This window comes from Dipodomys merriami, unplaced genomic scaffold (genome assembly GCF_024711535.1).
Source record: "Dipodomys merriami isolate MVZ:Mamm:240054 unplaced genomic scaffold, mDipMer1.0.p SCAF_175, whole genome shotgun sequence".
Lineage (NCBI taxonomy): Eukaryota > Metazoa > Chordata > Mammalia > Rodentia > Heteromyidae > Dipodomys > Dipodomys merriami.
Window position 1 is genome coordinate 1,605,787 of NW_027203104.1, and position 72,089 is coordinate 1,677,875.

General features: G+C 39.3%; 2 protein-coding genes across 2 annotated transcripts in view; both read left to right on the forward strand.

The window, feature by feature from the left end:
* The window catches only part of LOC138829673 (zinc finger protein 658B-like), a 2,672-nt gene extending 2,240 nt beyond the window's left edge, over nt 1-432 (forward strand). Inside the window, exon 1 of the mRNA XM_070026147.1 lies at nt 1-432. This exon is cut by the window's left edge and continues 2,240 nt beyond it. The gene's annotated coding sequence lies outside the window, so the exon portion shown is untranslated.
* Nucleotides 433-15,149: 14,717 nt separating this feature from the next.
* LOC138829689 (zinc finger protein 569-like) lies at nt 15,150-46,860 on the forward strand. Its single transcript, XM_070026163.1, has 9 exons — nt 15,150-15,210; nt 26,575-26,752; nt 26,905-27,027; nt 29,279-29,337; nt 31,818-31,915; nt 41,131-41,257; nt 41,964-42,053; nt 42,277-42,345; nt 44,917-46,860. Exons 1-9 carry the CDS (start codon nt 15,150-15,152, stop codon nt 46,719-46,721), a joined length of 2,610 nt encoding a protein of 869 aa, XP_069882264.1. The 3' UTR covers nt 46,722-46,860.
* The last annotated feature ends 25,229 nt before the right edge of the window (nt 46,861-72,089 follow it).

The window sequence follows — 72,089 nt, forward strand, 5'->3', positions numbered from 1 at the left end:
AACGTTCTAAGTAAACTCTCAGTCATTCTTCCCTGAATGTCCATCTTCTAAAATATCTCAAGTTCCATTTCTAACATTCTCTATTGGGAGATCATCTTCTTGTAGATCTCCCAAATTCTAGGATGATATTTACCTTTTTCCTTTTATTTTGCTGTTAGTTTCATTTGAACTCATAGCCCTTTAGTTCCCTTTGGCTTTTATTCTCAAGCTTAGCACTCTACCCTTTGTGCCACATCTCTAATTTTGAGGTTGTTGTATTTAGTATCATGAGTCCTATCATTGGGAAGCAGTCTACTTTCTTCAAAGGTGTTTACAAAACTTACGAAAGTAAAACTGAAATGTTATAAATTAGGAAAATAAGTAGTTTATAGAATCTATAAAGAAATTGATTTAAGGAATTTGTAACACTTAAAAATGAGAAATATTTGAGGATTAAAGATGAGTAATAAAGTTGATTTAGTAAATACTTATTTTATGTGGTGAAATTCAATTAAAGTGACATAGAGTCCATTCAGATTTTATGTGGAAAGCAATTTTCAAATTTTTCTGTAAACCTAGAATACCTTCTATAACAGTGTCTTCCCCCCCCCCCCGGAAATGAACAGTTCTATAATTTTTATAGAGCTGGTAGAATTTGTCATATATTCATATTGTCTTTCACAACAGAATAGACAAAATACATACTTTAAGGAATATAGGTATGGCATAGTTGTTAGAGCATTAGCAAGTGAGCAAAAGTATCATGTACTGGCTTTGAGTCCCAGTCCTGGAGCTAAAAAATACAAAACATAATATACACTTAACATTCCACAATCCCATGTGTAAAAACAGCATTCTGAAGCCCCACATGAACATGTCTCCATAGCAACAGCTTATGAGGACTTTAGAGACATACTTGAGAATGTCCCAATGGTTCATGAATGTGAACCTCTTGGCTTTGAGCGACAAATTACAAGGAAAGGCATGCATCAGCAGGTCACCGGTGTGATTACATTGTGTGTGTGTGTGCATATCTATGTATGTAAATATACATATATATCAGTACAAATTCAACCAGTCACTTGAATCCATCCATAACCCTCCATATCACCATTCATTTTGGTAGATCTTTTCCACAATCATTGGCGCTACTAAGCAGAAGCCTACCTCTGAGATTGGGATTTCACAAAAGTCTACTTCAGACAATGGGTTTCACAGAAGCCTACCTCTGAGAATGGGACTTCACAGGAGCCTACCTCAGAGAATGGGACTTCACAGGAGTCTAACCTCAGAGAATGGGGCTTCAAAGAGGCCTATCTCCTAAAAAGGCTGGCAAGCCCCTGGGAAAGATATGTTCCTGTTTTTCTTTTTTTCGCTGTATAGGAGTGCCTATTAATCTTTTACTGCTCCTGTTGCTTGTTCTACTTACTCATGCTCAACTTTCCCTTATTCAGGGCTCTTTCTTGGAAGTGTTGATGACTCCAACATCTGATGAGTGTCCTGAGAACATGACTAACTCACCAGAGTTAAGTGCTACCCTGAAAGCCCCTCTTATGGAGGCTATTAGACAAGTCATAAGCAAATATAAAAGTATTGGGAGGTTTCATGACGTCACTTCAGCAAAAGGAATTGTTTGTAAGAAATTTACAAGAAGCTGTAGGAATGGCTAGAGCACAAAGACTGTATGGCTATTGGAGACTTCCCTTTAATCCTGGAGCATAGACAATAGACTCATATAGATATCCTGTAGATAAGAAAGAAGTAGAGGAATATTTAGACCAAAAGCTTAATAAGATTCCTAAAAGGTTGGTAGATGGAAGGTGGCAATGGGTCAGAGGAAAATATTGGGATCCTCCATTTTCAAGAGGACCCCAGAGACTTACCCAGATCCATAACCTTTTGCAGGTGTGTATGATAAGGATGGCAACGGTTGGGAAAACTACTTAGGAGAAAGAACTTCCTATTACTCTCTTGCATTTACTGAGAGACTTGCTAGATCTAGGCCTCCTTGGTGCTTACTATCAAAAAAGGAACAAGAATGATCTTATGAGACAGTCAAGGCCTCTATGGAGAGGAGAAAACGATTATGTGAAAGGGTTACAGAGAAGACACTATGAGCTTGAATTAGATACATGGCCAGATTTAACTAAGTATACTGAATATCATGATTTTTGGCCACAAATTGGGGACCCTCTAAAAAATGGCAAAGAAGAATATTTGCTTAGAAAAGATTTGAAACGCATAAAGTACAAAACTAAACAAAAGTAACAATAAAGTACTAGAGTTCATGCCTTTCTGTCCAGCACCTTGCCCATATGCTCTGGTTAATGGTTAATAGGTGATAAACATCTTGAAACAATTGTATTTCTTAAAAATAGAGGTAAAGCCAAAAACAAGTGCCTATCGTCATAGCTCATCATGCAAAAAACAAGATCAGGCGAGCAGCTGATGACCACCCAAGAACGAAGCCTTGCAGCAAGATTGTGTAACCTTTTGCCCTTTCTCATGGAGACTTTTTCTATAAAAGCTTGTTATCCTCTGCAGTAAATCGCATTCAGCAGTCACTCCTCTTGTGTGAATTGTCTGTTGGCCATCTCCCCACCTATTCCAGTTACCTCCACTAGGTGTCCTCCGTCGTCCCGACAGAGCCAGTCCATGGCACCTCCTTAATAAAAGAAAAACACATTCATCTCCCATGAATAGTTTCTCTGACACATTAGCACCTGAGAATATTCCTAGTTCCCAACTCAGCTTTTTTCTCCCTTTCACCCTGAGGAGTGTCTGAAACTCACCTGATGAAAACTGTTGGGTCAGTGTAAAGTATTTGGCTGATTTTAAGAGGTCTCAGAACACTTGTGAAGCAGCTGGGCACCTGTGGTTCACACATGTACTCCTATCTACTCAGAAGGCTGAGATCTGAGGATCATATTTCAAAACCAGCCCAGCTGCAGAAGTCATTGAAATTACTATTTCCAATTCACCCAATGGCTTGAAGGGAACATGTGGCTCAAGTGATACAGTACTAGTCATGAGCAATCAAGTGTAGGGACAGCACCTAGGCCCTGAGTTCAAGCCCCAGGACCAGCAAAAAAGCAAACAAACATCGAAGCCCTTATTCAGTACCAGCAATAATTCAAGGCATGTAAATACCAATATGTAAAGCTGCTGGGCTTAGGCCGCTCATGCTTGCAATTCTGAAAGCTGAAGATCAATCTTTGAAGCTTACCTGGGCAAAATGAACAGGGGACTCTTCTCCCCAATTAACCACCATAAAGGTCATAAGTAAAAGATATGTGGCTCAAGTGGTAGAGGACTAGCCTTAAGCAAAGAAGATCAAGAACAGCACCTAGGAAATGAGATCAAGTACTAACATTTGCATGTTTGACTGATGTACAGGAATCAATACCATTGTAGTAATTGAACTTCATTTTGTAATAATGCACACTTTTTAGGAATCCTCTTAAAACAGAAAGATAAGTTTCTTTGATAGGGTTGTGAAGCTAGTTCATTTAGTAGTTCCTCTAAACATTTCCCTTCCTTAATAATTAGGAACTCATTTGATTTGAGCACAGTAGTGTATTCATCTGAAATAAATAGAGTAAGCTAGGTATGTTTTAGCCGGTTTATAATTCAAAACATAGTGAAGGAAGACAGGATTTTCACCTCTTTGAGAGCAACATAGGCTACATAGCAAGACTCTGCTTCATTTGTATATACAAAATATATGTTAATATATACCATATTATATATATATGAGTGTGCAAGTGTGTATATATATGCATGTGTGTATATGTTTATATATTTATATACAAACATAGGTGCATACATATAAAGAAATTTGTTATTTGTAAGGAATATTAATGGTCATGGTTTCTCTGCTGATGATGTCAAACCACAGACAGTGTGTTGTTTTCTCATATATGTGTGTGTGTGAATGCCTGAGTTTCCCCAACTAAAACGGAGTATATGTATATGTATATATAGAGAGAGAGAGTATGGTCCAAACAGATTGGGACATGCTTTATGGCATTTGAATATTCATCTTATTTTGTATGGCAAAAGAGATAAAAGCAAAAAACCATGTAGGCACTGTTGGCTTGTGCCTGCAAGGGATTGATGGAATTTGCCTGTAAGCCCCCATAGTCAGGAGGCTGAGATATGAGGATCAAGGAATAGAGCAAGCACAGACCCAGAAGCCTACAAGACATTTGCTTCAATTAACCAGCAAAAAAGCTGAATGGGAGGCATGGCTCACATATCCTTGACCTAGGAGAGAGGAAAGTGAACAAGCACAAAACCTGAGTTCTAGCTCATGTACTGGCAAAAATAAGCAAATAGGCATGAGCCAATTTAAAATATAAATCAGCTATCTGGAGAACAGGGAGTATATTGTTCTTAGGATCATAGCAGATATGTATGAAATAACAGTGTAAGGCCTTTAGGTATTTGAATAATTTTATGACAGATTCTATTTATTTTGCCAGTCCTGAGGTTTGAACTCAGGGCCTTGGCATTGTACATGAAGTTCTTTTGCTTAAGACTATGGGCTGGGAAGGTGGCTCAGTGGTAGAGCGCTTGCCTTGCATGCCTGAGGCCCTGGGTTCGATTCCTCAGCACCACATAAGCAAAATGAAAAAAGCCGGAAGTGGCGCTATGGCTCAAGTGGTAGAACGCTAGCTTTGAGCTGAAGAGCTGAGGGACAGCGCCCAGGCCCAGAGTTCAGGCCCCACGACCGGACCCCAAAAAAAAAAAAAAAAAGACTAGCACTCTACCACTTGAGCCACAGTGCCATTTCCAGCTTTTTCTGTTTATGTGGTACGGAGGAATCAAACCATGGTTTTCATGCATGCTTGGCAAGCACTCTACCACGGAGCCTCATTCTCAACACATCACAGATTTTGATAAGTAGAACTAAAACACTGCATAATAGACTGAAGCATGGGAAAACATATTTGCCAGCAATACATCTGAAAACAGACTATTGACCAAGACACAGAGAGCACTCAAATTTCTAAACTCCCAAAGAACCAATAATCCAATTAATAAATATATAATGAATAAATGAACTGGCAGGACAAATGAGTGTACTTAACTCCCAAGATATACAACTGAGAACATCTGTAGATGAAGCAATGCTTAGCATACTTGGCCAGAACGGAAATGCAATTTGAAATGTCATAAAAGTTTCATCTCATTTCCATCAGAGTGGAAATCAGCAAGTGCATATAAAGGAATAACTGATGGTGAGGATGTATGTATGAGTTTATTTATTTATATTTGGGTCCGGTCGTGGGGCGTGAACTCTGGGCCTGAGCACTGTCCCTCATCTCATCAGCTCAAGGCTAATGCTCTACCACTTGAGCCACAGGGCCACTTCTGGCTTTTTTCTTTTTGCTTATATGGTGCTGAGGAATCGAACCCAGGGCCTCATGCATGCAAGGCAAGCGCTCTTCCACTGAGCCACCTTCCCAGCCCCGTTTGTGTGAGTTTAAATTAGTGGATGAACTAGGGAAAGTGGTATAGATGTCTCTCAAAAAGCTAAAAGTAGAAGTATCATAGGGTTAGCAATATTACTCATGGGACTACATCTGAAGGAATTTGTCAGGAGAGAACAGGGTCATGTTTACACTCATCTCAATTGTACCCTTATCCCCAAGAGCCAAACTGGAAGCAGTCTGGAAGCACTACAGTTGATGCCTAGACAAAGAAAATGTGGCTTACATATACCAAGATCTAGGCAGTTTCTATATGATATCCTTCCCTTCTGCTAACAATGCTATCCTGTCAGAACTATCAATCTCCACATTACAGAGGCATGGATTTATTTCTGCCATTGTATCTAAGGGAAATGAGAGGTCCAAAGGGTTTTTTAACTATGTCTGAGCCTCAGTGTTAGTGAGTTACAATAACATTCAACTTGCCTCAGTAAACTGTAATCTACACAGTCAGCTAAAGACAGGGTAGTCTGTGAAGATGTTAAAGAATGTGGAAATGATTGAGAACTCTAGAATATTTCATGAAATCCCAAGCAATCAGTGGTGTGTTTGTTCCATGATTGAATGAATGGGTTCTTCTTTCTTGAATTCAGGAATATGTGCCTGACCTCTGTCCCACAGTTTAAAGAGTTACACCTTTATGGATTAGGATATCTCAGCTTGCATCAGTCATTGTAATGCTAAGAACTACAACTCAACTTCCATCTTGGTATTAGGGCATTAAGACACTTCTACTTTTCGTAGGCAGAAGGAATAACAGACACAAATAAGTAGAGGGGGTTCAAAAGGTGGTGGGAATTAGATTTGCAAAATTTTTTACCAGGAAGTGGGTACTTGAAAAGCCTGAGGTGGGGTTAAGGGGAAAGACAAGAGAAAAAGAGGAAAATACAGTCTGGAATCCAATGTATACCTTACAAAATTAAGAAAAGAGGAAGGATAGGTAGAGGAAGGATAGGTAGGGGAAGGATGAGTGAGAATGATGAACTGAGTGACATTGATCAAGACATATTATATTTATAATTGCTTGGATAAAGAGAAAGTCCTTTGTACATGAAAGCATGGATGCCTGTGACCCCATCTAAGGTCCTGTGTGCCATGAGGATGCAATATGAGGGCATGCATTTGCTTGGACAATGAAAAGGGAAACACCTTTCCACCTCAGGGCAAAAGTCCCACGCCCAGGCACATGTCAGGACATGCCATTCTTGTCCTGTCCTATTCATCCCATAGAACAAGGACTCCAGACTCCTTTTGTGTGTCTCAGGTAGCTGACCTGTGCCTTGCTTACTCAGTAATCTTTCATCACTACAACTACCTCACCTTTGTTGTCAGGGATTAATTCTTCCTGCTAACTGACTTAAAGTTAATTCTCATCATCTGTATTCCCCTTAAACTCTTTAAGACTGACTTTCTTCCCCCTGACAGAAGATTTACTTTCCTGCCTGTATGCTGTATATAAGCATTTGATATTTCAATCCACTTTGTGTATGTCCACATGGTGTAGTCCACTTTCTGCCTACCAGATTTGTATTCCTAGGTCTCGTTGGGTGAACAGCAACCTACAACTCCTTCAAGATAAACAAAAAGAAAATGATGCATGCATAATCAAGGGACCTTTATTCAGCTACAAACGGCGTAATAGGGCATTCACTGGTAAAAGGATGGAACTGTATAGCGACTTGTTATTTGAACTAAATTAGATTAATAGAGGCAAATGTTATGTGTTTTGTCTTATAAAATGGAATGGAATGGGGTCCTAAGAGATATACATATGCATACCTGTGTGTACATATGTGTATAATCACATCCTTAAACAAAATTTGTGATATTGAAATGGACCCTAAGATAAGCCACAGCTGGTATGATTCAATTTTGACCTTTGCTTTTGTTTTAGGTCATTTAGACTTGATGGGCCTAGTTCCCAGAATGAAACAAAATGCATCTGGCCCCCTCCCCTTAACAACCAAACTCCCCCTTTTGTTAAAGACTGACCCATAAAATAGAGAGATTATAATCTGACTCCAACTGGTGACACCACTGTGCTTATGGTAAATCTTTGCTTTTGCACATGCGTACGGTAAACTCGGCCTATTGGCCACCTGTGTGTGGTCTGTTATGACTGTACAATCCTTTGTGACCCATTGGTCACCTGCACGTCACCAGGCTGGACCTCATGGAGTTTGCCTTTAACAACCAAAGAATGGAGGCTGCTAGAGGTCGCAGTATCAGCTCCCCAGCCTGTGCTGTGGCCCTGACCGGTCAGTGTAGTAACCTTCTCAATAAAGTTGCTTCTTTGTGAACAACTTTGTTGCGGTGGGCTCTGTCACTCTGGACAGCTAGGTGGGCTTGCCTGCCTGAGTAGTTGTCTTCCTACTACAATATGTGGTCTATTTGGGGATTCCAAGGAGAAGTACTAGAGAGAACACGATTGAGAAACACTGAATAATACTGATATAGAAGATATGTACTATGACGACTGAATACAGGAACTGACTGAAAGTAGTTGAATAATACAAATGGACAAGTAAAGAGAGGACCCTGGAATAAGGTCATCGGATTAAAGTAAATATATGTATTTTGAAATCCCTAGGTGAAACCAAGTTGCACAACTGACAAAAATACAAAAACTAATAATAGCACCGTTTAAAAAGAAATACACTCAATGCATAACTATGGAACTATGACCCCTCTGTACATCACCTTTATGGTAAAAATTAAAAAGAAAAAACAAGTAACAGGAGCATAAAACAGATTCTGTGGAGGATATGAGTACCAGTAGGAGCAGGAAAGATAAGATAAGGAAGGCATATAATTGGAAAAAAAAAAACCTTAGGTATGTTTGTGCAAATATAAAAATGGAATGTCTTCTTATTGTTTTGAGAAAAGGAATGAGGAAGGGAATGTTATGACAATCCATCAAGACACCCTTAAAGGTGACAAAGGAACTTTATTTACACTACTTACACCAGAAAGGGGACCTGTGACTGCCTTGTGCTGGCTGGCTACTCAGAACCAAGAGCAGCCTCAAACTCCAAGCCTCCAATGGGCAGCCCCGACTGTTACTAGTTGAATTGCAAACCTATTAGTCAGTTTGCAAATTTCCCAAGCTCCAAAGGGGAAGGCTTTTCCTTTTGCTTCCTTCCTCCTTCTCTGCAGGCCTTTCCACTCCACATGGGCCTCTTTGCAGGCCTCATGCCTTGCCACTTTCTTTTCCAGAGACCTCTCCTGAGCCTTCAGGATTCTCCACAGGCCCTCTGACTGTCTTTCTCTGCATCATCTCAATCTCCACTCTCGCTACTTGGAACCTGCAGCCTGTACATAGGCTGCACCTCCTCCCCTCTCCAGGAGTTTCAGCTGCAACTCACGCTCCTCCCTCAAGCCAAACCCTGCCCCTTCCTGCAGCCCAGACCCTTGGGTAATGACATCACCACGGAAGTGGGCCTTCCCACCGCACTGGTTATTAAAGGAAGAGAATGAGGGTGCATTAACATACATAATGGAAATAGCACAATGAATCTCGTTTGTTCAACTAATATACACTAATTACATGTAAGGGAAATCAGTTTCCCTTATCTGCATTAACTAGTCTATGTCTAGGACAAGCAGAAGAGGTTAAGAGCTATGTATATATGACCATAAAAGCTGATGCTATGTGAAATGAAGCCCAAGATAGGGCCACAACAGATTTTATTTTTCTTGCTGTTCTTTTTGATGTGCTGATAATATACTATATGATATTTTTTGTTTCTTTGTATGTTCTTCTGCCATGGTATAACCCCTGTTGTCACTGTACTTGATTCCAGTGTCTTGCAAATTTTATATATATTTTTCTAATTGAGGGGAAACACCAAAATGCTGAAATAAGGATAGAGGATGAACTATTGTAACAATGAGGTGTCCAAGACACTCTGTTGAAAACGTACTTTACAAAGTTGGAGGGCGGGGCAGGAAGACAGGAAGGTGGGGAGGAAAGGGATGGTAGGGGAAAAACAAAGGAGGGGGAAACAAATGCTTAATAGGAAATGGACTCATTACCTTGCTCATGTAACTGGAATCCCTCTGGAAACTATCTTTTTTTGTTGTTGTTCTGGTCATGGGGCCTGAACTGCTGCCCTGGTGGCTGTCCCTCAGCTCTTCAGCTCAAGGCTAGCGCTCTACACCTTGAGCCACAGTGCCACTTCTGGCTTTTTTCTTTTTGCTTATGTGCTGCTGAGGAATTGGACTCAGGGCCTTATGCATGCAAGGTAAGGGCTCTACCACTCAGCCACATTCCCAGCCCCTGGAAACTATCTATTAAAATGTGTGTGTGTGTGTGTGTGTGTGTGTGTGTGTGTGTGTGTGTGTGTGTGTGTGTGTGTAAGGAAAATAACATATCCAAGGTATTTTATAAAATGTTCAGACTGCTAGGTGCTGGTGACTCAGGCCTGTGATCCTAACAACTCAGGAGGCAGAGATCTGAGGATCATAGTTCCAAATTATCCCTGTTAGAAAAGACTAGAAGACTCATATCTAAAATTGATTATGAAAGGATGCAAGACAAGCAAAAAAACTAAATCTTGAGCTGTGGCTTAAGGAATAGAGCACTAGCATTGAGCAAAAAATAAAATAAAGCTCAGGGACAGCTCTCAAGCCCTGAATTAAAGCTGTAGGCCAAGCACACACTAAACATCATTCAACATATGACAAAAATAGCTGTGTACTACGAAACAGCTGAGTATGGTGGCTTGGGTTGGAGCCTGTACTCTACATGTGTGAGGCCCAGGGTTTCAAATTTGCTACTACAAATATTGTAAGAAAAGAATGTAGGCTTATCAATATGTACACATAATAGTGATTCATGCTTAACAATTGTCAAGTATTCATCCGTCCCATGAAAGATGGACTGGGTCTGAGGAAATGTACATGCACCTCTCGCCTGTTCCCCAGCCTCCGTTAGCCTTGGAGGCAATCAGAAGCAGTGGGGAATCAAGTCAAGCAGGAAGTCGTTTATTACCATGCAACAAGCACTTTGTAAAGCAAAAGACCTCGTGGGAGGGAAGAAAAAGGAACCAACCAATCACTGTAAAGGGCACACCCTATCATGCACCTAAGATTCCATGAGCTGTTTATGCCCTGAACTTAAACAAATTGGGCTCTGCACACTCAACTTCCTCTCAGGGTCATCTTTGCTGGTAATGTGCCTCACAGATTCCCCCTTTTTGTTTTAATGGCAGACCCACCTCCCAGTTTGTTATCCTTTTCCCCTCCTCTGTAAAGGTTATGTTAACAGGATTACTTTGGTAAGAATAGCATTGGCCACACAAGGGGTTTCAAGGCAAGTCTGGGGGGCGGGGTGGTAGGATTTGTCATATATTCATATACTCTATCACAACAGAATTGACAAAATACATACTTGAAGTTCTTTCTGAGAAAGATATATATATATACACATATATACATGTATGCAAACATATACATATATATGTCTATATATGCTTAATGTATATAAGATACTGAGCTTTCACATATATAATTCATTTTCAGCTAGAATAAGATTACATTCCAATTATTGGGAATATTAAATCAGTGATGTATATATATATATATATATATATATATATATATATATATATATATAGACAGAGAGAGAGATATGTGTGTGTATCTATGTATGTATGTATGTATATAGATAGATATAGATATAGATATGTACAAATTCATCCACTCACTGGCATCCACCCATAATCCTCCAAAGCACCTTGCAATTTATCAGACCTTTTCCACAATCATTGGTGCAGGGGGGGGGAAGGAATAGGATTGGGATGGGGGGAGGGGGGAGGCTGGGAAGGGATGTGAAGGGTAAACAAAGGAGGAGGCTGCAATGCTTGGTAAGAAATATATGCATTATCCTGCCCATGTAATTGTAACTCCTCTGTACAGTATGTTCACAAATAAAATAAAATTAAATTAAAAAAAAGAAGTGATAGCAGTAAGCTTATTCAAATTGTTTGGAATTGAAAACCCAAGAGGTGAAGATTCTTACAAAGAAGGAGACTAAAAGTGAAGGAATTTCATTGATTGTAAATAAAAGCACAATTCATCTCACCAAGAATAGTTTCTCTGCTACATTAGCACCTGAGCAATATTCTTAGTTCCCCCTCACAGCTTTTTTCTCCCTTTCACCCTGAAAAGTGTCTGAAACCCACCTGATGAAAACTGTTGATCAGTGTAAAGTATTCAGAAACACTGATTCAGAACACTTATGAAGCAGCTGGGCACATGTGGTTTACATTTCTACTCCTGTCTACTGAGGAGGCTGAGATCTTAGGATCATAGTTCAAAACCAGCCCAGCTACAGGAGTCATTGAAATTACTATTTCCAATTCACCACCCAAAGGCATGAAGTGAACATGTGGCTCAAGTGATACTAGTCTTGAGCAAAAAAGTTCAGGGACAGCACCTCGGCCCTGAGTTCAAGACCCAGGACCAGCAAAAAAAGCAAACAAACCTTATTCAGCACCAGAAATAACTGAAGGCATGTAAATAACAATATGTAAAGATCCTGGGCTCAGGCCACTCATACCTGCAATTCTGAAATATGAAGACCAAACTTTGAGGCTTGCCTGGGCAAAATGAACAGCAGAGTCTTATCTCCAATTAACCACCATAAAGGTCATAAGTAATAGATATGTGGCTCAAGTGCTAGAGGACTAGCCTTAAGCAAAGAAACTCAGGAATAGCACCTAGGCAATGGGATCAAATGCTAACTTTTGCATGTTTGACTGATGTACAGAAATCAATACCATTGTGGTAATTGAACTTCATTTTGTAATTATGCACACTTTTAAGGAATCCTCTTAGAAAGAGAAGAATAAGTTAATATGATAAGGCTGTGAAGTTAGTTCATTATTAGTTCCTCTAAAGATTATCCATCCTTAATAATGAGAAACTCATTTGATTTGAGCACAGCAGTGTATTCATCTGAAATAAAGTTAGTAAGCTAGGTGTGTTTCGGTAGGCTTATAATTCAAAACCAAATAAAGGAAGAAAGGATTTTCTTCCTTGAGAGCAACAAATACATGCAATATATAATATATTAATATATACCATATAATATATACATGAGTGTGCAACTGTGTATATATATGCATGTGTGTATATATGTTTATATATTCATATACAAAAATACGTGCATACATATAAACATAAAGTACTTTAGTTTTTTTTAAATTTAATTTAATTTAATTTGTGAACATACAATACAGAGGGGTTACAATTACATGGGCAGGATAATGTGTACATTTCTTACCAAGCATTACAGCCTCCTCCTTTGTTTACCCTTCACATCCCTTCCCAGCCTCCCCCCTCCCCCCAATCCCAATCCGTCTCTTTCCCCCCTTCCCCCCCCCCTGCACCGACGTTGTAAAGCTCGTTTTGGACATGACAACTTGTACTTCTCATTGTTGCAACAGGTCCACCTGTATCCTTAAACAACTGGTTTTTCCCCATCTCCTCCACAAGTTATACTGACATCAAATATAGTGAAAGCAGGGGTTATACTGTGGGGGAGGGACATACAAAGCAACAAAGAGATAATCTTATAAATGCGTTAGAAAAACATGCATGAAAGAAAAAAACATTAAAATACATATCTAAGGGTTCATTCTTTTTGCTTATGTGGTGCTGAGGAATTGAACCCAGGGCCTCAGCCTTGCAAGGCAAGCATTCTAACACTGAGCCACCTTCCCAGCATTTCTTCATGTGTCTATTGGCCATCCTTCTTTCCTCTTCAGAGAAGTTTCTCTTTAAATCTTCAGCCAACTTATTTATTGGGCAGTTGTTTCTTTGAAGATTTGTTGTTGGGGGATTTAATTTTTTGAGTTCCAGGTATATATTACATAAGAGACCCTTGTGCATTGTTTGGCTAGTGAAGGTCTTCTCACAATCTTTAGGCTTTCTATTGATCTTGCTAGCTATGTCCTTTGCCATGCACAAATGCTGCAATTCTATGCAATCCCATTTGTCTAATCTTTCTTTGATTTGTTCTGTTTCTGGGTCTCAATAAAATTTGGGCCTGTGCCAAGGAGACCTAGGGTTTCTCCTATTCCATCCTGTAATGTTTTCACAGTGTCTGCTTTGACGCCGAGGTCTTTGATCCATTTGGAGTTGATTCTGCTGCAGGGTGATATATATGAATCTAGCATTAGTTTTCTACAAGTAGTTAACCAATTTTGCCAGCACTATTTACTGAAGAGGCTGTCTTTCTTCAGTTCTAATTTTTTCACTCCCTTATTGAAGATTAGATGGCCATAAGTCTGTAGTTCATTTCTGGGTTTTCAATTCTATTCCATTGGTCCTGAGGTCTGTTCTTGTGCTAGTAACAAGCTGTTGTGATTACTATGGCTTTATTGTAGTGTTTGAAATTTTGTCAATACCAAATTCCTCCATCACTGTTCTTTCTGTTGAGGATCATTTTTGCAATTCAGAGTCTTTTATTGTTCCATATGAATTTCAGGATTCCCTCTCCTATTTCCTTGAAGAATGAGGCTGGAATTTTGATAGGTATCACGTTGAATTTGTAGATAGCCTTAGGAAGTATTGCCATTTTCCCAATCTTGGTCTTTCCAATCCGAGAACATGGGAGTGTTTGCCACTTTCTAAGCTGTGTTTTGTTTTCCTTTTTCAAGTGTTGTATGATATTTTGGATGAATTTTTGAAGTCGATTGGCCAAAATTTTTTGAGATATATTCCATCAATGTTCATCAAAGAAAAGGGTCTATAGTTCTCTTTCTTTGATGAGTCCCTGCCTGGTTTTGGGATGAGGGTTATGACGACTTCATAGAATGAGTTCGGTAGTGAACTTTCTCTTTCAATTTCATTGAAGAGTTGGAGGAGTATTGTTGTAAGATCTCCTTTAAAGACCTTGTAGAATTCTGCTGTAAAACCATCTGGTCCTGGCCTTTTGTTAGATGAGAGGACACTTATTTCTATTTCTTTTTCAATGCTTGATATGGGCCTGTTAAGATGGTATAACTCATCTTAGTTTAGTTTCAGCATGTAGGTATTTGCGAGGAGTATTCCCTCACAATGTTCTGAATCTTGGTTTATTCTTTGGTGATGTTCCTATTATCATCTCTGAGTTTATTTATTTAGATGTGTTCTCTTCTTTTTCTGAGAAGATTTGCTAAGGGTCTATCAATTTTGTTAATTTTTTCAAAGAACCAACTCTTTGTTTTGTTGATTCGTTCTATACTTCTTTTTGGATTCTAATTCATTTAATTCGGATCTAATTTTAATTATTTCTTTATATCTCCTTCATCGGGGTTTATCTTTCTGCTCTTTTTCAAGTAGGATCAGATGTCTCATTAAATTGCTGGTTTCAGATCTCTCCAATTTGTTGATGTAGGAACTCAGATCTACAAACTTGCATCTAAGAACTGCCTTTACTGTTTCCTAGAGGAGCTGGTAATTTGTTTGTTCCTTTTTGTTGAATATTATGAACATTTGAATTTCTTTCTAATCTCTTCCATGACCCGCTGGTGATTCAGCAGTGTGTTGTTCAGCCTCCATGTGTTACAGGACTTTCTTTGGTGGCTTTTGGTGTTGAGTTCTAATTTTATTCCCTTGTGGTCTGAGAGAATGCAAGGTATAAATTCAATGTTTCTGAATTTGGACAAGTTTGCTTTCTGGCCTAACATGTGGTCTATTTTGGAAAATGATCCATGTGCTGCTGAGAAAAGCGTGTATTCTGATGCTGGTGAGTGAAATATTCGGTAGATGTCTGTTAAATCTAGTTGATCTAGGCAGTTGTTTAGATCTGTGATTTCTGTTGAGTTGTTGCTGAGTTGATCTGTCTAGTGGGGAAAGTGTTGTGTTAAAGTTCACAACAAATAATGCCTTTGTATCTATGTGGGATTTGAGGGAAAGTAGTGTTTTTTGGATAAATTTGGGTGCATCGTTGTTTGACAAATATATACTTGGAATTGTAATATCCTCCGGAAGGAGAGATCCCTTAATTAGTATATAGCGACTTTCTTTATCTCATGTCACGAATTTTAATTTGAAGTCTATTTTATCTCATATTAGGATTACAACTCCACCTGTTTATGGGGGCCATGTGTTTGATAGATTTTATTCCAGCCTTTCACATCGAAAATGTGTTTGTTTTTATGGGCAAGATATGACTCCTGAAGGAAGCATATAGAAGGATCTTGCTTTTTAATCCAACTAGACAGTCTAGGTCCATTAATTGGAGAGTTAAGTCCGTTTATGTAGAGAGAGAGGACTGAAAGGTATTTGGGAGTTCCTGCCATTTAATCCACCTTCTTGCAGGCTGCAGCAACTGGGTTCTTCCTATGGTTCTTGGATTCTCAGTTTGGGTGCGGTTTCTTGGCCTTTATTGTGTTCTTGCTGGTTTTCTATGTGTAGGAAATCTTTAAGAATCTTTTGTAGGGCTCATTTGGTGAAGATATATTGTTTCAATTTTTCTTTCGTATGGAAGGTTTTAATTTGACCTTCGGTGATGAAGGAGAGCTTAGATGGGTACTGTATTCTTGGCTGATAGTTGTTTGTCTTTAGGACATGGCATACATCATTCCAGGTTCTTCTTGCTTAATTGTCTCTGCTGAGAAATCTGAGGTGATTCTAATTTGTATCCCTTTATAGGTGATTGATCTTTTCTCCTTGATAGCTTTAAGGATCTTTTCCTTGGTCTGAATTGATTCTGTGAGAAATATAATGTGATGGTGGGATGTTCTATTCTGATCTGGCCTATTTTAACTTCTAAAAGCTTCTTATAACTGAATAGGCCCATCTTTTTGCGTGTTTGAGAAGTCCTCTCCTAGGATCCTGTGAAACAATTTTCCTAGACCATTAACTTCTGTTTCTAAGTGCTCTTCTACACACATTTTCCTCAGATTAGGCCTTCTGATGGTGTATTCCAAGTGTTGAATAGATCTATCATATTTCTTGGATTTGTCTTGGATGGTTGTATGTTCTTTCTCTATAATATCTAGGCTGTTTTCAATCCCCGAGATTCGATCTTCTGCATGGTGTAACCTACTGTCAAGACTTTCTACTTTCTTTTTTATTTATTTTCCTTCTAATTGGTCAGCTTTGATGGCTTCAAATTCTTTGTTGGAGCTTTGTTTTAAATGTTGTATGAACTTCTTTACTTCCTTAATTTGGTGTTCAGTGTTTATTCTGAAATCACTTAGTTGATTGGTTATGGTTTCCTTGGACTCCCAATCCTACTGTTGGGTTACATTCAGCATTCCCTTTGTGGTGTCCCTGACTTCTTTCAGCTCTCTGTTAATGGATTCCATGAATGCCTTTAGTGATCTTTGTGTATTCTCATCCTGCTCTCTCAATTCCTCTATTTCTCTTTGATTAGCTTCCTCATGTTCATGCAATTCCTGTAGCTCTCTTTGAGTGTTCTCAGTCTGCTCACTCCATTACTGACTTTCTCTTTGACTGATCAGCTTTCTCACCAAATTTCTTTCTTTCTCTTTGAGTGTTCTGAAGCTGCTCACGCAAATGCTGTATCAAATTTTTTCCTATATGAAACTTTGGTTTGCCTCCTCTCTCTTCCTATCATGATCATAGAGAGTCCTTTGCAAGTTTTCAATCTTTTCATTTCCATGTTTACCAGTGGTGTTTGTAGAGCTATTTGGGAACTCTCCTCTGGATTATTCATTATCTGATCTGTCCCCTGATTATCATGAGTGGGAGTTGAGGTACCTTGACTTGCCATTATTCTTTGTTTTTCCAGCTTGCTCTGCCCATTAGGGATGAAAGTAACACGTTTTATGCTAGAACATTATCTTAAGGCAAGCATCAACCAAAGACTGTAGTTGCACAGTCAATAGTCTGCAGATACAATCTAGTTCATCAGATATATCTATTCAACATTAAACAATTATGTATTAGTGGGCTACAAACCCGAAAAAAGAATTTGGCAAATCAGAAATTATTACGTTTAAGGAGAGATGTGGATAAAATAGGAATTGAGGGATGTGGAAAGGCAGAGGGAGAGTTAACTAACTCCTAATCTCAAAGCAGGAAATAGGTTGAATAGAATGAAAGTAGACAGAGATAAAAAGAAAGGGAAAGAAAAAAAAGACAAGAAAAAATAGAAAAGCAAACATTAGAAATTAAAAATTGCAACACTTAAAAGTTATGCAAATTTGAAAACGAAATATTCAGAGAAGAATGTGGATAGAATGAGAGAAGGGGAATGATATAAAGGAGACGTGAAAAACTTAAAAATTAAAATGCTTAAAATGTTATATAGGTATAAAGAGGTAGTATTGCTATTCAGGAATTTAAGTCTAAGAAGGTTTGAATTGAGTAATAAATTTCTGGATTAAGTGTGTACACAATGGGGAATAAGATCTAATAATGGACTCTGGGTGTATTTGAGGACGAGCAGAACAGCAATTAAGTCACGCAAAGAAGAACAAAAGAAAAGAAAAGGTGAAATGAATGAGAAAGACAAAAAAAGATCAAAAGTTCACTAGAGCTAAACAAAAAAACTGAAAAAAACGAAAAAGATAAAAGCTCACACACATGTACCCCTAAAATAAAAATTATAAGGGGAAGAAAAAAAGTTAATAGAAAACAATTTTTCTAAAGTTGAAAATGAAAAATTAAAAAATGATTTAGAAAAAAATTTTCTTCAAGGTACAAAAAAAGACTTAGGACTGTTCGCTGGAACATTGAAACTGCATTCTATAGGAGAGCTTGATTAGCCCCCAGCTTCTCCTCCACCACCCTTCTGGAACGCTGAAGGAATTTGTCAGGAGAGAACAGGGTCATATTTACACCCATCTTAATTGTACTCCTTTACCCAAGAGCCTATCTGGAAGCAGTCTGGAAGAACTACCGTTGATGAATAGACATAGAAAATGTGGCTTACATATACCAAGATCTAGGCAGTTTCTATATGATATCCTTCCCTTCTGCTAACAATGCTATCATGTCAGAACTATCAATCTCCACATTACAGAGGCAGGGATTTATTTCTGCCATTGTATAGAAGGGATATGAGAGGTCCAAAGGGTTATTTAACTATGCCTGAGTCTCAGTGTTAGTGAATTGCAAAAACAGTCAACTTGCCTCAGTAAACTGTAATCTACACGGTCAGCGAAAGACAGGGTAGTCTGTGAAGATGTTAAAGAATGTGGAAATGATTGAAACTCTGGAATATTTCATGAAATCCCAAGTAACAGGGGTCTGTTTTTTCCATGATTAAATGAGTGGGTTCTTATTTCTTGAATTCAGGAATATGTGCCTGACCTCTGTACCACAGTTTTAAAAATTACATAATTAAGGATTAAGATATCTCAGCTTAGGGCTGGGAAGGTGGCTCAGTGTTAGAGTGCTTGCCTTGCATGCCTGAGGCACTGGGTTCGATTCCTCAGCACTACATAAGCAAAAAGAAAAAAGCTGGAAGTGGCGCTGTGGCTCAAGTGGTAGAGCGCTAGCCTTGAGCTGAAGAGCTGAGGGACAGCGCCCAGGCCCAGAGTTCAGGCCCCATGACCGGACCCAAAAAAAAAAAAAAAATAAGATATCTCAGCTTGTATCAATCACTATAATGCAAAGAACTACAACTCAACTTCCATCTTTGTATTAGGGTATTATGATACTTCTCCTCTTAGTAGGCAGAAGGACTAACTGACAAAAATTAAGTAGAGTAGGTACAAAAGGTGGTGGGAATCAGATTTGCAAAATTTGTACCAGGAAGTGGGTACTTGAAAAGCATGCGGTTGGGTTAAAGAGAAAGACAATAAAAGAAGAGGAAAATGCAGTCTGAAATCCAATGTATACCTTACAAAATTAAGAAAAGCCAAAGGATAAGTAGGGGAGGGATGAATGAGTATGTCGACCTGAGTGACATTGATCAAGAGATATTGTATTAACAACTCTTGAAAGCATGAACGTTTGTGACCCCATCTGAGGTCCTGGGTGCCATGAGGATGCAATATGCCCGCATGCATTCCCTTGGGCACAGAAAAAGGGAACGCCCCTTCCAAGTCAGGGCAAAAGTCCCACGCCAAGCAACAAGTCTGAAGTGAAGGTGTGCCGGAAGTGCCATTCTTGCCCCTCCTATTCATCCCATAGAACAAGGCCTCTAGACTCCCTTTGTGTGTCTAACGTTGCTCATCTGTGCCTTGCTTACTCTCAGTAATCTTTGATAACTAGAGTTACCTCACCTTTGTTGTCAAGGATTAATTCTTTCTGCTAACTGACTTAAAGTAAATTCTCATCATCTGTATTCTGCTTAAACTGTTTAAGATTGACTTTCTTGCCCTTGTGTGAAGATTTACTTTCCTGCCTGTATACTGTATACAAGCATGTGCTATTTCAATAAGCTTTGTGTATGCCCACATGGTGTAGCCCTCTTTCTGCCTACCAGATTTGTATTCCTAGTTATCGCTGGATAAACAGCAACATAAACGCCTTCAGAATAAATAAAAAGAAAATGTAATATGCATATTCATTGGGCCCTTATTCAGCTACAAACGAGATAATACGGCATTTACTGCTAAAAGAATGTAACTATATAGCGACTTGTTATTAAAAATAAATTAGGTTAATACAGGTAAATATTATGTTTTTTGTCTTCTATAAAGGAATGGAATGGGGTCCTAAGGGATATGCATATGCATATTGTACAATCACATTCTTAAACCAAAATTGTAATATTGAAGTGAACCCTGAGATGAGGCCCCAGCTGGTATGATTCCATTTTGAGCTTTGCCTTTGTTTTAGGGATTTTAGCCTTGATGGACCTAGTTCCCAGAATTAAAAAAATGCATCTGGTACCCCTCCCTTTAACAACCTAACCGACCATTGATTGTTGACTTAAAGTCTCACCCTTGAGACAGATACATTGTAATCTGGCTCCAACTACTGACACCAGGTGCTTCAGGTAACCCTGTGTTTTGCACATGCTTATGGTAAACTCCGGCTGTTGGCCACCTGTTTGTGGTCTGGTAGGACTGTACAATCCTTCGTGTGTTACAATCCCATTGGTCACCTGCAAGTGACCAGGTTCGACCTCATGGATTTTGCCTTTAAAAACAAAGAATCTGGCTGCTCCAGGTCCCAGTTTCAGCTCGCAAGACTGTGCTGCGGCCCTGACTGGTCAGTGTAGGAATATTCTCAATCATGTTGCTTCTTTATTAACAACTTTGTTGGGGTGGGCTCTGTCCCTAGGTGAAACAAATTTGCGCAACTAACAAAAACATAAAAAACAAAAAATTACACAGTTCAAAAAGTAATGTTCTCAATGCATGACTATTGAACTGTGATGCGTTTGTACATCACCATTATAGTAAAAATTAAAAACAATAAACAAGTAACACTAACATAATAGTTTCTGATGAGGATAGGAGTAGCAGTAGGAGCAGGGAAGATAGGATAAAGAGGCCCGAATGATGAAACAATCCTTATATATGTTTGTGCAAATGTAACAATGGAATGTGTTCATATTGTTTTCAGAAAGGGGATGATGAAGGGAATGTCATGACAATCTATCCAAGCACAGTTAAAGGTGACAAAGGAACGTTATTTACACTACTTACACCAGAAAGGAGGCCTGCGACTATCTTGTGCATGGCTGGGTACCCAGAACCAAGAGCAGCCTCAACCTCCAAGCCTCCAATGGGCAGGTCCTACCTTTACTAGTTGGACTGCAAACCTCCTATTAGTCAGTCTGAAAATCTCCAAAGCTCCAATGCTCCAAAGCTGCCAAGCTCCAAAGGGGAAGCCTTTTCCTTTTGCTTCCTTCTTCCTACTCTGCAGGCCTCTCCACTCAACTCAGGCCTCTTTGCAGGTCTTATCCCTTGCCACTGGCCTCTCCAGAGGCCTGGAGCCTCAGATCTGCTGCCTGATCAGGCCCTGATCTGCTGCAATAGGCTCCTCTTACTGTAGTTTTCTATGCCATCTCAATCTCCACCCCTCCTCATGGGAATATGCAGGCTATATATAGGCACTGTCCCCTTCCGGCCTCCAACACTTTCATCTGCCACTCACCCTCCTCCCCCAAACCACCCACTCACAACCATGATGGACACCCTGCCCCTTTCAGTGGCCCAGAACCTTGGGCAATGGCATCACCAGGGGGTGTGGCCTTCCCACCCCACTGGTTGTTAAAGGAATAGAATGAGTGTCCATTCACATACATAATGGAAATACACAATGAACCTCCTCTGTTCAACAAATATACACTAATTAAATGTAAGGGAAAAAATAGTTTCCCTTATCTGCAATAACTAGTCCATGTCTAGGACATGGACATATAAGCTGATGCTAAGCGAAATGAAGCCCAAGAAGGGAAAGAAGAAATTTTATTTTTCTTGCTGTTGTTTTTGATGGGCTTCTAATGTATTATATGATATTTTTTGTTTCTTTGTATATTCTTCTGCCATAGCATAAACCTTGTTGTCACTCTCTTGGATTCCGGTGTCTTGCATCTTGTATATAGCTTTTTCTAATTGAGGAGGGGAAGGGAAGTAACAAAATGCTGAAATAGGAATACAGGATGACACATTGTAACAATCTCATGTACAAGGAACTATGTTGAAAAGGAACTTTACAATTTTGGTGGGCAGGAAGCCTTGGGGAGATGAGGAGTAAAGGGATGGTAGGAGAAAAACAAATGAGGGGGTAACAAATGCTCATTAAGAAATGGACTCATTACCTTGCTCATGTAACTGCAATCCTTCAGGACACTATCATATGTACCTGTGTCTGTTTGTGTGTGTGTGTGTGTGTGTGTGTGTGTGTGTGTGTGTGTGTGTGTGTGTGTGTGTGTGTGTAAAATAACATATCCAAGATATTTTTTACAAATGTTCAGTCAGCCAGTTGCTGGTGACTCATGCCGGTCATCCTAACTACTCCGGAGGCTAGGATCTGAGGATAATAGTTCCAAATTATCCCTATTAGAAAAGCCTAAAAGTCTCATATCTCCAGTTGATTATGAAAGGATACAAAACAATCAAAAAAGGTGAATGTTCAGCTATGACTTAATGAGTAGAGCACTAGTCTTGACCAAAAAAAAAAAGCTCAAGGACAGCGTCCAAGCACTGTAAGCCAAGCACACACAAAAATATCATTCCACAAATTTTACAAGGCCTTCAAAGCAGAGCTCACACCAATACTCCTCCAACTCTTCAATGAAATTGAAAGAGAAAGCTCACTACCCAACACATTCTATGAAGCCATCATAACCCTCATCCCAAAACCAGGCAGGGACTCTTCAAAGAAAGAGAACAATAGACTGATTTCTTTGATGAATATTGTTGCAAAACTTCTCAACAAAATTTTGGCCAATCGACATCAAGAAAAAAATCATCCAAAAAAATCATACACCATGATCAAACAGGATTCATTTCAGGGATGCAAAACTGGTTCAATATACGCAAATCAATTAATATTATTCAGTACATCAAAAGGAGCAAGAATAAGAACCACATGGTTATCTCAATAGATGCAGAAAAAGCATTTGACAACATCCAACACCCCTTTATGATGAAGGTTTTGGAAAAATTAGGAATCCATGGGACATTCCTCAATACAATAAAGGCTGTATATGACAAACTTACAGCCAGCATCATACTCAATGGTGAAAAACTAAAGCCATTTCCTCTTAACTCAGGAAAAAGACAAGAATACCCATTCTCTCCACTTCTCTTCAATCTAGTATTAGAATGCCTAGCTACAGCAATAAGACAAGATGCAGACATAAAGGGGATCCAAATAGGGAAAGAAGAAATAAAATTCTCCCTCTTTGCAGATGACATGATCTTGTATTTAAAGAATCCCATAGACTTCACTCCCAAATTACTCAAGCTGATTCAAAACTTTGGCAAAGTAGCAGGTTATAAAATTAACCCCCAAAAATCAATGGCTTTTCTGTATGCCAACAATGAGAAAAGTGTGGCTGAAATTAGGAAAGCAACTCCATTTGTAATAGCCCCACCAAAAATAAAATACCTAGGAATTAACTTAACTAAAGAAGTGAAGGACCTCTATGATGAAAACTTTAAAATCTTAAAAAAGGAAGTCAACACAGAACTTAAAAAATGGCAAAAACTCCCATGCTCCTGGATTGGAAAGATTAACATTGTGAAAATGGCAATACTTCCCAAGGCTATCTACAAATTCAATGCAATACCTATCAAAATTCCAACCTCATTCTTCAAGGAAATAGAAGAGGCAATCCAAAAATTCATATGGAACAATAAAAGACCCCAAATAGCAAAAACGCTCCTCAATGGAAAAAACACTGCTGGAGGAATATCAATACCAAATTTCAAACTCTACTATAAAGCCATAGTAATCAAAACAGCTTGGTATTGGCATAAGAACAGACCTCAGGACCAATGGAATAGAATTGAAAACCCAGAAATGAACGTACAGACCTATAGCCATCTAATCTTCGATAAGGGAGCTAAAACAATAGAATGGAAGAAAGACAACCTCTTCAGTAAATGGTGCTGGCAAAATTGGTGAACTACATGTAGAAAACTTAAGCTAGATCCTTATATATCACCCTGCACCAGAATCAACTCCAAATGGATCAAAGACCTTGAACTCAAAGCAGAAACTCTGAAAACATTACAGGATAGAATAGGAGAAACCCTAGGTCTCCTTGGCTCAGGCCGAAATTTTCTGAATAGAGACCCGGAAACACAACAAATCAAAGAAAGGTTGGACAAATGGGATTGCATAAAGTTGCAGAGCTTCTGCAGGGCAAATGACATAGCTAGCAAGATCAATAGAAAGCCCACGGATTGGGAGAAGATCTTTACTAGCCATACAACGGACAAGGGTCTTATATCTAAAATATACTTGGAACTCAAAAAATTAAACCCCCCAACAACAAATCCTCAAAGAAACAACTGCCCAATAAATAAGTGGGCGAAAGACTTAAAGAGAAACTTCTCTGAAGAAGAAAGAAGGATGGCCAATAGACACATGAAGAAATGTTCAACATCCCTAGCCATAAAAGAAATGCAAATCAAAACAACATTGAGATATCACCTCACTCCAGTTAGAATGGCAAAAATCAAGAACTCTAACAACAACAGATGCTGGAGGGGATGTGGACAGAAAGGAACCTTACTTCATTGTTGGTGGGAATGTAAACTTGTTCAACCACTATGGAAAGCAGTATGGAGGTTCTTCAAAAGACTTCACATAGAGGGGTGTTATTATCTTTATGTGCAGGTAACATTCACTTTCTATTTGTGCCATCCTGGGGCTTTAACTCAGGGACTGTGTGCTGTCCCTGTGCCTTTTCACTCAATGCTAGAGCTCTACCACTAGAGCTGCAGCTCTACTTCTGGCTTTCTGATGGTTAACTGGCAATAAGTCTCCCATATAATTCCATGCCCAGGCTGGCTTCCAAGACCAAGGCTCTGAAGTCAGACTGCTGAGTAGCTAGGATGACAGGTAGCAGCCACTGACTCCCAAAGCTGACATTATTTTTAATTAGAAAATCACAAGGATACACTGAAAGTTATTAGTGTCACTAGTGGAGTACAATGCACTAACAGGATATAATTTTTGTATAAAAATAATTGGACATATATGTGAGCAATGAACAATTTTAATTTAATGTAGGAAGTCAAGACTATTTATACTGCTTTAAAGAAATGAAAAATACATATATGGGTTGGGACTGTGGCTAGAGTTAGGGTGCTTGCTTAGCATGCATGAAGCCCTGGGTTCAATTCCTCAGTACCACATCCACAGAAAAAGCAGAAAGCACTGCTATGACTTAAAATAGTAAAGTGCTAGTCTTGAACTAAAGCAGCTCACAGACAGTGCCTAGGCCCTGAGTTGAAGTCCTAGGAATGGTAAAGGAAAATAAAGGAAAAAAAGAAAGAGAATAAAAGAGAAATTGATGAGAAATGTAATCTTGAACAATGAAAAGTACATGACAAAGCTAGTCTTGGAATCACTCCAGTTTTTACTTGATCCTTATCTCCTTGCCTCTGAACCTATTGACTTTTACAGAATATATTTATTGGGTTTTTCTTTATATTTTTATATGTGCGCTTCGTTGAAGTCTATATACCCATCTATGTTCTATGATCTGCACTTTCATGAGGAATAACTGAGGTCCACTGAAGAGTCCTGGAGAACCCACACACTGGAGGACTGAATAGTAGGCACAAAAGTTTCCCTCCCTAAACCTTGCCGGAACCAATGAACAGGTACAGCAAATATCACAGTAAACCTTTAAGAGACACGAATAGGATCTCACATATGAGGGAAGGAGACAACAGATGTATTCCACAGTCTAATGGATAAGGTCTGGGAAGACCAGTCTGAGGTTTCCTAGGTATGCAGCCTTGAGGTACCGAGAGGAAGGAACATTTAGGATCACAGAAGAGATAGGAATTCAAAACAAAGATTGAAACACAAAAACAGACTGGATGGGGGAAATGATAAAACTTCACATCAACACAGACCTACCCTAAACTTCACTCCTCTACCCAAACCCACACTCTTCCTGATCCCCCAAACCACCATCTCTTTGAAGAGCACGGGAGGTGATGATCCATGGTCTCAGAAAGCCCTGTGAGGGAACGTGTCACAAATTAGCTGAAGAAATTATTACAGAACTGGCAAATGGAGCAAAGAAAAAACTCACAGATGGTGCCCAAGGTCTGAGTTCAAGCCACAGGACCAACAGCAAAAAAAGGAAAAGAAAATAAAAATGTCTAAGCGGAAAGACAAAATTCAGAAACAAACAACCAAAAACTCCTTAAGCTTTCATAGGTGGAATTTGGGAGTTTCAGGGAAATTGATTTTGAGAAATCTAAATTGAGAAAAGGATTATGCTGCCTATCTACCTATTTTATTTCAACGTCTACATTACAGCAGTGGAAAATGTTAGGGGCTGCGAATACCGTTTTAAAGTGAGAGGAGAGATATTAAAAAACTGCAGGCAAAACGGAGATGTAACTTATATTCAGGAGAACATAAGAGCTGAACAAAACTGAAAATAACAAACCAGTCTCATCACCTCAATTGCATGATTAGAACTAAGAATTAAAAAGCCAACTTATGCAATGCTCCTAACACATTTCCATCTTCGGGTTAGTCGTTGAATATTTCAGGAGCCACACAATAATTTTCAGGAAGAAACTCGCCTTTGCTCCCACTGCCAGGAGAGCAAGATCTGCAGACCTCCATGCAATTCTGGGACCTGAGGTGTGGTACTGGTCAGAATCCCAGGGCCAAGCCCAACCTGGTCAAGAGGGCGCCGTGCGCCGTGCATTGTAGGAATTGTAGTTTTAGTTGAGGCACAGACCTTGGAAAGTGATGGTTTGGGGAAGGGGGCGGGAAGTTCTTTATGCGCATGCGTCTCCCCGCCCACTGTTGATTTTTCCGTCTGGTAATTCTGGGTTGTTTCCTTTTCCCCCTCTGCTAGAAGTTCTGGGAAGTTCGGTGTTGCTTTCCCGTGGTCCAAGCCCCTAGGCAGGCGCCCAGCCGCTCTTCGGGGACCTTGGGAGCTGCAACTTGAAGGAATCTCAGGCTGCGGATCCGATTTCAGGTATGAACGGCAAGCTGGGTGCAGGACCGGAGTCAGCCCCACGTGTGCCTCCTGTCTGGGCTTGATGATTTGTTTGGTGTTCGGGTGCTTGTGCTACTATTGACCAGCGAGCCTCCAGAAGCCAGACACTGGCTCCCGGAACCCCAAGAGCAAGCTGGGTGGCTCCCCAGACTAGGAGAGCCGGGAGCTGTGCGTGTGAACGCCACGACTGAGAGATGCTGCCGGCACCCACGCCACCTGATTCACTTTGCCTAGCTGTAAGCTGAGCACGTAAACGGTTGTCGTGACCTTGTGAAGTGTGTGTGCCAGGGTTGAGTCTCCTTCCATGGCAGTTGCCTTTTGGGCTTCTGTGTTGTTTCTGCTAGAGGTGTCTCTGCTCTGCCCCTGCTTGGCAGCCTTCTTAGCACTCTGGGCTGGAGTTCACACGTGTTTGGAATCCAGCTTGTGGAATCTCCTTCCCAGAGCACAAGATTCATGTGATACTCTTTCCGCCAACTCTTCTCAAATCACTTGGTTCTGTTGGAAGGTTTAGACCCTCTTTCAGGAGGGGACGCATCTGGCCTGAGGATTAAGCCGAAGCCTAGTAATCAGAGGGGGCATGAGACTGTGGTTTGGGCTGGAGGGATAAATGTCACATCTGAAAGTGTCTCTCTATGTACTAGATCCCTAATCCTATTCCCACTGATTGATTCAACCTCTTCCCACTCTCATTTCTAGTATGGGATCCCTCAGACTTAATCCAGATGTCTCATCAGTGGATTTCCTGACCCTACTTGTAACATATTAAGTTTTTCCTGGCCGTTCAGGAAGTGTTGATCTAGATACTTTGGACTCTGATGAAAAAAATATAGAAAAAAGTTGGAGGTAATGTATATTGCTCAAGGATATATGATGCATAGATGTAACCTGTCCTGAAGTTTTAGCTAGTGTTACCCATTTTGTCACAATCTGCTCAAAGAAGTATTATTTTACATGTAAAATTCTTTTTGGCATTTGAACTCAGTGAATCATAAACAGTCCTGTAAAATATCATATAGAAACAGATTGATCCTATTTTCATCCTCTTCACGTCCTATGGCTTCTGCAACTTTAAAATATTAGGGATACTATCCATTATATTCGTTTCTAAGAAACAGCAATTTCTCCATATACTAATGAGGCTATTTTACATTACTTAAAATGAGAGAGACTGCCTAAACATGCATTCCCAAACACTTGATAAATCATTTAATAATATAGAAAATTAAGTTAATAGATAATCTAATAATATAATTTAAATGCAATTCTACATAATTGTGCAAAGAAACAAATGATCTGTGGATAACAGCATTTCCTGTGTAAGAATCCAACCAACAAGTACCAGCCAAATCAAATAGCTATTTAAGTTTTATGGATCTACATTTTGGGGAGCCCTCAACTTGCTATTTTGTGTTAATATTGTTTAAATCATAGATAAGACTTTAATCTTCTAATTCCTCCCTTGAGGATGGTTGATTGGCATTGTGTCTCTCCTAAGACCCAGTATTTTATGTTCATCTTATTAGTCTCTGTACCTTCAGCATTATGGCCAAGGTTCTTCATATGACTGTTCAGGAAAGTGAACATTACTGACATAAGATCTTTAGTGATGTCCATTTGGCCAAAGTAGCTTAAATGGGAAATTGAAAGTCCTTGCATAAGGGTGCTCTGAGTATTTGGATACAAGGAAATGTGTCATTTCACAACCATTATTGAAACATTATAGCACTAGAAACATGAATTGCATATGTGTATCCTGTATAACCTTTGTGAAAAATGCTGAGCTATACTATACATGATTTCCCTGGTGTGAGAATCTGGAAATGAATGAGGTGGAGTACAAATGCCCAGTGGAGTGCTATTATTCTTTTGCATTAAAAGAAAAAGTAGTTCATGAATCCCTAAGTGTATTTCAGTAAACACTAGTTTTAATGAAATGTGGTATATTTTTATTTTTCAATTATTTTTGTGGGATATTAGTTTTTAGGAATTTTGAATGTATATTAACCTAGAAATGAATTGCTTTTATACTATCTATCTACCAATTAATCAACTATGGCTTCATCTTTAGTGGAGTGTTTGATTAATGCACTACTTCAGACATTAACCATATTTGTTCTCCCATAAGAAGGCTTTATGCTTTTCTGGCCCATGGGTAATGTTTTAAGCAGGAAAATCTGGGGCAAAATCACACAGGTTCTTTCCTGACTACCTCATTTGCCTTTTCTCCCAGCCATGCTTCCAGAATCTTCTGTCCATTGTCAACAGCAAGAAAGAATGAAAGGATCTGTGGTAAGTTGCTTTTGATTTCTCTGTTTTACATTCCATTTTTTGAACCTAATAGTGGACAAGATTGAAAAACAGAAAAACAGATTCAACTTGAGGAACATGCTCCTAAATCAGATAAAGATGGCTTGTAGGTTTTGCACATTATTAATCTGACATTCTGGCTAAAATGAGTAGATTACTTCAGTTTGTTTCTAGTTGTTCTGATGTTGTTAGAAGTAGTCAAACTTGTTAAGGGATTAACTGACACTGAGGAGGTGACTGCTCATGGAAGCAACTGGTCAGAGATCACATCCCTATGAATAACATTAAACTGTCCTAATGAAATTTTTACTATACTTTCTGAAAACTGTAGTCACATATACCTTCACCTATTGAAGTGTACTGAGTAACATATGTGTACTTAAATTACTAGTTCTTCGACTGCTTCATAGGCTTTTTCTACTTGAAACTTAGGTTATATTTCATTATATAGTGTATATCCTTTCTAGAAATCCCTCCATGTTTCTCAAAGAACTCCTGACTAGATTTTTTTCTGTATTTTGTCTATTCATTCTGTTTCTTGCTCTCTAGCTTTCTTTCTCTCTTCTCTTTCATTTCATCTGTTTTTCTCTCTCTCTTTCTCATTGTTTCTCTCAGACCCTCCACCGTCCATCTGTCTCTTGCTTTTTTCTTTGCTTCAAATGCTGTATCTGGGAGCTAGTATTTCTGTTTTCTTTGTTTTTTTGTCCATTGTAGGGCTTGAATTCTTGGACCTGGGTACTGTCTCTCACCTCTTCAGCTCAAGGCGAGTACTCTACCACTTGAGTCACAGTGCCTCGTCCAGTTTTGGGGTTGTTTATTAGAGCTATGCATCTAAGGGACTTCTCTGTCCGAGCTGGCTTTGAAGCGTGATCCTCAGATCTCAGCCTCCTCAGTAGCTAGGATTCCAGGCGTGAGTCACCAGTGCCCAACTAGAACTACTTTTTCTTACTGATCACTTTTCCTTTATTGACATGACTCTTAGAATTAACATGTTTTTACCCATTATAAAGGAAACTTGTTGCTAAATGTAAGCCGAGGTACTTCTATGAAGAGTCCAGAGCTAAAGAAAATTAGAAAAACACAAAAGCACAGAGAGATAGGGAGGAAGTAGGGGTCCTAAAGCTCACTGCCAGTTGTGCCCCGAATTCCTTCAACTAAACATCTTTATTTGGGTTCACATAAGGAAGGTTACCATGAGTACATCAAAAAAAAAATTAAAAATCTCTATTAATATTACATGTAGAGCCAAACAGAGTTTGTGAGAGACCTTTCCTATGTTATTCTTTTTTGGTGTGTGTGAAAATACTGTACAGAAGGTTTACAATTACATGGGCAAAATAATGAGTACATTTCTTATCAAGTATTATAGCCTCCTCCTTTGTTTCCCCTTCCCATCCCTTTCCATCCTCTCCCCACCCATGTTTACCACATTTTCTTGATCCATAATCTACTGAGGGGCATCGGGTTTGGTTCCATATCTTTGCTATGGTAAATAAGGTTGCAAGAAACATAGTCGTGAGGGTAGTTTTAGTGTGGTCTTGTTTGTGAACATTTGGGTAAATGCCCAAAAGTGGGATTGCTGGGTCATAGGGGAGCTCTATGTGGAGTTCTTTGAGTAACCTCCATACTGCTTTCCAAAGTGGTTGAACAAATTTACAATCCCACCACCAATGCAGTAATGTTCCCTTCTGTCCCCATCCCCTCCAGCATCTGTTGTTATTAGAGTTCTTGATTTTAGGCATTCTAACTGGGGTGAGGTGGTATCTCAATGTTGTTTTGATTTGGATTTCTTTTCTAGCTAGAGAAGTTGAGCATTTCTTCATGTGTCTATTGGCCATCCTTCTTTCCTCTTCAGAGAAGTTTCTCTTTAAGTCTTTAGCCCACTTTCTTATTGGGCAGTTGTTTCTATGAAGATTTGTTGTTGGGGGATTTAATTTTTTTAGGTCCAGGTATATTTTAGATATGAGACTCTTGTCCATTGTATGGCTAGTGAAGATCTTCTTCCTATCCCTGTGCTGAAATTTCATGCAATCCCATTTATCCAACCTTTCTATGATTTGTTTTGTTTCTGGATTTCTATTTTTAAATTTTGGCCTGTTTCAAGAAGACCTAGGGTTTCTCCTATTCCAGAGTGTCTGCCTTGTCACTGAGGTCTTTGATTCATTTGGAGTTGTTTCTGGTGTAGGGTGATATATAAGGAGCTAGCTTTAGTTTTCTACAAGTAGTTTACCAATTTTGCCAGCACCATTTACTGAAGAGGCTATCTTTCTTCCATTCTTTTTTTTTTTTTTTTTTTTTTTGCTCCCTTATCCAAGATTAGATAGCTATAGCTCTGTAGGTTCATTTCTGGATTTCCAATCTATTCCATTGGCCCTGAAGTCTATTCTTGTGCCAGTAACAAGCTGTTGTGATTACTATAGCTTTGTAGAAGAGTTTGAAATTTGGTATTGTTATTCCTCCAGCTGTGTTCTTTCCGTTGAATATCGTTTTTGCTATTCGGGGTCTTTTATTGTTGCACCTGAATTTTCGGATTGCCTCTTCTATTTCCTTGAAGAATGAGGTTGGAATATTGATTGGTATCGCATTGAATTTGTAGATCAACTTGGGAAGTATTGCCATCTTCACCATGTTGATCTTTCCAATCCAGGAGCATTAAAGGTCCTTCACCTCTTTGGTTAAGTTAATTCCTAGGTATTTTATTTTTGGAAGGCTATTACTAATGGAGTTGCTTTCCTAAACTCAGCCATACTTTTCTCATTGTTGACATACAAAACAACCATTGGTTTTTGAGAATTAATTTTATACCCTGCTACTTCACCTAACTTTTGAATCAACTTGAGTAATTTGGGAGTGCAGTCTGTGTGATTCGTTAAATATAAGATCATGTCATCTGCAAAGAGGGAGAGTTTTACTTCTTCTTTCCCTATTTGGATCCCCTTTATGGTTGGATCTTGTCTTATTGCTGTAGCTAGGTATTCTAATACAAGATTGAAGAGAAGTGCAGATAGTGGACATCCTTGTCTAGTTCCTGAGTTGAGGAAATGGCTTTAGTTTTTCACCATTAAGTATAATGCTGGCTGTAGGTTTGTCATATACACCCTTCATTGTATTGAGGAATGTTCCCTGGATTCCTAATTTTTACACAACCTTCATAAAGGTTCATAAAGGGGTGTTGGATCTTGTCAAATGCTTTTGCTGCATCTATTGAGATAACCATGTGGTTCTTATTCTTGCTCCTGTTGATGTGATGAATTATATTAGTTGATTTGCATATATTGAACCAGCTTTGCAACCCTGAAAGGAATCCTGTTTCATCGTGTTGTATGAATTTTTGGATGAATTGTTGAAGTCGATTGGCCAAAATTTTGTTCAGAAGTTTTGAATCAATGTTCATCAAAGAACTGGGTCTATAAGTTCTCTTTCTTTGATGCGTCCCTGCCTGGTTTTGAGATGAGGGTTATGATGGCTTCATAGGATGAGTTCGGTAGTGAACTTTCTCTTTCAATTTCATTGAAGAGTTGGAGGAGTATTGGTGTGAGCTCTGCTTAGAAGGCCTTGTAGAATTCTGCTGTAAATCCATCTGGTCCTGGGCTCTTCTTAGATGTTTCTATTTTAATGCTTGTTATGGGCCTGTTTAGATGGTTTAACTCATCTTGGTTTAGTTTCTGCAAGTCAATCTTTGCTAGGAAAAAGTCCATTTCTGCCAAGTTCTCAAAATTATCTTAAATGTTTATGAAGTATTCCTTTGTAATGTTCTGAATCTTGGTTGTTTCTGTGGTGATGTTTCCATTCTCATCTCTGAGTTTATTTATTTGGGTGTGTTCTCTTCTTTTTCTAAGAAGATTTGCTAAGGGTCTGTCAATTTTGTTAAATTTTTTCGAAGAACCAACTCTTTGTTTTGTTGATTCTTTCTATAGTTTGTTTGGATTGTAATTCATGTAATTCTGATTTAATTTTAATTAGTTCTTTCTGTCTACTGGATTGGGGTTCATCTTGCTGCTCTTTTTCAAGGAGGCTCAGATGTCTCATTATATTGTTGATTTCAGATCTCTGCAATTTGTTGATGTAGGAACTCAGATCTCTAAACTTGCCCCTGAGTACTGCCTTTGCTGTGTCCCAGAGGAGCTGGTAATTTGTGTTCATTTTGGTTGAATATCATGAACATTTGAATGTCCTTTCTAATCTCTTCCATGACCCACTCATGATTCAGCAGTGTTTTGTTCAGGCTCCATGTGTTACAGGACTTTCTTTGGTTGCTTTGGGTGTGGAGTTCTGATTTTATTCCCTTCTGGTCTGAGAAAATGCAAGGTATTAGTTCAGTGTTTCTGAATTTGGACAAGTTTGCTTTGTGGCCTAAAATGTGGTCTATTTTGGAAAATGATCCATGTGCTGCTGAGAAAAATGTGTATTCTGATGCTTCTGCATGAAATATTTGGTCTGTTAAATGTCTGTTAAATCTAGTTGATCTATGCATTTGTTAGAATCTGCGGTTTCTCTGTTGAGTTTTTGCCAAGTTGATCTATCCAGTGGGGAAAGTGGTGTGTTAAAGTCCCCAACTATTAATGTCTTTGCATCTATGTGGGATTTGAGGGAAAGTAGTATTTCTTGGATATATTTGGGTGCTCCGTTGGTTGGTGAATAGGTATTTAGAATTGTAATATCCTCCTGAAGGAGAGATCCCTTAATTAGTATGTAGCGACCTTCTTTATCTCTTTTCACAAATTTTACTTTGATGTCTATTTTACCTGGTATTAGGATTGCAACTCCTGCCTGTTTATGGGGGCCGTTTGATTCTTGTATCTGAATAGGCCTATGTTTGGGAAGCTCTCTGCTAGGATCCTGTTAAACAAATTTTCTAGACCATGAACTATTGTCTCTACGTGCTCCTCTACACCTAATATCCTCAGATTGGGCCTTCTGATGGTGTCTTCCAAGTGTTGAATCGATCTATCTTATTTCTTGGATTTGTCTTGGATGGTTGTATGTTCTTTCTCTGTAATATCTAGGTTGTCTTCAATCCCTAAGATTTGATCTTCTGAATGGTCTAACGTACTGTCAAGATTTTTCTACTTTGTTCGTTTACTTCTTTTCCTTCTAATTGGTCAGCTTTGATGGCTTTAAATTCTTTGTTGGAACTTTGTTTTAGATCTTGTATGAACCACTTGACTTCCTTAATTTGGTATTCAGTGTTTATTTGCAAATCACTTAGGTGATTGGCTATGGTTTCCATAGGCTACTATTCCTTCTGTTGGGTTCCATTCAGCATTCCCTTTGTGGTGTCCCTGACTTCTTTCAGGTCTCTGTTAATGGATTCCATGAATGCCTTTAGTGATCTTTGTGTATACTCATCCTTGTCTTTCAATTCCTGTATTATTCTTTGCTTAGTTTCCTCATGTTCATACAATTCCTGTAGTTTTCCTTGAGTGTTCTCAGCCTGCTCAGCCATTCCTCACTTTCTCCTTGACTGATCTCAGCCTGCTCATAGATTCCTTTATTTCTCCTTGAGTTTTCTCAAGGAGCTCACGCAATTCCTGTATCAATTTTTGAGTAGCTTCCTCACGCTCATGATATTCCTGTATTAACCTTTGGTTTGCCTCCTATCTCTCCATATCATGCTCACAGAGTCCATTGCAGGTTTTCAATCTTTTCATTTACAATGTTTACAAGCAGTGTTTGTAGAGCTATTTGGGAACTCCCCTCTGGATTATTCATTATCTGTTCTGTCAGCTGATTATCCTTAGTGGGAGTTGAGATACCTGGACTTGCCATTTTTCTTGTGTTTTTCTGGCTTGCTCTGCCCATTAGGGATGAAGGTAACACCAGTTTTATGCTAGAACATTATCTTAAGGCAAGCATCATCCAAAGTCTGTAGTTGCAAGTCAAAAGTCTGCAGATACAATCTAGTTCAACAGATATACTATTCACCGCAAAGAATTGGACAAACCAGAAATTATTAGGTTTTGAGAGATGTGGGTAAAAATAGGAATAGAGGGATGTGGAAAAGCAGAGGGAGAATTAACCATGTCCTAATCTCAAAGTGGGAAATAGATTGGATAGAATGAAAGTAGAGAGAGCTTAAAAAAGGAGAAAGAGAAAGAAACAAAGAGACAAGAATAAATAGAAAAATAAAAATTACAAATTAAACAGTGCAACACTGAATTATGCAAATTGAAAAACATAATTTCCAAGAAGAACATGGATAGAATGAGAGAAGTGGAGGGCTAAAGAGACATGAAAAAATTAAAACTAAAAATGCTTAAAATATTTTATAGGTATAAAGAGTACTGCTATTAAGGAATTCAAGTCTAAGAGGTTTTGAATTCAGTAATAAATTTCTGGATTAAGTTGTACACAATGGAGTATTAGGTCTAATAATCCACTAAAGGAATATCAGGATGAGCAGAACAGCAATTGTCACTCAAAGAAAAATGAAAGAGAAGAAAAGGTGAAAACAATGTGAATGAAAGAAAAGAAGGATCAAAAGGTCTCTAGAGCTAAACAAAAAGAAATTTAAAAATGAAAAATAAAGCAAACGTACATATACCCCTAAAATAAAAATTATAAGAAGAGGAAAACACAGTTTATACAAAAAAAAATTTAAGTTAAAAATTAAAAAAAGTTTTAGACGAACTTGACACCTTTGGTGGGGGGAAGAGGATTGAGTGGGGGGGGGGTGTGGGGGGGAAGGCTGGGAAGGGATGGGAAGGGGAAACAAAGGAGGAGGGTACAATGCTTGATAAGAAATTTACTCATTATCTTGCCCATGTAATTGTAACTCCTCTGGACAGTATTTTCACAATAAAAAATTTTTTTAAACATTTTAGAAATAAAAGTTTATGAAAGGTACAAAAAAAGACTATTTGATTTTTTTTCGGGGGCAGAGGGGTATGGGAAGATCCCTTGTGTCCTTAAGCAGTCTCTTGTTACAGTCTCTGGTCTGTTTGCAGTGTTTGATTTTCCTGTGGCTTGGTTGGTTTCTTAGGTCAATTTGTTTGAGTATGCAGAAAACTGTTCTGCATTTTCCAGCAGTTTGTGATCCTTCTCCCAGGGTAATTTAATGGGAAGGAGAACTGCTTTGAGTATCACAAAAGATGGATTTGGCTGTTTCCTCTAGTGTGGAGATGCTGTGATGAGGCTAAGTTCTGGATAGAGTTGAGGCCTTTCAGCAAACAGTAGCTTTTCCCTAAGGGGCTAGCTTCTGAGAGACTCACAGAGCCCAGCCTGAAGCCATTCTCAGGGTTTATGTTTACTGAATTTCAATTGATTGTCAAGGCTGCTATAGGGAGGGGCAGCCTCTGTCTCTGTTTACCCAGTGAAGAAAGCCACTCCTGGGGCTGGGGCCCTGGCTGGGTGACTTCCCCTTGGGTGGAGCTGAGCCTAGTAGGTCAGGTTAGGTTCCTGTGACCAGCTAAATGACTCTTTGGTTTTCTTCCAAGGCCTGAGTTGGTGCTAGCTGCTCAGCCATGCCTTTGTCAGTCTCAAAGATGGAGACCTCTGGTAGTGGGGGGAGGGGTAGCCTTCCCTTCTCTGCTCCCTGAGAAGGAGTGAGGCTTTCAGGCTTCTACTCACACTGGAGTATTGGTTCCTGAGTCTTCTCTGGTCTGGGAACTTCAGGATGAAGATGTCTGCTCCTTGTCAGTTCTTGCTGGTGTTGAGTTGAATTGACTCACACACCACATATGGGGCCTTTGTTGCAGGTATGGCGGCTAAGGCCTCCGCTACCACCCCAGTCATGGCTGCTTGCAAGTGCTCAGATCTCTCTCTTCACTGAGCTGTCCAGAGCTTTTTTTTTTTTTTTTTTTGCTCAAGCCTAGTGCTCTACTCTTTAAGTCATAACTCAACATTCACCTTTTTTGTTTGTCTTGTATCCTTTCATAATCAACTGGAGATATGAGTCTTCTAGGCTTTTCTAATAGAAATAATTTGGAAGTATTATACTTGGATCCTAGCCTCCGGAGTAGTTAGGATGACCGGAATGAGTCACCAGCACCTGGCTGACTGAACATTTGTAAAAAAATATCTTGGATGTATTATTTTCCACACACACAAACACACAGACATACATATATATATATATATATATATATATATATATATATATATACAGATGTATATACATATATACATCTGTATATAGATATATATAGATATATATAGATATAATAGTGTCAAGAGGGATTGCAGTTACATGAGCAAGGTAATGAGTCCATTTCTTATAGAGCACTTTTTCCCCATCCTTTGTTTTTCCCCTACTATCATGTTACTTCCCACCTCCCCAAGTCTTCCCACCCCATCAAAGTTGTAGTTCCTTTTCAACATAGTTCCTTGTACAAGTCATTGTTACAATGGGCCATCCTTTATTCTTATTTCAGCATTTTGTAATTTCTGTTCCCCTCCTCAATTAGAAACATGTATATACAAGATGCAAGACACCAGAATCAAAGACAGTGACAACAAGGTTTATGCCATGGCAGAAGAACATACAAAGAAACAAACAAACAAAAAAGAATCATATAGTACATTATAAGCCCATCAAAAAGAACAGCAAGAAATATCCTTGGGAAGCTTCCTGGAGAACTGATTCAGATATTTGAGATACACTTGGAAAGTAGTCAGTGAAAAGGTATATAAAAACTAAAATTAAGATGCACAGATTAGATTAATTTGCATTTTTGTTCAGGCTCTGGTGGCCCACACCTGTCATCCTAGCTACTCAGGAGGCTGAGAGCTGAGGATCCTGGTTCAAAGCCAGCCTGGACAGGAAAGTCCATGAGACACTTATCTCCAATAAGCCACTCAGGACACCGGAAGTGGCACAGTGGATCAAGTGGTGGAACATTAGCCTTTAGTTGAAGACATGAGGGAGAGTGCCCAAGCCTAGAGTTCAAGCCACACAACCGATATAAAACAAACAAAAAAAAAGAATACTTTGCATTTTTGGTCCATGTGTGTTTGTTATTAATGCTATTTGTAGTTGTATGTTTCCAGCTAAAATGTGGCTTAACGTTTGTTCATAAATTTTACTTTGTTATTTTAACTGGAAAAATAGACACACATGGCACCTATATCTCTGATCCAATTCAGACAGTCTAAAATTTGATTTTTCCATATTCCTTTTTTCAAACAATTTATTTTATTATTAGGTTTAAGTAGTTGTACAAAGAAGTTGCCATTCTACAAAACAATATGTGAATAGAAGATGTCTGACAACATGGTCACCCATTGCTCCTAAACCACCCCTTCTCTGACTTTTCTTTTTTTGTTGTTTAAATTGAGAGAAAGTGATTATATAAATTTCACATATGTCACAGTATTGTGGAACAGAGATGCTTAGTTGAAGTCAAAAACACATTTTCACCTTCAAGGCAAATTGTCATTGTCATGGTCTATAAAGTTTGTGAATTTTATGAGCTTTGTCAATACAAATCATTCCCTATTCCTTTTGAAGACAGGTCTTGATATGTAGTCCAGCATGCTCTTGAAATTGTTATGGAAGCTAGCCTGGCTGGTCATCGTTTTTGAATTTCCCAAGGTCAGGGTGTATAGGTATGTTCCATCCTGTGTGGCTACATTACCCATTTTCAATTCAGAGTTCACTGATAGTTCATATGGCTGCGTTGTTGTGCAGCCATCTCTTCCATCCATGTACAGCATGTTTCATTTTCCATGTATGAAGCTGTATAATCATTAATAGGCAGCTCCTTTTCCTCTCTACCCCAGTCTCTGGAACCATCTTACTTTTTGGCTCTATGACTTTGTTGATCCTTGAAAGCTCAGTAAGGGAAATCATACCAAGGCTGTGCTTTTATGACTGGTGTATTTTACTTGGCTTAATGTATTCAAAGATCAACCCTGCTATAAAATGTAGCAAACTTGTCTTCCTTTTCAATGTCTTTATTTATTCTTTTACCTCTGTCTGTCTTTTGGTTCTTGTCAGTATTTGCTCTGAAGTGATTCTCTAATACTACTTCTCATCTCTGCTTTCTCTTCTAGAAATAGAAGTGCTGGACCATATTCCTATGTAATTCTCTATTTAGTTCTTTTTAGCTCTGTCCATACCATCTTTGATTGTTTTACATTCCTGCCATACATGCAGCAAGGTTCAAATTGAATTCACATCCTTCCCAGCCTTTGTTAGACTTTGGAAGGATATTTGTTGTTTTTATTTAAAACTGTCCATAGTAACATATATAAAGTAGTTATTTCTGTAGAATTTTGATTTGAATTCTTCTCCTGACTATTGATACTGAGCTTTGTATATTTCAAGGAATTATTTGTAGATTTTTTTTAAAGTGTCTTCAATCGTTTTCCCCATTTCTAGTTTTTCTGTTCACATGGCACTGAATAATTGAACCCGTGCATTCTAGACTAGCACTCTGGAGTAAGCCACATTTCCAGCCCTAAATCTAGTACCCTCTTTTTTGGTACAATTAATTCTTTGAACTGAGGCCTTCCGATTTGCCTGGTAATTGCAATATTTATTGATGCATATGAGTATTCTACATACATTTCTCTTAATAAAGTGATGAGTTTATATATTGGATCTTCATGCATTGTGAATCATATGGTGCTATAAGTTTTATTTCAACAAACTATTACAGATATTACATAAAATATATGACCAATATATTCCTTTAAACTTACCTACACATTTACCATTTTAGTTTCTTTGTCCTACGTGTATATGTATGTGGACTCCTTTTGCTCTTCTCTTGAAGCACTTCTCTTGTAACACTCTTAAAATGCAGATGTGTAATTAATCAACTCTCTTTCCCTGACCATATCTTCAATCTACATTTTTAGTAGAGTTCCTCTGCCCAGTGGATTGTGAATTGAATGTTATTTTCTTTCAATTTCTCACATATATATTTCCCTTTTGTGTGTTAGTGAGCATTCACCTCTGCTATTGCCAAGCATGGCTGGCTTGGCCATTCATCATTTGTAATAGGGTTCAGTGTGGGATTCCAAAACCTCTCCTCTTAGCCTCTGCAGGCAAATTAGCACTCTTATTTCCTTCCAACTTGTAAATTTGTCTTCTGTAACTTTAGATCACATCCCTCTTCTAATTTTTCTCTGTCTTGTTTGTCGTGGTCCTATTTTTTGTTTTTTGTCATCTTGAATGTTCCTTAAGCCTCTATCCATCCTCCATCCTTCCATGAAGGCATATTTAAATGAAAATGTAGTCAGGGAATATGGTATGCCCCTCACAACTATATTGTGGATTGTAGAAGGTAGGCCAAGTTCACAAAACTTCCTTCTAGCAGTTCTTTTTTACATAGGAAAGAAATATCAGGGTATCTATGACCATACTTCAGTATTTAGCACTTAAACTACAAAAGAGTTAACATAGGATATTTATATATGGGAAGTAAATCAGACCTTATAAGGGCCAATCCATAATTAGCGACATTCTTAAGTACTGTTACTGCCTTTAACATTTATGTGGACACTTACTTTTCATGAATCAGTAAGGTGCTATGTATTCCATGCGATGTCCTAAATGTCTTGTGATTGCTTATGAAATACCGTGTGTGTGTGTGTGTGTGTGTGTGTGTGTGTGTGTGTGTGTGTGCGTGTGTGTGTGTGTGTGTTGGTTGGTTGTGAGGTTTGATTTCTGGACCTGAGCACTGTCCCTGAATTCTTCCCCTCAAGGCTAGTGCTCTACCACATGAGCCATAGCACCAGTTCTGCTTTTCTCCTGGTGATTAATTGGGGATGAGTCCCACAGACCTTCCTGACTTGGGCTAATTATTTGATTCAAATGTGCCATTACAGAAGCTGGTGTCATTTGATGATGTGGCTGTGGACTTCAGCTGGGAGGAGTGGCAAGACCTGGATCATGCTCAGAGGACCCTGCATAGAGATGTAATGCTGGAGACCTACAGCAACCTCTTGTCTTTAGGTGAGCGAAAGTCATTTGAACATGCGAGATCAAAGGCTGTTTTCTTTTCTAAGTAGATATATAAATATTTATGTTGTTTCGGGTGATGATTCCACTCCGTGGGAATATAAAATTCCTGTCCATTTTTTCCACTTCATTATGTAACTGGAGACAATTTTATTCCCATTCTTCAAGAAACCCAATCAGCACTTGGGCCCAAAATCTAAACTGCATTCCACTAATAGAAAGAAGACTGTCATCCTAAACTTGGGGTGATTTCTGTAGGTGCAAATATAGTCTAGAATAGAAAGTACATCACTATTTGAAGTATGATCTGAAAATCACTAGTTGAAAGTGGTTATTTGTAATCAACCCTCGTCCTGGGTGCAGTGGCTAACACCCTAACACCTGTAATCTTAGCTTCTCTGGAGGCTGAAATGTGAGGATTTTGGTTTGAAGCCAGCAACTGCAGAAAAGTGACCATGAGGCTTTTATCTCCAAATCACCTCACAATCTACAAATGTAGCTGGGACTGAAACTAGCAGAAGGCTAGCTTTGAGCAAAAGAGCTGAGTTCAAGGCACACAATTGGCAAAATAAGTTGAAAGCTGGGAAATATCAACCAGGAGAAACAAGGTTTAGGAGCAACTTTGTGAACATGATGTCTAAGACCTTACAGTAATGATGACCCATCCTACCAATAGTTCTTCTCTACTTGTTTATAACAGGACACTGTGTTCCTAAACCTAAATTGATTGCCAAGCTGGAGCAAGGGTCAGAACCATGGATAAGAGAAGCCTCAGAGAAGAATCTCACAGGTGAGATAAAGCATCTTGCATGGTGGTTTTGTAGCCAGAGTCCACTTGGTAAGTTTAATGAGCTGTACTGAGCAATAATGTTCCTAGTTCCCCTGAGTCATGTGTGGCAGAAAACTAGGTGATCCTTTGTCTCAAGGACATGACAATCAAGAATTTACATGGAGACAAACTGATTTGGCTGTCCCAGTATAGTTAAAGTGAGCAATTTTCTATTTATTTGTAGAAATCATTCTTAAACAGAAAAAGGAAATGAGAAATGTAGAAAATGATGTCTCATTTTCATTGAAACAAGGTATGAGGAAATAAGGAGTATGCCAGGACTGCTACCTGTGATGAGGGAAATTGCTTCTTGGTGATGGTGGAAGTGAGTGAGATTCAGAAGCAAAGCTTTTGGTTCATAGGAGATGACTACCTGGGTGGTAACCTGCAGTATCTTTGTCTTGAATGGTTGTGAAGGAGCAGATGTGTTAGAAAAGGAAATTTGATGAGAATTTGACTAAGGATGAGGGAAACCAATTTTAAAAATGCCACCAATCCCTAAAGTAATTCTTAGTGAGAAGTTAGAACTGAAGAGATGGAGGTATAAATCCTTACTCTCAGGAACCTTCCATTCTTAGCGGAAAGGCCAAGGGATGTATCAAACACCCTAATGGTCCCTAAATCTAGACAGTATTTCTGTTCCTCACCTAATGGTTGAGAAGCAAAGCAGCAAAATGTGTAAATTATTTCCACAAATTAAAAGAAAAATAATAGCTATTCCCTTATGACCAAACCTCGAGGGTATTAAAAGCAAATGTTTAGTACTCAGCTTATAACTAATAGTGTGTAGATGAATCATTTGAGTAATTAATTCCTTGAGAAAAACAGAAAAGAACTGAAACAGAAAAGCATTATTTACCATTGTAAAATGTCAGTGCTACTTTCTTTTTTTTTTTTTTTTAATTGTATTTTATTTTATTTGAGAACATACTGTACAGAGGGGCTACAATTACATGAGCAGGATAATGCATACATTTCTTACCAAGCATTGCAGCCTCCTCCTTTGTTTACCCTTCACTTCCCTTCCCCGCCTCCCCCCTCCCCCACCCAATTTTACCCCCCTCCCCCCACCCAATTATACCCCCCTCCCCCCCCCCACACCGACATTGTAAAGCTGGTTTTGACATGACATTTTGTACTTCTCATTGTTGCAACAGGTCCACCTGAATCCTTAAACGAGTTGTTTGTCCCCATCTCCTCCACATGTTATACTGACATCAAATATAGTGAAAGCGGGGGTTACACTGTGGGGGAGGGACATACAAAGCAACAAAGAAATAATCTTATAAATGGGTTAGAAACACATGCATGAAAGAAACGAAAACATTAAAATACATATTTAAGGGTTCATTTTCCTAACATCACATTATCTGACCTTTTCCGCTTGACTCATACCTATACTAGATATTGCAAATAAGGGAAACCATGGGACCTATGCTTCTTTGGGCCTGGCTTACTTCACTTAATATAATTTTTTCCAAACTTTTCCATTTCCTAACAAATGGGGCAATGTCATTCTTTCTGATGGAGGCATAGAATTCCATTGTGTATATATACCACATTTTCTTGATCCATTCATCTACTGAGGGGCATCTGGGTTGGTTCCATATCTTAGCTATGGTAAATAATGCTGCAATAAACATAGTTGTGCTGGTAGCTTTAGTGTGGTCTTGTTTGTAAACATTTGGGTAAATGCCCAAAAGTGGGATTGCTGGATCATAGGGGAGATCTATGTGAAGTCTTTTGAGGAACCTCCATACTGCTTTCCAAAGTGGTTGAACAAGTTTACATTCCCACCAACAATGAAGTAAGGTTCCTTTCTGTCCACATCCCCTCCAGCATCTGTTGTTGTTAGAGTTCTTGATTTTTGCTGTTCTAACTTGAGTGAGGTGATATCTCAATGTTGTTTTGATTTGCATTTCTTTTATGGCTAGGGATGTTGAACATTTCTTCATGTGTCTATTGGCCATCCTTCTTTCTTCTTCAGAGAAGCTTCTCTTTGAGTCTTTCGCCCACTTATTTATTGGGCAGTTGTTTCTTTGAGGATTTGTTGTTGGGTGGTTTAATTTTTTGAGTTCCAAGTATATTTTAGATATGAGACCCTTGTCCGTTGTATGGGTAGTAAAGATCTTCTCCCAATCGGTGGGCTTTCTATTGATCTTGCCAGCTATTTCATTTACCCTGCAGAAGCTCTGCAATCTTATGCAGTCCCATTTGTCCAACCTTTCTTTGATTTGTTGTGCTTCCGGGTCTCTATTCAGAAAATTTCGACCTGAGCCAAGGAGACTTAGGGTTTCTCCTATTCCATCCTGTAATGTTTTCAGAGTGTCTGCTTTCAGTTCAAGGTCTTTGATCCATTTGGAGTTGATTCTGGTGCAGGGTGATATATAAGGATCTAGCTTTAGTTTTCTACATGTAGTTAACCAATTTTGCCAGCACCATTTACTGAAGAGGCTGTCTTTCTGCCATTCTATTGTTTTAGCTTCCTTATCGAAGATTAGATGGCTATAGGTCTGTAGGTTCATTTCTGGGTTTTCAATTCTATTCCATTGGTCCTGCGGTCTGTTTTTATGCCAATACCAAGCTGTTTTGATTACTATGGCTTTATAGTAGAGTTTGAAATTTGGTATTGATATTCCTCCAGAAGTGTTTTACTTTCTTAACTAATACATTACAGAGAAAAGCTTATATTCTGCATCAAAGAGTTCCAGCTTTGATCTTTTAAAATCTCGTAACAGGATGCACAGAAATGCCTTTACTGTTACATTAAGGAATCTTGAGGTCTCATTTCTGTTTTTGTCTGTCTTTCTATATCTCATTGTAGATGTCCAAGAAAAGGAGTACAGGACTAAGACCTGTCAGGAGAATCCCTACGATTGTCTGGCTGATGTCGGAGTCATGAATACTAACACAGGGGAGAAAAATGTGAAATTAATAACAACTTTTAATTTGAGATCAAAACCTAAGTCAGAGCTGATTAGGAATAATGGAAACTCCTTAGGGATAAGGACAGAGGAGTTCAGGCAGTGTCAGAACATGCTTCTCCATGGCGAGTCTAATGGGATATGTGCTGCTTATAGTCCTGGAGTATCTCCTGTAGTTAAAGAATCTAACCAATGTGGACATTCTTTCACCCGGAAGACACACCTTACTGTCCATCAGAGAACACACACAGGAGAGAAACCTTATGAATGTAATGTGTGTGGAAAGTGTTTCAGCCGGAAGGCACAGCTTACTGTCCATCAGCTAACACACACAGGAGAGAAACCTTATGAATGTAACCTGTGTGGAAAGTCTTTCATCCGGAAGACACACCTTACTGTCCATCTGACAACGCACACAGGAGAGAAACCTTATGAATGTAATGTGTGTGGAAAGTCTTTCAGCCGGAAGGCACACCTTACTGTCCATCTCACAACACACACAGGAGAGAAACCTTATGAATGTAACCTGTGTGGAAAGTCTTTCAGCCAGAAGTCACAACTTACTGTCCATCTGACAACACACACAGGAGAGAAACCTTATGAATGTAACCTGTGTGGAAAGTCTTTCACTCGGAAGGTACAGCTTACTGTCCATCAGCTAACACACACAGGAGAGAAACCTTATGAATGTAACCTGTGTGGAAAGTCATTCAGCCGGAAGGCACACCTCACTGTCCATCTGACAACACACACAGGAGAGAAACCTTATGAATGTAACCTGTGTGGAAAGTCATTCAGCCTGAAGTCATACCTCACTGTCCATCAGAAAACACACACAGGAGAGAAGCCTTATGAATGTATCCAGTGTGGGAAGTCTTTCACCCAGAAGACAAACCTTACTGCTCACGAGCGAACACACACAGGTGAGAAACCTTATGAATGTAACCTCTGTGGAAAGTCTTTCATGTGGAAGTCAAAACTTACATATCATCACAGAATACACATAGGAGAGAAACCTTATGAATGTAATGTGTGTGGAAAGTCTTTCACCCAGAAGACAACCCTTAATGTCCATCAGACAACACACACAGGAGAGAAACCTTATGAATGTAACCTGTGTGGAAAGTCATTCAGCCGGAAGTCATACCTCACTGTCCATCAGAAAACACACACAGGAGAGAAGCCTTATGAATGTATCCAGTGTGGGAAGTCTTTCACCCAGAAGACAAACCTTACTGCTCACGAGCGAACACACACAGGTGAGAAACCTTATGAATGTAACCTCTGTGGAAAGTCTTTCATGTGGAAGTCAAAACTTACATATCATCACAGAATACACATAGGAGAGAAACCTTATGAATGTAATGTGTGTGGAAAGTCTTTCACCCAGAAGACAACCCTTAATGTCCATCAGACAACACACACAGGAGAGAAACCTTATCAGTGTAATCTCTGTAGAAAGTCTTTCACCCAGAAAGGAAACCTTAGGATCCATCAGACAACACATACAGGAGAGAGACCTTATGAATGTAATGTGTGTAGAAAGTCTTTCGCCATGAAGTCACAACTTACTGCCCATCAGGCAACACATACAGGACAGAGACTTTATGAATGTAGGAGGTGTGGAAAGTCTTTCAGCAAGAAAATCGGCCTTACTTTCCATGAGAGAAAACACACAGGAGAAAAACCTTATGATTGTAGCTAGTGTGGAAAGTCTTTCATCCAGAAGTCGATCCTTAAATCACATCAGATATTACACATAGGAGAGAAACCTTATGAATGTATGGAGTGTGGAAAGTCTTTCAGGTGGAAGGCAGCACTTAACATCCATGAGATAATGCACACAGGAGAGAAACCTTATTAATGTAACAGCTGTGGAAAGTCTTTCACCAGGAAGGTATACCTTTCTGACCATCAGAGAACACACACAGGAGAGAAACCTTTTGAATGTGACCTGTGTGGAAAGTCATTCAGCCACAGGGGAAACCTTACTGTCCATCAGAAAACACACAAAGTAAAACTTTAGGAATGTAACAGCTGTGGATAGAGTTTCACACAGAATTCAGCCCTTATTTTTCATCAGAGAGCACAACACAGGAGAGAAGCCTTATGACTGCAACAAATGTGTAAAGAACCATCCACTGGAGGCCACAGCCTAGCATATAAGAAAATTCACCCAAATGAGAAATCTCTAGAATGTAACAAGTAAGGAAAGCCTTTCATTTGGAAGAGAAGTCAGTTTGCAATAGAGAACCCACACAGGATACAAACCTTATCAAGGTAGAAATGTGGAATTCTTCAACCAGAAGGCACAGCTCAGGGTTCATCATTGAACACACACACACATGAGAAATCATAGCAATGTAAAACATGTAGAAAGTTTTTCAAAAAAGTTCTAAGTACTCTCAGTCATTCTTCCCTGAATGTCCATCTTCTAAAATTTCTCAAGTTCCATTTCTAACATTCTCTATTGGGAGATCTACAAGAAGATGATTATGTCTAATTTCCTGTTTCATGAAATTCTAGGATGATATGTACCTTTTTCCTTTTATTTTGCTGTTAGTTTCATTTGAACTCATGGCCCTTTACTTCCCTTTGGCTTTTATTCTCAAGCTTAGCGCTCTACCCTTTGTGCCACATCTCTAATTTTGAGGTTGTTGTATTTAGTATCATGAGTCCTATCATTGAGAAGCAGTCTACTTTCTTCAAAGGTGTTTACAAAACTTATGTAAGTAAAACTGAAATGTTATAAATTAGGAAAATAAGTAGTTTCATAGAATCTATAAAGAAATTGAGTGATTTAATGGAATTTTGTAACATTTAAAAATGAGAAATATTTGAGAATTATAGATGAGTAATAAAGTTGATTTAGTAAATACTTATTTTATGTGGTGAAATTCAATCAAAGTGACACAGAATCCATTCAGATTTCTTGTGGGAAACAATTTTCAAATTTTTCTGTAAACCTAGAATACCTTCTATAACATCAGTCTCTTCCACCCCTGGAAATGAACAGTTCTGTAATTTTTATAGAGTTGGTAGAATTTGTCATATATTCATATAGTCTTTCACAACAGAATAGACAAAATACATACTTTAAGGGATAGAGGTATGGCTTAGTTTTTAGAGCATTACTAAGTGAGCAAAAGTATCATGTACTGGCTTTGAGTCCCATTCTTGGAGCTTAAAAAAAAGAATATACACTTAACATTCCACAATTCCATGTGTAAAAACAGAATTCAGAAGCCCCACATGAACATGTCTCCATAGCAACAGCTTATGAGGACTTTAGAGACATACTTGAGAATGTCCCAATGGTTCATGAATGTGAACCTCTTGGCTTTGAGTGACAGATTACAAGGGAAGGCATGCATCAGCAGGTCACCGGGGTGATTACATTGTGTGTGTGTGTGTATGCATATCTATGTACGTAAATATACATATATGTCACTACAAATTCATCCAGTCACCTGAATCCATTGATAACCCTCCATAGCACTATTCATTTTGTCAGATGTTTTCTACAATCATTGGCTCTACTAACCAGCTCATCTCAGGTGCACTCATGGTGCAACAGAACACAGACCCATACCAGGACCTAAATACGGACACATTAAGGAGGAAAGTCCTTTACTGTATGATCAAGTCCTCAAAGAAGGGATAGCAGTAAGGTTATTTAAATTATTTGGAATTGAAAATCCAAGAAATGAAGACTCTTGCAAAGAAGAGGACTAAAAGTGAAGGAATTTCATTGATTAAAAATAAAAGCAGGGTTGGGAAGGTGGCTCAGTGGTAGAGCGCTTGCCTTACATGCATGAGGCCCTGGGTTTGATTCCCCAGCACCATATAAGCAAAAAGGAAAAAGCCAGAAGTGGCACTGTGGATCAAGTGGTAGAGCACTAGCCTTGAGCTGAAGAGCTGAAGGACAGTGCCCAGGCCCAGATTTCAGTCCCCACGACTGGTCCCAAAAAACTAAAAAAAAATAGCCTCCTTGCCAGGTCTACTCCGGTGGAGTCTGCTTAGCATGGAACACCTGCTTTTAGATCTGAGAATGGGACTCCACAGAAGTCTACCTCAGAATGGGGCTTCACAGAAGCCTACCTCAGAGAATGGGACTTCAAAGAGGCCTACCTCCTAAAAAGGCTGGCAAGCCCCTGGGAAAGATGTGTTCCTGTTTTTCTTTTTTTTCCCTGTATAGGAGTGCCTATTAATCTTTTACTGCTCCTGTTGCTTGTTCTACTTACTCATGCTCAACTTTCCCTTATTCAGGGCTCTTTCTTGGAAGTGTTGACGACTCCAACATCTGATGAGTATCCTGAGAACATGACTAACTCACCAGAGTTAAGTGCTACCCTGAAAGCCCCTCTTATGGAGACTATTAGACAAGTCATAAGTAAATATAAAAGTATTGGGAGGTTTCATGACGTCACTGCCTCTATCTAAGCTGTCGGGTCCACAGTGTCCACGCTCAGGCGGCTTCTTCGCGGGTTGTAGAGATCCGGTGGGTCTGACGCCGGTGAATTAGGCTGCTTCTGCTCGGGTGATCTGCAGGCAGCCCCCTGTGACTCTGGGACCCGGGCTGCCCCCGCCGGGTTGGCTTCTGCGCGGGTGGTCTGCAGATAGGTCCCTTTGTCATGCTGCAGGTGCCAGGCAGCTTTGGCGGGATGGAGCCTCTCTGCTCAGGTGGAGAGTGAGGGGTGGGGGTGGGATCCTCGTGGAGACTCCTGGCTTGTAGGTTTCTCTGTTTCTGGCGATCAGTTGTTCTGCAAGCCGGTACCTCAGGCGGCTTCTGCGCGGGTGATCTGCAGGCGGCCCCCTGTGTCTCTGGGGTCCTGGCAGCCCCCGCCGAGATGCCTGGCCGATGGCTTGGCGCACTGCGCACAGAATGTAAGGGAAATCAGTTTCCCTTATCTGCATTAACTAGTCTATGTCTAGGACAAGCAGAAGAGGTTAAGAGCTATGTATATATGATCATAAAAGCTGATGCTAAGCGAAAAGAAACCCAAGATAGGGACACAACAGATTTTATTTTTCTTGCTGTTCTTTTTGATGGGCTTATAATATACTATATGATATTTTTTGTTTCTTTGTATGTTCTTCTACCATGGTATCACCCCTGCTTTCACTGTATTTGACTCCAGTGTCTTTCAACTTTTATATACATTTTTCTAATTGAGGGGAAACACCAAAATGCTGAAATAAGGATAGAGGATGACCCATTGTAACAATGATGTGTCCAAGACACTCTGTTGAAAACGTACTTTACAACGTTGGGGGCCGGGGCAGGAAGACGGGAAGATGGGCAGGAAAGGGATGGTAGGGGAAAAAAAGGGGGGGGGGAAACAAATGCTTAATAGGAAATGGACTCATTACCTTGCTCATGTAACTGGAATCCCTCTGGAAACTATCTTTTTGTTGTTGTTGTTCCGGTCACAGGGCCTGAACTCCCGCCCTGGGGGCTGTCCCTCAGCTCTTCAGCTCAAGGCTAGCGCTCTACCACTTGAGCAACAGTGCCACTTTTGGCTTTTTTCTTTTTGCTTATGTGCTGCTGAGGAATTGGACTCAGGGTCTTATGCATGTAAGGCAATGGCTCTACCACTGAGCCACTTTCCCAGCCCCTGGGAACTATCTTTTAAAATGTGTGTGTGTGTGTGTGTGTGTAAGGAAAATAACATATCCAAGGTATTCTATAAAATGTTCAGACTGCCAAGTGATGGTCACCCAGGCCTGTCATCCTAACAACTCAGGAGGCAGAGATCTGAGGATCATAGTTCCAAATTATCCCTGTTAGAAAAGACTTGAAGACTCATATCTCCAATTGATTATGAAAGGATGCAAGAGAAGCAAAAACGCTAAATGTTGAGCTGTGGCTTAAGGAGTAGAGCACTAGCATTGAGCAAAAAATAAAATAAAATAAAGCTCAGGGACAGCTCTCAAGCCCTGAACTAAAGCTGTAGGCCACGCACACACTAAACATCATTCAACATATGACAAAAATAGCTGTCTATTATGAAACAGCTGAGTATGGTAGCTTGGGGTGGAGCGTGCACTCTACATGTGTGAGGCCCAGGGTTTGAAATTTGCTACTACAAATATAAATATTGTAAGAAAAGAATGTAGCCTTATCAATATGTACACATAATAGTGATTCATGCTTAACAATAGTCGTGTCTTCGTCTGTCCCATGAAAGATGGGCTGGGTCTGAGGAAATGTACATGCGCACTCGCCTGTTCCCCAGCCTCCCTTAGCCTTGGAGACAATCAGAAGCAGTGGGGAATCAAGTGAAGCAGGAAGTCGTTTATTACCATGCAACAAGCACTTTTTAAAGTAAAAGATCTCGTGGGAGGGAAGAAAAAGGAACCAACCAATCACCGTAAAGGTCACACCCTATCCTGCACCTAAGATTCCATGAGCTCTTTATGCCCTGAACATGAACAAATTGGGCTCTGCACACTCAACTTCCTCTCAGGGCCATCTTTGCTGCCCATGTGCCTCACAGATTCCCCCTTTTTGTTTTAATGGCAGACCCACCTCCCAGTTTGTTATTCTTTTCCCCACCTCTGTAAAGGTTACTTTAACAGGATTACACTGGTAAGAATAGCATTGACCACACAAGGGGTTTCAAGGCAAGTCTGCGGGGCGGGTTGGTAGGATTTGTCATATTTTCATATACTCTATCACAACAGAATTGACAAAATACATATTTGAAGTTGTTTCTGAGAAAAAAAATATATACATATATATACATGTATGCAAACATATACATATATATGTCTATATATGCTTAATGTATATAAGATACTCAGCTTTCACATACATAATTCATTTTCAGCTAGAATAAGATTACATTCCAGTTATTGGAAATATTAAATCAGTGATATATAAGAGATAGATAGATAGATATAGATATATGTGTGTATCTATGTATGTATATATATATATATATATATATATATATATATATATATATATGCACAAATTCATCCAGTCACTGGCATCCACCCATAATCCTCCATAGCACCTTGGAATTTATCAGACCTTTTCCACAATCATTGGCTCTGCTAAGCAGCTCATCGCAGGAGCAGACATGGTACAACAGAACACAGACACTTATCAGACCCTTAACTACAGGCACATAAAAGAGGAAACTCATTTACTGTATGATCAAGTCCACAAAGAAGTGATAGCAGTAAGCTTATTCAAATTATTTGGAATTGAAAGCCCAGGAGGTGAAGATTCTTACAAAGAAGGAGACTAAAAGTGAAGGAATTTCATTGATTGTAAATAAAAGCACAATTCATCTCACCATGAATAGTTTCTCTGACACATTAGTACCTGAGCAATATTCTTAGTTCCCCAACACAGCTTTTTTCTCCCTTTCACCCTGAAGAGTGTCTGAAACCCACCTGATGAAAACTGTTGATCAGTGTAAAGTATTCAGCTAATTCAGAACACGTATGAAGCAGCTGGGCATCTGTGGTTTACATTTGTACTCCTATCTACTCAGGAGGCTGAGATCATAGGATCATAGTTCAAAACCAGCCCAGCTACAGAAGTCATTGAAATTACTATTTCCAATTCATCACCCAAAGGCCTGAAGTGAACATGTGGCTCAAGTGATACTAGTCTTGAGCAAAAAAGTTCAGGGACAGCACCTCGGCCCTGAGTTCAAGCCCCAGGACCAGCAAAAAAGCAAACAAACCTTATTCAGCACCAGAAATAAGTGAAGGCATGTAAATAACAATATGTAAAGATGCTGGGCTCAGGCCACTCGTGCCTGCAATTCTGAAATATGAAGACCAAACTTTGAAGCTTGCCTGGGCAAAATGAACAGCAGAGTCTTATCTCCAATTAACCACCATAAATGTCATAAGTAATAGATATGTGGCTCAAGTGGTAGAGGACTAGCCTTAAGCAAAGAAACTCAGAAACAGCACCTAGGCAATGAGATCAAATGCTAACTTTTGCATGTTTGACTGATGTACAGAAATCAATACCATTGTTGTAATTGAACTTCATTTTGTAATTATGCACACTTTTAAGGAATCCTCTTAGAAACAGAAAAATAGGTTAATATGATAAGGTTGTGAAGTTAGTTCATTTATTAGTTCCTCTAACGATTATCCATCTTTAATAATTAGAAACTCATTTGATTTGAGCACAACAGTGAATTCATCTGACATAAAGTTAATAAGCTAGGTGTGTTTCAGCAGGCTTATAATTCAAAACAAAATAAAGGAAGACAGGATTTTCACCTATTTGAGAGCCACATAGGCTACATAGTAAGGCGCTGCCTCATTTGTATACATGCAATATATAATATATCAATATATACCATATAATATATACATGAGTGTGTAAGTGTATATCTATGCATGTGTGTATATATGTTTACATATTCATATACAAATATAGGTGCATACATGTAAACATAAAGTACTTTAATTTTTTGTAAGGAATATTAATGGCCATGGTTTCTCTGCTAATGATATCAAGCCACGGACATGTGCAGTTTTCTCATATATGTATGTGTGTGTATTTGTGCTTGTCCCCAGCTAAAATGATCTATATATATTATATATACATTCAGTAATATATATAGTTAATATATAATTAGAATATATGTATGGTCCAAAAGATTGGGACATGCTTTATGGTATTTGAATATTCATCTTATTTTGTATGGCAACAGCCATAAAAGGAAAAAACCATGTAGGTGCTGGTGGTTTGTACCTGCAAGGGATTGATGGATTTTGCCTGTAAGCCTACATACTCAGGAAGCCAAGATCTGAGGATCAAGGAATAGAGCAAGCACAGACCGAAAAGGTGACAAGACATTAGCTTCAATTAACCAGCAAAAAGCTGAGTGGGAGGCATGGCTCACATGTCCTTGACCTAGGAGAGAGGAAAGTGAACAAGCACAAAACCTGAGTTCTAGCTCAGGTGCTGGCAAAAAAATAAAATAGGCATGAGCCAATTCAACCTAAAAATCAGCTATGTGAAGAACAAGTAGTGTATAGGTCTTAGTATGATAGAAATCCTCCAGCAATTGTGTACTAAGTAACAGTATATGGACTTTAGTTATTTCAATGATTTCATGACAGATTGTATTTTTTTTCCCAGTCCTTGGGTTTGAACCCAGGGCCTTGGCACTGACCATGAACTTCTTTGCTCAAGACTACCATTCTACCACTTGAGCCACAGTGCCATTTCCAGTTTTCTCTGTTTATGTGGTATGGAGGATAAAACCATGGTTTTCATGCATGCTTGGCAAGCACTCTACCATGGAGCCTCACTCTCAAAACATCACAGATTTTGAGAAGTAGAATTAAAACACTGCATAATAGACTGCATCATGGGAAAACATATTTACCAGCAATATATCTGAAAACAGACTAATGACCAAGATACAGAGAGAGAGCTCAAATATCTAAACTCCCAAAAAAACAATAATCCAATTAATAAATACATAAATGAACTGGCAGGACAAATGAGTGAAATTAACTCCCAAGATGTACAACTGGGAACACTTGTAGATGAAGCAAAGTTTAGCATCCCAGGCCAGACAGAAATACAAACTGAAATGACATAAAGTTTCATCTCATTTCCATCAGATTGGAAATCAGCAAGTACACATAAAGCAGTAACTGCTAGTGAGGATGTTTGTATGAGTTTAAATTAGTGTACCAACTAGGGAAAATTGTATAGATGTTTCTCAAAAAGCTAAAAGTAAAAGTATCATAGAATCCAGCAATATTACTCATGGGCCTACATCTGAAGGAATTTGTTTGTTTTAATTGTGAAAATACTGAACAGAGGGTTTACAATTGCATGGGCAAGATAATGAGTACATTTCTTTTCAAGCATTGTAGCCTCCTCCGTTGTTTCCCCTTCCCATTCTCCCACCCCCCCTTACACAATCCTCCCCCCTAAACCTCCCCCTCCTGTCCCCGGCACCAAAGTGGTAAAGTTCATTTTCAACATAATGACTTGTACATCTCATTGTTGCAATGGGTCCACCTGTATCCCTATTTAAACGATGTGTTTTTCCCTTTCCCTACCAAAAATTATACCGACATCAAATACAGGGAAAGCAGGAGTTATACGGTGGAGGAGGGACATATAAAGCAACAAAGAAATAATCTTATAAATTTGTTAGAAACAATCGCAAGAAGAAAAAAATTTGAATTCATATCTTAGGGTTCATTTCTCTAACAATAATTTATCTGACCTTTTCTGCTTGACTCAGACATATACTATGTTATAAGTTATGTAAATAAGGGAAACCATGGGACCTGTTTCTTTGGCACTGGCTAACTTCACTTAATATAATTTTTTCCAAGCCTTTCCATTTCCTAACAAATAAGGCAATGGAATTCTTTCTGATGGAGGCATAGAATTCCATTGTGTATGCATACCACATTTTCTTGATCCATTCATCTACTGAGGGGCATCTTGGTTGGTTCCATGTCTTACCTTTAGTAAACAATGCTGCAATAAACATAGTCGTGTGGGTAGCTTTAGTGTGGTCTTGTTTGTGAACATTTGGGTAAATGCCCACAAGTGGAATTGCTGGGTAATAGGGGAGCTCTATGTGGAGTCTTTTGAGGACCCTCCATACTGCATTCCAAAGTGTTTGAACAAGTTTACACTCCCACCACCAATGCAGTACAGTTCTCTTCTATCCACATCCCCTCCAGGATCTGTTGTTATTAGAGTTCTTGATTTTATCCATTCTAACTGGGGCTAGGTGGTATCTCAACGTTGTTTTGATTTGCATTTCTTTTTTGGCTAGAGAAGTTGGGCATTTATTCATGTGTCTATTGGCCATCCTTCTTTCCTCTCTCAGAGAAGTTTCTCTTTTGGGAGGGGGGTCCGGTAGTGGGGCTTGAACTCTGTGGGCACTGTCCCTCACCTCTTCGGCTCAAGGCTTATGCTCTAACACTCCAGCGACAGCACCATTTCCGGCTTTTTTCTTTTCTCTTATTTGGTGCTGAGGAATCGAACCCAGGGCCTCAGGCTTGCAAGGCAAGAACTCTACCACTGAGCCACCCTCCCAGCATTTCTTCATGTGTCTATTGGCCATCCTTCTTTCCTCTTCAGAGAAGTTTCTCTTTAAGACTTTAGCTCACTTATTTATTGGGCAGTTGTTTCTTTGAAAATTTGTTGTTGGGGGATTTAATTTTTTGAGTTCCAGGGATATTTTACATAAGAGACCCTTGTGCATTGTATGGCTAGTGAAGGTCTTCTCCCAATCTTTAGGCTTTCTATTGATCTTGCTAGCTATGTCCTTTGCCATGGAGAAGTGCTGCAATTTCATGCAATCCCATTTGTCCAACCTTTCTTTGATTTGTTGTGTTTCTGGGGCTCTTAATAAAATTTGGGCCTGTGCCAAGGAGACCTAGGGTTTCTCCTATTCCATCCTGTAATGTTTTCACAGTGTCTGCTTTGACGCCGAGGTCTTTGCTCCATTTGGAGTTGATTCTGGTGCAGGGTGATATATAAGGATCTAGCATTACTTTTCTACAAGTAGTTTACCAATTTTGCCAGCACCATTTACTGAAGAGGCTGTCTTTCTTCAGTTCTAATTTTTTCACTCCCTTATCCAAGATTAGATGGCCATAGGTCCATCCTTCGTTTCTGGGTTTTCAATTTTATTCCATTGATCCTGAGGTCTGTTCTTGTGCCAGTAACAAGCTGTTGTGATTACTATGGCTTTATAGTAGAGTTTGAAATTTAGTCAACACCTAATTCCTACAGCACAGTTCTTTCGTTGAGGATCATTTTTGCTATTCAGATTCTTTTATTGTTCCATATGAATTTCTGGATTGCCTCTTTTATTTCCTTGAAGAATGAGGCTGGAATTTTGACAGGTATCAAATTGAATTTGTAGATAGCCTTAGGAAGTATTGCCGTTTTCCCAGTCTTGGTCTTTCCAATCCAAGAGCATGGGAGTTTTTGCCCCTTTCTAAGTTGTGTTTTGATTTCCTTTTTCAAGTGGTGTACAATGTTTTGGATAAATTTTTGAAGTCGATTGGCCAAAATTTGTTTGAGATATATTCCATCAATGTTCATCAAAGAAAAGGGTCTATAATTCTCTTTCTTTCATGAGTCCCTGGCTGGTTTTGGGATGTGGGTTATGATGGCTTCATAGAATGAGTTCGGTAGTGAACTTTCTCTTTCACTGTCATTGAAGAGTTGGAGGAGTATCGGTGTGAGATCTCCTTTAAAGGCCTTGTAGAATTCTGCTGTAAAACCATCTGGTCCTGGCCTTTTCTTAGATGGCAGGACACTTATTTCTATTTCTTTTCCAATGCTTAATATGGGCCTGTTAAGATGGTATAACTCATCTTGGTTTAGTTTCAGCATGTAGATATTTGTGAGGAGGATTCCCTTATAATGTTCTGAATCTTGGTTTTTTCTTTGGTGATGTTCCTATTATCATCTCTGAGTTTATTTATTTGGGTGTGTTCTCTTCTTTTTCTGAGAAGATTTGCTAAGGGTCTATCAATTTTGTTAATTTTTTCAAAGAACCAACTCTTTGTTTTGTTGACTCTTTCTATAGTCCTTTTTGGATTCTAATTCATTTCATTCAGATCTAATTTTAATTATTTCTTACCATCTACTGGATTGGGGTTTATCTTTCTGCTCTTTTTCAAGGAGGATCAGATGTTTCATTAAATTGCTGGTTTCAGATCTCTCCAATTTGTTGATGTAGGAACTCAGATCTATAAACTTGCATCTGAGTACTGCTTTGCGGTGTCCCAGAGGAGCTTGATATTTGTTTGTTCATTTCTGTGGAATATTATGAACATTTGAATTTCTTTCTAATCTCTTCCATAACCCACTGGTGATTCAGCAGTGTGTTGTTCAGCCTCCTGGATTTTGGTATTGAGTTCTAATTTTATTCCCTTGTGGTCTGAGAGAATGCAAGGTATAACTTCAATGTTTCTGAATTGGGACAAGTTTGCTTTGTGGCCTAAAATGTGGTCTATTTTGGAAAATGATCCATGTGCTGCTGAGAAAAACGTGTATTCTGATGCTGCTGGGTGAAATATTCGGGAGATGTCTGTTAAATCTAGTTGATCTAGGCAGTTGTTTAGATCTGTGATTTCTGTTGAGTTGTTGCTGAGTTGATCTGTCTAGTGGGGAAACTGTTGTGTTAAAGTCTACAACAATTAATGCCTTTGTATCTATGTGGGATTTGAAGGAAAGTAGTGTTTCTTGGATCAATTTGGGTGCATTGTTGTTTGGTGAATAGATATTTGGAATTGTAACATCCTCCTGAAGGAGAGATCCCTTAATTAGTATGCAGCGACTTTCTTTATCTCATGTCACGAATTTTAATTTGAAGTCTATTTTATCTCATATTAGGATTACAACTCCACCTGTTTATGGGGGCCATTTGTTTGGGAGATTTTGTTCCAGCCTTTCACTTTGAAAATGTGTTTGTTTTTATGGGAAAGATATGACTCCTGAAGGAAGCAGATAGAAGGATCTTGCTTTTTAATCCAACTAGACAGTCTATGTCCCTTAATTGGAGAGTTAAGTCCGTTTATGTAGAGAGAGAGGACTGAGAGGTATTTGGGAGTTCCTGCCATTTAATCCACCTTCTTGGAGGCTGCAGCAACTGGGTTCCTCCTATGGTTCTTGGATTCTCAGTTTGGGTGCGGTTTCTTGGCCTTTATTGTGTTCTTGTTGGTTTTCTATGTGTAGGACATCTTTAAGAATCTTTTGTAGGGCTCATTTGGTGAAGATATATTGTTTGAATTTTTCTTTCTTGTGGAAGGTTTTAATTTGACCTTCGGTTATGAATGAGAGCTTAGCTGGGTACAGTATTCTTGGCTGATAGTTGTTTGTCTTTAGGACATGGCATATATCATTCCAGGCTCTTCTTGCTTTCATTGTCTCTGCTGAGAAATCTGAGGTGATTCTAATTTGTTTCCCTTTATAGGTGATTGATCTTTTCTCCTTGATAGCTTAAGGATCTTTCCCTTGGTCTGAATTGATTCTGTGAGGAATATAATGTGATGGTGGGATGTTCTATTCTGGTCTGGTCTATTTTAACTTCTAAAAGCTTCTTGTATCTGAATAGGCCCATCTTTTTTCGTGTTTGGGAAGTCCTCTCCTAGGATCCTGTTAAACAATTTTCCTAGACCATTAATTTCTGTTTCTAGGTGCTCCTCTGCACCCATTATCCTCAGATTAGGCCTTCTGATGGTATCTTCCAAGTGTTGAATAGATCTATCATATTTCTTGGATTTGTCTTGGATGGTTGTATGTTCTTTCTCTATAATATCTAGGCTGTCTTCAATCCCCGAGATTCGATCTTCTGCATGGTGTAATGTACTGTCAAGGCTTTCTACTTTGTTTTTTTATTTATTTTCCTTCTAATTGGTCAGCTTTAATGGCTGGCTTCAAATTCTTTGTTGGAGCTTTGTTTTAGATCGTGTATGGACCACTTGACTTCCTTAATTTGGTGTTCACTGTTTATTCTCAAATCACTTAGTATATTGGTTATGGTTTCCTTGGACTCCCATTCTTTCTGTTGGGTTCCATTCAGCATTCCCTTTGTGGTCTTCCTGACTTCTTTCAGCTCTCTGTTAATGGATTCCATGCATGCCTTTAGTGATCTTTGTGTATTCTCATACTGTTCTCTCAATTCCTCTATTTCTCTTTGATTAGCTTCCTCATGTTCACCCAATCCCTGTAGCTCTCTTTGAGTGTTCTCAGTCTGCTCATGCCATTACTGACTTTCTCTTTGACTAATCAGCTTTCTCACTGAATTTCTTTCTTTCTCTTTGAGTGTTCTCAAGCTACTCACGCAAATCCTGTATCAAATATTTTCCTATATGAAACTTTGGTTTGCCTCCTCTCTCTTCCTATCATGATCATAGAGAATCCTTTGCAAGTTTTCAATCTTTTCATTTCCATGTTTACCAGCAGTGTTTGTAGAGCTATTTGGGAACTCTCCTCTGGATTATTCATTATCTGATCTGTCCCCTGATTATCATGAGTCGGAGTTGAGGTACCCGGACTTGCCAATATTCTTTGTTTTTCCAGCTTGCTCTGCCCATTAGGGATGAAAGTAACACGTTTTATGCTAGAACACTATCTTAAGGCAAGCATCAACCAAAGTCTGTAGTTGCACAGTCAATAGTCTGCAGATACAATCTAGTTCAATAGATATACCGATTCAACATCAAACAATTATGTATTAATAGGCTACAAACCAGAAAAAAGAATTTGGCAAATCAGAAATTATTAGGTTTGAGGAGAGATGTGGGTAAAATAGGAATTGAGGGATGTGGAAAGGCAGAGGGACAGTTAACTAAGTCCTATTCTCAAAGCAGGAAATAGGTTGAATAGAATGAAAGTAGACAAAGAGAAAAAAGAAAGGGAAAGAAAAAAAAGACAAGATAAAATAGAAAAGCAAAAATTAGAAATTAAATACTGCAACACTTAAAAGTTATGCAAATTTGAAAACGAAATATTCAGAGAAGAATGTGGCTAGAATGAGAGAAGGGGAGGAATATAAAGGAGACACGAAAAATTTAAAAATAAAAATGCTTAAAATGTTATACAGGTATAAAGAGGTAGTGCTGCTATTAAGGAATTTAAGTCTAAGAAGTTTTGAATTGAGTAATAAATTTCTGGATTAAGTGTGTACACAATGGGGAATAAGAGCTAATAATGGACTCTGGGTGTATCTGAGGATGAGCAGAACAGCAATTAAGTCATGCAAAGAAGAACAAAAGTAAAGAAAATGTGAAAAGAATGAGAAAGACAAAAATGATCAAAAGTTCAGTAGAGCTAAGCAAAAAAACTGAAAAAAGCAAAAAAGATAAAACCTCACACACATGTACCCCTAAAATAAAAATTATAAGAGGAAGAAAAAAAAGTTAATAGAAAACAATTTTTCTAAAGTTAAAAATGAAAAATTAAAAAATGTTTTAGAAAAAAAAATTTCATTCAAGGTACAAAAAAGACTTCTTTGATATTTTTAGAGGGGATGGGAAGATCCTGTATCTCTCTTGTTTCTGCAACCAGTCTCTTGTTGGAGTCTCTGGTCTGCTCATGGTGTTTGATTTTCCTGTGGATTCGTTGGTTTCTTTTTTTTTTTTTTTCTTTTTCTTTTTTTTTTTTGCCGGCTTTCGTTTATTTATCATTAAAATGCAAATCATTTGCTCGTTGGTTTCTTAAGTCAGTTTGTTTGACCAGACAGAAAAATGCTCTGCTTTACCCAGGAGTTTGTGATCCTCTTCCCAGGCTATTTCATTGGGAGGTGGATCTGCTCTGAGTATCACAAAAGAAGGAGATGGCTGTTGACTCCAGTTTGGAGATGCTGTGACCAAGCTAGGTTCTGGGTAGGGTTGAGGCCTTTTCAGCAAACACTAGCTTTTCCCTGAGGGGCTAGCTTCTAAGACACTCACAGAGCCCAGCCTGGAGCCATTGTCAGGGTTTATGGTTACTGAATTTCAATTGATTGTCAAGGCTGCTGTAGGGAGGGGCAGCCTCTTTCTCTGTTTACCCAGTGAAGAAAGCCACTCCTGGGGATGGCAGCCAGCCCAGGCTCCGTGATATTTCCGAGGGTGGAGCTGAGCCTGGCAGGCCATTATAGACTCCAGTGACCTGCTAAATGACTCTAGTTTTCTTCCAAGGCCTGAGTTGGAGCTAGATGCTCAGCCAGGCCTTTGTCAGTATCAAAGATGGAGATCTTCAGTAGTGGATGGGGAGGGGTGGCCTTCCCTCCTCTGCTCCCTGAAAAGGACTGAGAATGTCAGGCTTCTACTCACACTGGAGTCCTGGTTCCAGGGTCGTCTCTCGTCTGCAAACTGCAGGATGAAGATGTCTGCTCCTTGTCAGTTCTTGTTGGTGTTGAGTAGAATCGGCTCATCTGCCGGGTCTGACACCTTTGTCCCAGACTCTCTATGTTGCAGGTATGGCGGCTACGGCGCCGCTGCCACCGCCGCCACAGCCACAGCCACGGCTGCTTGCAAGTTCTCAGATCTGTCTACTTGCCTGGATTTTCCCTCTCTGGACTAACTCTCTGTAATGTCATGGCACACTTGGTGTGATTCGCTGGCTTAGGACTGTTCACTGGAACATTAAAAACTGCTTTTATGGGAGAGCTTGATTAGCCTCCAGCTTCTGCTCCACCATCCTTCTGGAACTCTGAAGAAATTTGTCAGGAGAGAATAGGGTCATGTTTACACCCACTTTATTGTACCCCTATACCCAAGAGCCAAACTGGAAGCTGTCTGGAAGAACTACAGTTGATGAATAGACAAAGAAAATGTGGCTTACATAGACCAAGATCTAGGCAGTTTCTATATGATATCCTTCCCTTCTGCTAACAATGCTATCATATCAGAACTATCAATCTCCACATTACAGAGGCATGGATTTATTTCTGCCATTGTATAGAAGGGATATGAGAGATCCAAAGGGTTTTTTAACTATGCCTGAGTCTCATGGTTAGTGAATTACAAAAAAAGTCAACTTGCCTCAGTAAACTGTAATCTACACAGCTAAAGACAGGGTAGTCTGTGAAGATGTAAAAGAATGTGGAAATGATTGAAACTCTGGAATATTTCATGAAATCCCAAGCAATCAGTGGTGTGTTTCTTCCATGATTGAAGGAGTGTGTTCTTATTTCTTGAATTCAGGAATATGTGCCTGACCTCTGTCCCAGTTTAAAGAGTTACATAATTATGGATTTACATATCTCAGCTTGTATCAATCACTGTAATGCAAAGAACTACATCTCAACTTCCATCTTTGTATTAGGTTATTATGATACTTCTCCTCTTAGTAGGTAGAAGGACTAACTGACAAAAACTAAGTAGAGTAGGTACAAAAGGTGGTGGGAATCAGATTTGCAAAATTTGTACCAGGAAGTGAGTACTTGAAAAGCATGAGGTTGGGTTAAAGGGAAAGACAAGAAAAGAAGAGGAAAATGCAGTCTGAAATCCAATGTATACCTTACAAAATTAAGAAGAGACAAAGGATAAGTAGGGGAGGGATGAATGAGTATGTTGAACCGAGTGACATTAATCAAGAGATATTGTATTAACAACTCTTGAAAGCATGGACGCCTGTGTCCTCATCTGAGTCCTGGGTGCCATGAGGATGCAATATGCCCGCATGCATTCCCTCAGGTACAGAAAAGGGGAATGCCCCTTCCAAGTCAGGGCAAAAGTCCCATGCCAAGCAACAAGTCTCAAGTGAAGGTTTGCAGGAAGTGCCATTCTTGCCCCTCCTATTCATCCCATAGAACAAGGCCTCTAGACTCCCTTTGTGTGTCTAATGTAGCTCATCTGTGCCTTGCTTACTCTCAGTAATCTTTGATCACTAGAGTTACCTCACCTTTGTTGTCAAGGATTAATTCTTCCTACTAACTGACTTAAAGTAAATTCTCATCATCTGTATTCTCCATAAACTGTTTAAGATTGACTTTCTTGCCCTTGTCTGAAGATTTACTTTCCTGCCTGTATGCTGTGTACAAGCATGTGCTATTTCAATAAGCTTTGTGTATGCCCACATGGTGTAGCCCTCTTTCTGCCTACCAGATTTGTATTCCTAGGTCTCGCTGGGTAAACAGCAACATAAACGCCTTCAGAATAAATAAAAAGAAAATGTAATATGCATATTCATGGGTCCCTTATTCAGCTACAAACGAGATAATACTGTATTTACTGCTAAAAGGATGTAACTATATAGCGACTTGTTATTCGAAATAAATTAGATCAATACAGGAAAATGTTGTTTTTTGTCTTCTATAAAGGAATGGAATGGGGTCCTAAGGGATATGCATATGCATATGGGTACAATCACATTCTTAAACCAAAATTGTAATATTGAAGTGGACGCTGAGATGAGGCCCCAGCTGGTATGATTCCATTTTGAGCTTTGCCTTTGTTTTAGGGATTTTAGCCTTTTGGGCCTAGTTCCCAGAATTAAAAAAAATGCATCTGGTCCCCCTCCCTTTAACAATTTAACCGACCATTGATTCTTGACTTAAAGACTCACCCTTGAGACAGATACATTGTAATCTGGCTCCAACTACTGACACCAGGTGCTTAAGGTAACCCTGTCTTTTGCACATGCTTATGGTAAACTCCGGCTGTTGGCCACTTGTTTGTGGTGTGGTAGGACTGTGCAATCCTTCTTGTGTTACAATCCCATTGGTCACCTGCGAGTGACCAGGCTTGAACTCATGGATTTTGCCTTTAAAAAACAAAGAATGTGGATGCTCCAGGTTGCAGTATCAGCTCGCGAGCCTGTGCTGCGGCCCTGACTGGTCAGTGTAGGAACGTTCTCAATCATGTTGCTTCTTTATTAACAACTTTGTTGGGGTGGGCTCTGTCCCTAGGTGAAACCAATTTGCACAACTAACGAAAATATAAAAAAAACAAATAATAACACAGTTCAAAAAGAAATGTTCTCAATGCATGACTATTGAACTGTGATCCGTTTGTACATCACCATTATAGTAAAAATTACAAAGAATAAACAAGTACACTAACATAATAGTTTCTGATGAGGATAGGAGTACCAGTAGGAGCAGGGAAGATAGGATAAAGAGGGCCGAATGATGAAACAAACCTTATATATGTTTGTGCAAATGTAACAATGGAATGTGTTCATATTGTTTTTAGAAAGGGGATGATGAAGGGAATGTCATGATAATCTATCAAAGCACAGTTAAATGTGACAAAGGAACCTTATTTACACTACTTACACCAGAAAGGGGGCCTGCAACTACCTTGTGCATGGCTGTGTACCCAGAACCAAGAGCAGCCTCAACCTCCAAGCCTCCAATGGGCAGCTCCTACCTTTACTAGTTGGACTGCAAACCTCCTATTAGTCAGTCTGAAAATCTCCAAAGTTCCAATGCTCCAAAGCTTCCAAGCTCCAAAGGGGAAGGCTTTTCCTTTTGCTTCCTTCGTCCTTCTCTGCAGGCCTCTCCACTCAACTCAGGCCTCTTTGCAGGTCTTATGCCTTGCCACTGGCCTCTCCAGAGGCCTGGAGCCTCTGATCTGCTGCCTGATCAGGCCCTGATCTGCTGCAATAGGCTCCTCTTACTGTCGTTTTCTATGCCATCTCAATCTCCACCCATCCTCATGGGAATTTGCAGCCTATATATAGGCAGTGTCCCCTCCCCGCCTCCAAAGTTTCATCTGCCACTCACCCTCCTCCCCCAAACCACCCACTCACAACCATTTTGGACACCCTGCCCCTTTCAGTGGCCCAGACTCTTGGGTGATGACATCACCACAGGGTTTGGCCTTCCCACCCCACTGGTTGTTAAAGGAATAGAATCAGTGTCCATTCACATACATAATGGAAATACACAATGAACTTCCTTTGTTCAATAAATATACACTAATTAAATGTAAGGGAAAAAGTAGTTTCCCTTATCTGCAATAACTAGTCCATGTCTAGGACAAGCAGAAGTGGCAAAAAGCTATGTACATATGACCATATAAGCTGATGCTAAGCGAAATGAAGCCCAAGAAGGGAAAGAAGAGATTTTATTTTTCTTGCTGTTCTTTTTGATGGGCTTTTAATGTATTATAAGATATTTTTTGTTTCTTTGTATGTTCTTCTGCCATGGCATAAACCTTGTTGTCACTCTCTTGGATTCTGGTGTCTTGCATCATCTATATACATTTTTCTAATTGAGGAGGGGAAGTGAAATAACAAAATGCTGAAATAAGGATACAGGATGACCCATTGTAACAATCTCATGTACAAGGAACTATGTTGAAAAAGTACTTTAAAATTTTGGTAGGCAGGAAGCCTTGGGGAGGTGAGGAGTAAAGGGATGGTAGGGGAAAAACAAATGAAGGGGTAACAAATGCTCAATAAGAAATGGACTCATTACCTTGCTCATGTAAATGCAAAAAAAGAAAGGAAGGAAGAGAGAAGGAGAGAAGGAGGGAGGGAGAAAAGAAGAAAGGAAGAAAGAAGGAAGGAAGGAAGGAAAAAAAGAAACAGAGAAAGAAGAAAACAAAAAAGACCGAAAGAAAGAAAGAGAGAGAGAGAAAGGAAGGAAGAGATAGACAGAGGGGTAAGTGCACACAATATTCAAAAGAAGAATGCTTAGTTTTTTATGAATCTGACCATTGTTTGTAGAGATAAGGCTCAAGAAAAATGGCTTTTTTGAAAAAAATACTTTTATTGTAAAGATACTGTATAGATTGATTATACAATTATATGATGAAAATCATGAATACATTTCCTATCAAGCATTGTTACCCTCTCTGAGAAAGGTTTTACTACTATGGATGTACTGCAATAAATACTAATATCAGATCTTCCATTCAAAAATGAACTGGAATAAGTAAGTCATTTGTACTATAATGCATAGATTACACATGCAGAGGGAGATTAAAGGGAGCAGTAGAAAAATGGTTGTTCTGATGTTCTTGCCTCCTATTATAACAGTCTTCACCCATCTATTGTTTCCCTAACCATGTTGGAGATGATCTGAATCCAGTCCCAAAGGGCCAGAGCTCATTTTTCTAAGAAGAGTTTATCAAATTACCCTAACAAACTATTCCTTAGTATAAAAAACACAAGTTAATAACTTCAATCTCTGAATTACTTGTCGAGACTAGTTGTTTCTCCATGCTTTGGATAATATTGAATGACACCATCTGCACTCAACACGATGAAAGTATGAGAAATGTTAGGTTAGAGAGCTGAAGAGTGAAGAATGGTTTCCCATCACACCCGGCTTACCTCTGCCATGAAGGATTTCTCTGTATAATTTACAGATGTTTTCTGACAAAGATTTTCCTACATTGGGCTTCTTTCCTGGGTGAATGTTTTAATAATTGCTGAAGGTTGGCTTCTGGTTGAAAGACTTCCTCTCATGTTTATATTTACAGAGATTCTGTAATGTGTCCAGGTCTCTGATACCTGGACAGATGTGACTTCTGGCAAAATGTTTTCTATACTCATAATTTCTGTCCTGTGTATGCTCTCACATAAGCTGAGGCTTCAATTCTGATTGAAAATTACTTCAAAATGTTCTGTGCACTACTTTCTTTTCTCCTATGTCAGTCAGTTCTCTGATAAACACTGAGCTATTCCTTTCAGATCAAAGGATTTCCACATTTGTAATATTTTTAAGATTACTCAGATTGTGTGTCCTATGAACCTGGATCCATGACTACTTCCTAAAGCACTATCCACATTTTGGGCAGGGAGAGGGAGAGGCGGTTGTGGGGCCTGAATTCTGGGCCTGGACCTTGTCCCTCAGCTCTTCAGCTCAAGGCTAACGCTCTACCACTTGAACCACAGCGTAACTTCCGGCTTTAAGAAAAATGGCTTTTATAATTAAATTCTTTTATCATTTTGAAAATAATGGACAGGCTCAGAGATTTTATAGACTGTTGGAATAAAATCCTTTTCATCTACATACACACAGAAAGATTGACCTAAGTTTAGAATTTCTAGAATCAAGGTGGATGCCAATATATAGTTAAGTAATTAGATACATCCTGCAGGCTTTAGAAACATGTCTGTTTTATCTCAGCAAGAGCTTAGCTAGTAAAAAATAAAAAAGTTCAGGACACCCAAGTCTATAAGAGCCTGAACTGTGTGCGTGAATTAAAAACTCTACTCTCACACTTTCATGTACTTTATTCTCATGCCAATCCTAGGTCTTGAAATCAGGACCTGAGTGTCATCCTTGACCTTTTGTCGTTTTTTAACCAAAGCTATCAATCTACCACTTGAGCCCAACTCCACTTTATGATTTTTTGGTGGTTAATTGGACATATGGGTACTGATTTTTTTCTGCCAGGAGTGCTTTCAAACCACAAATTTCAGATCTTGATTTCCAGAGGAGCTAGGAATAAAAGCATGAGCCATCAGGTCCAGGCTGGAGGAATCTTTTCTCTCTGAGAAAAGGAGGTTTAATTCTGAGTCTCACCACAGGCTTCCTAGGCCACCATAATATCAATATGCATTTTAATGTTCCCATCTATGCCTTTAAGTCCTGATCACATCTACATTTACAAGGAAAAGATGGTCGTATTACATTGCAAGAGTTGGCGATGGTGCTAGCTTATCCCTGCGAGGTACCCTGTTCGTCCCTCTGCCCTTCTACTGAGCCTTAGAAAATATAGGGATATTGGCAGTCACCTTAGCCTTGGCTCCTCTACTTTTATGCCACAGACACACAGAAGCACACACATGGACACAGATACATAAACACACACGCGCACACGCACACACACACACACACACACGTACACATATGGCTACTTTTAAGTCACACACTTTCCCAACTGTCTTCTATAAACTGTCTTGTATAAACAAGGACTGTTCATAGACTGAAGTCCTCCTACTTAGGCCTCTCATATATCTGGAATTATAGCATGAATCACAACATCCCATTTATTCAATTAGTTCTCCTGGTAACTTATTCATTATTTCTATTTCTTTTATTGGGGGGGGGTCGTGGGGTTTGAACTCTGAGCCTGAGCACTGTCCCTCAGCTCTTCAGCTCAAGGTGAGCCCTCTACCACTTGAGCTACAGTGCCACTTCCGGTTTTCTAGTGGTTTATTGGAGATAAGAGTTTCCCGGACTTGCCTGCCCAGGCTGGCTTTGAAACGTGATCCTCAGATTTCAGCCTCCTGAGTAGCTAAGATTACAGTTGTGAGCCACCGGCACCCAGCTATTTCTATTATTATTGTTGTTATTTTCAATACTGGGGATTGAGCTTAGAATTTGAGGTGTCTTCTTTATATTTTCCACTCACTGTTGGTTCTCTGCACCTTGAGACACAGGTCCACTTCTCGCTTTTCATAGAGAATTAATGAGAACTGGGGGAGACTTCTTGAATGTTCCATCCTGGCTAGTTGTGAACTGTGATCCTTAGAACTCATCCTGCAGAGCATTTTTCAGTCTTTAAGAAAGACTTCCTTTCTCCTGTACTTGGGATGGTAATTTAAATGCCCACAGATCATGTTACTGGACAGTGCCACTTCTAGTTGTGTGTCATCAGTCAATGAAAACTTGGGACAGTCCTTGAGGAATGATTGTTCTCTGAAATGAAAAGGTACCCTTTCCTTCTCTTAAGAGTAACAATTTAAAATGAGTTAATTAGGGTCTTGGAAATGGGGTTTCAAGGTAGAAAGCATGCCTACTATGCATAAATACCTGGGCTCAATTCCTTAGGACCAAATAAACAGAAGAAGACAAGAGTGGCCCTGTATTTCAAGTGGTAGAGTGCTAGTCTTGAGCAAAAGAAGCTCAATGATAGTGCGCGGGCCATGAGTTGAGTCCCCAAGACTGGCCAAAAAAAGCCAATTACACTAGCTCAGGTGTATAATGTTTGCTAGGCCATCCCGTGCAAATCAAAGCATGGATCTGGTGCCAAATACCTGTGACATTAGTATCCAGAAATGCCCAGATGAAGAAGCAAGACATTAATTGGAAAGATGAGTGATACAAAGGGGCTTCTGGTATGTCTTTAATTGGTAAAAGGAGCCTCACAAATGTGAGCCCCGGGGGCTAGGAAGATTGCTCACTGGTAGAGTGCTTGCCTTGTATACATGAGGCCCTGGGTTTGATTCTCAGCACCACATAAACAGATAAAGCTGGAAGTGGTGCTGTGGCTCAAGTGGTAGAGTGATAGACTTGAGCTGAAGAGCTCAGAGACAGTGCCCAGGCCCGGAGATCAGGCCCCTCGACCATCACAAAAATGTGGGCCCCTGAGTTCAAACCTGAAGACCCCTATCATGAACTATACAAACAATAAACTCTTGAAATATTCAATGTAGGCATTTGAATATGGGATATGGAATTGTAGAAAAATATACCTTTGCAACTGATTGCAAAATGACCTTTGCAAATGCCACCATGGTGGTATAAACCTTATGCTTGCTGTCCTATTCTCTTGAAACAATGAGTCCTGCTAGAACAAGGAATTAAGAATTCATGGTCTAACAGGGCACTGTCATATTTTGAAAGCTCAACCAGGTACAAAATTCTGTAAGACTATTATCTCCACTTAAGCACCATCAAATTTGCCAAAATTTGTGATACACGTGATAGAATGCTCTCCCTTGTGTTCTACAGCACCAAAGCACAAGGACATTACCAAGTCCCTGAGTAAAAGCTGGATGAATGCCACAAAAACCACAAAAAAATTGATCAAAATTGAGTTAAAGGATAAGGACTCAAAGAAAGCTCATGACTTTTCAATAGATTGCCATTTTCTTTACTTAAGACACTTCATCTTGCCAGTGTTTCTCACACTTTTCAACACTCATGAGAAAAATTAAAACCAGGGACAAATAAGTCACAATACAACAATATCATCATGATGATATTGTTTCTACAGTGTCTGGCCCCCTAGAACAAGTGGAATATGGTAAGTGCTCTGGATTTACTAAATGAGGAAAACAGTAGACATGCTAAGATGCGTGTGGTAAAACTAGTAGCTTGTCTTTTGAAATGCCACCCAAATTCTAGCTTACCAGAAGTTACAAATATAATATAGATCTTGAACAAAAGCTCCTTGTTTAGATTTCCTTGGTTGTTGGATCAGTGTTTATTTGAGGTTGTATACTTGAAGACCACAGGAACATTGATGTAATTGTATGCATGGTAATTGTAAACATGTGCGTGTGTGTGTGTGTGTGTGTGTGTGTGTGTGTGTGTGTGTGTGTGTATTTGTGATATCTATTTTTCTTAGGATATACTTGAATCTTATACAGAAAAAGTGCCTCAATAGCTTCCTAAGATAAAATGCACCATCATCAACATACTGTGCACATACTGCTCATATATTTTATCATCCAGCTAGCACCAGAGATACAACTGGGGGTTGGCTTGTTGCCTCAGTTTATCAATATGTGAAGTTCACATATTGATACTTATAACCACCATACCAAAGTTGTACATTTAAAGACAAAACAAGAGCCCATGTGAGTATGCTTATGCTGTTTATCTCAGCTAATAAAATTAATTTGGGACTCACTAATGGCATCAATAGACTTCCTGCAGAGAAGTGAACATTGGTATTTATGTCTAAATTATTCCATCCTATAGTATCACCATCACTAAACTGAAGTTGCTTCTCTAGTGACATGTAAGCTAGGATTATGATAGATTTTCACACAGAGTTTGGTAGCTTCATTGCTGTGAATACACATAATTATGGCTTTACATTACTGACCAGTTCAGAAGTCCTTGCAGAGGGGCAAGTTACTATGGAGGACAATGTGGCCCACAGCTAGAAGTTCTGGAATGATGACCTAGAAGAGAGATCCTAACACAACAATCATTTAATGAATGTTACACGATAAAGCATATGAATAGACACTTACATTGTCGGTGATAAAATATTGTTATCTTTGGAGTGCCATCCTCACCTGGGACACCTAATACCATGCAGAGTCCTGAGCCTGAAAAGTCTGCTCTCCAGAGATCTAAGCATTCAACCAAGGAGCTCCAGTTCCCAGGCATCTTCACCCGTAGAAAGGTAGGGGAATCCTGTCTTCATGACATTCACCTGACATGATGTACCCCAGAGTCTCTGGGAGGGACGGAAACTAGGATGATAATCTCAATGGAAAATGAACAAGTCTCTTATCATGGTATTTTTTGTAGACCCTCAGGGACCACCCAAAGCCCATCTGCACTACCTTGAGGATTCTCATATCTTTGTTTTGGCAACCTGTAGGCCACCTGTATGTCCCATGATTATCACAATGTTATGTGTTCATTTTTTTCTGCATCTAGCTTTTAACTTCTCTTGTCTTAAATTTCTATGAAATTTAAAGTTCATTGAAATTATTTTGTTCAGTATTCTGGATCTCAGACTCAGGCTGGGAAGGTGGCTCAGTGGTAGAGTGCTTGCCTTGCATGGATGAGGCCTTGGGTTCGATTCCTCAGCACCACATATGCAGTAAAAGAAAGCTGGAAGTGGCGCAGTGGTTCAAGTGGTAGTGCACTAGCCTTGAGGTGAAGAGCTGAGTGACAGCACCTAGGCCCAGAGTTCAGGCCCACGACCAGACCACCCCTAAAAGAAAAATCAGACTCTT

Coding starts and splice junctions, on each gene's coding strand:
- LOC138829689 (XM_070026163.1), top strand. CDS start 15,150: ATGTGGTCTATTTTGGAAAATGATCCATGTGCTGCTGAGAAAAGCGTG. Junction 26,753..26,904: donor GGCGCCGTGCGCCGTGCATT/GTAGGAATTGTA, acceptor CCCCTCTGCTAG/AAGTTCTGGGAAGTTCGGTG. Junction 42,346..44,916: donor CTCATTTTCATTGAAACAAG/GTATGAGGAAAT, acceptor ATCTCATTGTAG/ATGTCCAAGAAAAGGAGTAC.